General features: G+C 43.0%; 1 protein-coding gene across 1 annotated transcript; it reads left to right on the top strand.

Annotated features, from left to right (window-relative positions):
* Positions 1-17461: 17461 nt before the first annotated feature.
* LOC141970551 (olfactory receptor 10C1-like) lies at positions 17462-18400 on the top strand. Its single transcript, XM_074927182.1, has one exon. It carries the CDS (start codon positions 17462-17464, stop codon positions 18398-18400), a length of 939 nt encoding a protein of 312 aa, XP_074783283.1.
* Positions 18401-60948: the final 42548 nt, after the last annotated feature.

The raw sequence follows: 60948 nt of genomic DNA, 5'->3' as shown, positions 1-60948 counted from the left end.
AGCAAAATGAAATTAGGGTTGCCATCTGGAAATTTTTCAATAGAAAGTGAGTCTTCAAAACACATGTAATTAATACAAACTCTCAAAGACATACAGCTCATTCAAGGCAAACACTAGTTTCTATACAAAATGTTTTAAATTAAGGTTATCCAATGATTTTGGACAATTCTAATCTTTTAATTTTCAGTAGAGGACAGAGGATCATGGCATCTTTTCTGTCATGTAGAGAGTTTCTTGTCTCTCCACTTGCTTGTTGCTCTGAAGCTGTATTGGACAGCTGACTGTTTTCCCCCAAGTCATGGGTTCTGTAAAGGAGATAGGAAATCAAATTCTTAAGCAAGTGAAGTAAACCCAGCAGCCCTAGTGAAACATTTGCATACTCGCTGCTCTGGGACTCAAAAGGGAAACTGATGGATCACAGGAGCACAAGCCAGAATGCTGAACAGCTGCAGAGGTACAGCTGGATGGTGATTTGGGAGGTCCACAAGCAAAAAGAATGCCAAAAATCTTCTCCTAAGTTACTCTGAAGATTCAAGAGAAGCTGCCTCCAGTTCAGGAAAAGACATAGGGAGATGTAGAAAGATACAGAGAATTTGGATTTATCTGTGTTAATGTAGAAATCCTGTCTGGTATTCAGAAGCTTGAAATTAAGGAGTTGATATAAGTTAAATGATACTTTTTCTAGTTTAAATTAGAAGCTGAATGACAGTACAAATTATTGGAAAGCATACATAGATAAACAGCTAGATACAAGTCTCCTTTTCTGTATATATGTATGGGACAGAATTTTCAGTATTTTGGTATATAATGTGATTCTACTTTTTAAAAGAAATTCTGAAACACAGTGGTGAATGAATTTCAGTAACGTGATCTGTGAGCAGTGACTCACCTAGTTAAGAAAATATAAATCCTTCATAGATTTTTAAAATCAAAAAATGAAAATGTATTCAATCAGAAGCAATCCCACTCTAGTTTTAATTATTAAACTGCATTGTAACTTCAACCTTTAATTCATACCTGCATCTTTTTCTACCATAAGGAGACATGTTTAGTAAAATCCTGCTTCTTATAGTGTTATTTTCTGTAAAAAAAATATATATATATATAATTAAAATAAAAGAAATCTATACTTTTCTTCAGAATGAATCTAGCATAGAAAAGAAATACAACTATACATGAAACTTATCATTAGTGTTATCTTTTTAGAAAAAATAAACTTACAAAATTTAGTTACGAAAGAATAATTTATTGAAAAGTAATTTTAAATAATCTAAAAATGTTTTGAAACATTTCAGGTTTTTTGAACATTTTAAACGCAAATACAGACTCAAATGTAGACTATTTTAAAGAACATACTTCACTACATTTAACCATGTATAATATGAGGACATTATAGATTAATCTCCATTGTGTTTTGGTGTAAAAAAGTCTGTTTTTAAACTGGATATAATTTTCTTTACAAAGTGCTCTAATGAGAGATACAATTACACACAGGTAATGCAGATATTATAGGGATACAAATATGGAGCTGTATTACTATACGATTACAATTACTTTTCATGTTTTTATTTTATATATGAATTAATAAAAAGCAGCCATGTAAATTGTTTAAGGTTATTGTTTACATTTCTTTGTTCTATCCCTTGTTTTCCTAATCTGAATATGAACTCAAAGAGAACAGGGAAAAATTATACAGAAAAAGAACATTAATTCATTACAGCTAATATAGAAACAACTAAACTAGTTTTAACCTCAAAGTGCTTATTTTCAATTATTATAATGAGAGTCTGGGATTACACTAATACTGCAAAATTAAAATCCTGGGCCAGGGACTGTTCTCCAACCTGGAGATAAATGGCAATGCACGTACCACTTCTGCATATCTCCCTCTCCTCTCCAGAATTTGTTGAGAGCACCAAAATGGTTTCAGGTCTACCTGGAATGGAATTGTCTCTCATGGAAATCTCATCTTGGGTGTCCCTGTAGTTTTCACCTGGATTTTTCATATGAAGGAAAATATCAGAGGAGAAACTGCAGCAGCTAGGGAAACAGGAATGCAGAAACATCCAGTATCTGCTCAACACAGCCTGGAGGTACTTGAAGACCATGCAACACTGTTCTCAACATGCTGCAGGGAACTTCTCTGGCACTGATTGCTGCTAATGCCCGAGCACACTGGAGGCCTTGACCCAGACAGAGCTCCAGGGTGCAGAGACTGCTGTAGGGTCTTGGGCTGTGGCTGGAGTGGCCTCTCGTGTGTGACATTTCAGACAAGGTTCTGAGTCATGAGGTGAAGCAACTTGAGGAACGGGTGAACAGACCACGTATCGTCAGGGGAAATGAAGGGGAAATTGTCAGGTCTTCGAAGAAAATCCATGGAGACAAGAGTTTGAAGCACAGAAGGCAAGGAAGGTGTAACAGCTGGAGGCCATGGTGAAACATACAGTGGATGGTTTGAAATGGCACCAAACTGTGGGAAGTATCTGATACGAAGAAAGGCAGAAATGTTATTCAGAGAAGTTCTGAGTCTGGAAGAACAGACTGAAAAGAACCTCATGAAGTTCAAGAAAAGCAAATATCAAGCCCTGCATCTTGGATCAAAAAAACCCAATGCAATGGGACAGCTTGAGGTCTCACTGACTAGGAGAGAGCTTTGCTGACAAGCATCTGTGGGGTGGACAAACTGAATATGAGTCAGCAGAATGCCTTTGCAGAAAAAGATCAACTACACTGTGGGCTGTGCTAGCAGCAGTGAAGCCACCATGGCAACTAAATGGATTCTTCCCCTTCATTCATCACTTGTGAGATCCCATCTAGAGCGTGGTGTCCATCTTTCCGCTCCCCAGAACAAGGAAGATACTCGCATACTTGTGTGAGTCCAGAGGAGAGCCACCAAGATGGTTAGGGAGCTGGTGCACAAGATGTACAAGGGAAGAATGAGAAAGCTGTTTTTTTCAGGATTAAAAGAGGAAAAGACTCAGGGAGATCTTATTTGTATCTACAACTGATAGAAGAACATAGAGAATACAGATCCCTACTCTTACAGGTGCACAGGGCAAGGATGAGAGGCAAGGGACACAGGTTGAAATGCGCAAGATTTCTACTTGACTTAAGGAAACAAATTTTTCATCATAAGGGTGATTAAACCTAGCAACAGGAGCCTGGAGAGGTGATGCATGCTCGGAGACATCCAAATCTCTGCTGGAGAATGCTCTGAACAACTTAACTCAAATTGGACCTCCTCTGAGCAGGAGGTTGGACTACGGACATCCAGAGGTCTGCCATAACCTAAAGGGTTGTCCAGCCCGTGGGTGTATAGAGATTGCAGCTGTTGATTTGTAGGATTCTGTAATACACAAGCAAGTATATCTATGATGTATGGAGCAAATATATATATATATATATTTATAAAACTATTACAAATTATTATCAGCAATCAGTAATATAGAAACAATCAGTAATAGCAATAATCAACAACAGCAGCAACAATATATATAATATTACAGGTTACTACAAGTTTATCACTAGTAAACTTACTCATAACTGCAGATATAATTATGACTGATTACGTGTATGTGCATATATATGTATGTTCATAATCTTATCAGTACTGAGTGCATGAAAACAATCTCAGAATGGGAACAAACTATCGCAGAAGGAAGGACAAACCGAACTGACCCCAGAAGGGGGCCCAATAAAATAACAGTGTCATTTCAAAGATGATCCTAGTCATGGAGTCTGGAGTCAGCCAGGAGTCCCTAGTGATACTCAGATTACTTTTCTAGGATTTCTCATAGAAAGTTCATGCAGAGTTTTTGACTTGTTTAGGAGTAGGAAAGGGAAAAGTACTTGCAGCATGGGAAGTTCTCAGAAAGTTCCCATTTGGGTAAAAAATAAGTAATTTGTATATTACAGACACATGATGGGGTGTAGGACACTTTGAGCAGTCAATGGATGCTGTTGACTTCTATTTCTCATCTGGAACAGCGAATAGATGATTATAATTTTTACTCTCAGACTATTTTTTATTTTTCCAGACTCTTTTCCAGTTCTTGCAGTTAGAACAACCAATGCCAGTTACGGATTCTTACTTTCTCAGGATGTTTCCCCCTTTTTCAGACTATTTTTCACCTTTCCAGATGGTAAGTTGCTGTTAAAGCTCCTTGGTTTTCTGCTTATTGGTGGCATCTCAGGATGTCTCCAGCTTCTAGGTACCCAGCTGTACTTCAAAGAGGTCACCTTCACTTCTCAAGTAAGCTTCTGGTTCAGAAGTGTTGTTCCCAGGCTCACAGTTCCCAGGCTGGCAAAGATTTTCTCTGTCAGAATCTTTCCCCTTACAACCAGGACACCTTTATGGCTGGTCACAACAAGATCCCTTCCCACCTGCATGTTTCCGTGATTTTAAACAAGGAAAGAAGAGAAGCATATAGAAATGTTTCAGGAATAACTCATGATCTGCTTCAAAGTCTATTTCAGCACATGGAAAGACAGTCCTCAAAAAGGTTTGTTGTTGTGTTTTACCCTCCAGTGACTATAACAGATGTCTGACTGACTGTGACAAATGTTACAGCCTGCACTGCAGAGAAATACAGTCTTATCATGGAGGATGTCACTGTGTGACTAAGGACCTTTTCAAATTAGTATATTAATAAAAGAGAGGGAGAGAAACATTAAGAGTCGTAAAACCTGACCTATGACCATTAACCAAGACAAAAGCCAGAAAAAAACAGTCAGCCACTCTGATGACCTATCAAGAAACTACAGGCAACTGAGACTTTGCAACTGGTAGTGATGCAAACCTGAGGGTCCAGAACATTGGATGGGGTCGATGGGGCTGCACCAGTTGATGAAGCAATGTGTAGGGAAATGGGAACAAAGAAGGTGAAGACATAAAGAGATATAAAAGAGGCTGGTCAACTGTAAACCAGGGTTATTCAACGACTGGCTGGGCCCTGTCCCTGATTGCTAAATTCCAGCTATTGGGGGGACTAGTGTGAGTGGACTGAGTGTCAGCTACTGGAGTCAGACTGGGGGTGCGGGCACCCTGTGGCCTGTGGTGTCAGCAACTTGAGGCAGCGAGTCCCAGGGCCAGCTACCAGAGCCAGCAGCCTCAGCCTCCAGCCATTGTGGGAGCAGCCGTGTGTGTCCCTAAAAGCAGCTACTGGGGAAGACTGGTGTGAGTGAGGTGAGTGAGGGGCTTCGTGCTGGTGGCAGGAGTGGGACTGTAGGTCACCACCTGTGTACTTAGTGCTGGCTGCTGCAAGGGGTGAGTGTTTGTATCTTCCCCAAACCAAGTGTGCATGGGGTGTGCACGTGTATTCACCAGGAAACTTCAGTCTGGACCAGCTGGCAGGTAGGAGGCACCAGGTCTGGGTGAGGATATCAGGCAGGCAGAGGGTTCATGCTCACACCTTGGGGTTCCTGCAAGTGTGGGGTGCCTGTATGACAAGGGTGTGAGAGCTGCACATTTGATGCATCAAACTGGACCAGCCCGTGTACAGGGGACCCATAGGGTGGATCAGATATCTAGAATCTGAGCTGGGGTGCCAGGTGGCCAGAGAGGCTGTGCCAGTGCTTGGGGTATCTGCACACGTGTGTGCTTGTGTAGTGGGTTGACCTTTCCTGGACGCCAAGTACCCACCAAACCACTCTATCATTCTCCCTCCACAGCAGAACAGGGGTCAGGAGATAAGATGGAAATGAACTCGCAGGTCAAGATAAAAGCAGTTTAGTAAAGAAAAAGCAAAGACCATGCATTGAAGCAAAAGAAAAAAATATTTGTTCTCCACTTTCCATCAGCAGGTGATGTCCAGCCATTTCCTGGGAAATAGGGCTTCAGTATGTGTAGCGGTTGCTCCAGAAGACAAACCATCATAATGAATTCCCCCCTACCCCAAACCCCACCTCCCTGCCTTTTATCTTAACATTTATTGATAAACAGATGTCATGTGGTTTGGAATATCCCTTTGGTCACTTTGTGTCAGCTGTCCTGGTCATGTCCTCTCCCATGATGTTGTCCATCCCCAGCCTACTGGCCTTTGGGGGTGAGGGGAAGAGTGTTGGAGTGGCAACCTTGGTGCTGTGGCAGAATTGCTCAGCAGTAGCTAAAACACTGGTGTGTCAACAACACCTTTCTAGCTACCAATACAAAGCGCAGCACTATGAGGGCTACTATGGGAAAAGTTGACTCCATCTGAGCCAGTCCAATACAGTCCTTTTTTGCACCGAGTGTGGGGCATGAGGAATTCCAGATATGGCTAGTAAGTGGGAGAGGTAATGGACAAAACATGGACTGAGCACAGCTAGAGAGAGAAGAATGATTGTGGGGAATTTGGGTTGTTGTAATTGTGGTGAAGGGACAAGTTGTTTATTATGTGTAAATTGTCCATTTTTGTTGGTGTTATGATTATGTTATTTTGATTTTGATGTGGGGAATTCTTTTTGTTAATGTAAGGGAAGTTTTTGGAGGTTGTATGGTGAATGAGTATTCTAATGCTAATTCTTAAATATGTGATTCACAGAGGTGAGGAGTGCGATGTATTGGGTTTGCATGGCAAGGTTTTGGTAGCAGTGAGGGCTACAGGGGTGGCTTCTGTAAGAAGCTGCTAAAAGCTTCCCCCATGGCCAACAGTGCCAATGCCAGACAGCTCCAATATGGACCCACCACTGGCCAAAGCTGAGCCCATCAGTGGCAGTGGTAGCACCTCTGGTATCACATATTTAAGAAAGGGAAAAAGTTGCTGCACAATGAGAAACAACTCTGCAGACACCAAGGTCAGTGAAGGAATGGGAGGAGGTGCTCCAGGTGCCAGAGCAGAGATTCCCCTCCAGCTTGTGGGGAAGATCATGGTGAGGCAGGCTGTCCCTCTGCAGCCTGCGGAGGAGCCCACGCTGGAGCAGTTGGATGTACCCAAAGGAAGTTGTGGCCATGTGAAGAGGAGACCATGCTGGAGCACGTTTGCTGGCAGGACTTGTGACCCCGTGTGGGACCCACACTGGAGCAGTCTGTTCCTGAAGGACTGCGCCCTGTGGAAAGGACCCACACTGGAGTCGTTCATGAAGAACTGCAGACCATGAGAAGGATCCACATTGGATAAGTTTGTAGAGGACTGTCTCCCATGGGAGGGACCCCACGATGGACCAGGGGAAGAGTATGAGAAGGAGGAAGCGGCAGAAAAGTGGAATGAACTGACCACAACCCCCATTCCATGTACCCTGTGCCACTTCGGGGAGGAAGTAGAGAAATTCGGGAGTAAAGTTGAGCCTGGGAGGAAGGGAGAGGTAGGGGGAAGGAGTTTTAAGATTTTGTTTTATTTCTCATTATCCTACTCTGGTTTCATTGGTAATAAGTGAAAATAATTTCCCTGGGTCGTCTGTGTTTCCTACGATGGCAATTGCTGAGTGATCTCTCCCTGTCTTTATTTTGACCCGTGAGCCTTTTACCATAATTTTCTCCCTCTGCTGAGCTGAGGAGGGGATAGACAGAGCAGCTTGGTGGACACCTATCATCCAGCCAAGGTCAACCCACCACAGCCCATTTTGGCCTGGAGAACCTAGAAAGTGTCGTGTGTGTGTCCCCACTAGTCACCTCCAGTCTCAGCCAGCGCTAGAGGAAGTGTAGATGTTGCTGCCTGTGCTTATGTGTGATGTAGGTCATTTATGTGGCTGCTTTTGACAGCAGAGCCTTGGCTATGTCAGTCTGTGTGACTGGCCATATCAGTGTCTACCACGTGTATGTGTCTCCGGGTCTGTCTGCACATGTCTGTGCGCTTGAGCGCATGTCTGTGTGTGCCTGTGTGTTTGTCTGTGGGATAGGGGCTCAGCTTTGCGACTGGCTGAATGTGCAAAGGGGAAAGCAGTCTGCAGGACAACTGCACATCGAGGGCCTTGTGATACAAATAACGCCTCCCCTGAGGATGCCCAGGTCTGTGCTGTGCTGCACAAATCCCCTGGCTGCACGATAAACTCAGAAGCTTATTGTAGCAGAGGAGTCTGCGGGCAGCTCCCGCTTGGTACCAAAGATCACACCGGCTATGCGGCCTTGCCTTTATCTAACAGTGCAGCAAGAAGTTCTCCTGTGAACATCCTTTCTGTTTGACAGCAGAAATGACGGATATAATTGTTTTCTTTTTAAAAATGCTACGCTAACTCAAATGACCAAAATGGAGTAACCCTTTCATTGACTGGATGCAGATGGTGCGCTGCATGTTGATTGGAGGCCCATTTGATGCTTCACAGTTGGGGTTCCCAGTATTTGAACTGATGCCACTTTATCTATGCTATCCTCTCGATTACAGTGTTAACTCTAATAAAGAGGGTTTTTTAATGATACTCAACACAGACTGCGTGTCTATCTTATTGGGATCATTGTGAACTAGCAATTCCTGTGCAAAATGCCCTCATATGCTTCTTCCATCCCGATGACTAATTTCACATCCACTGTCTTATCTTAGTAAAGAAATTGAGAAGAGGTAAATTTGGATCCCATGAATCCTCCAGATGGGTACATAGCCCAACCAGTGTAAAAAAGGAGAAATAAATGACATTTTAACCTTCCTTTTTAAAATGACAGGTCTTAAACCAACTTCCCTATGACCACCCATTCCCTTAACACTCAAGTATTTTCTTTTATCCCACAACCAACCTTTTATTTACCCAAAAAAGGGACATTGTATTCATCTACTCTCAATTCAGAAGCCTAAGATACAGATATGTTTACATAAACTTGCTGTTTTGACTTCACACACAAAGAATGTACAGCAATGGAGATGTTTAGAACACATACACTCTGTTTTTACTTCATCTGTTACTCCATTCAATACCATTGGAGAATAGGGTTATCAACCAATCCATTGCTCTTCATGTTCAAGTTATCTGAAGTAAAGCAAACCATTACCCCTTCAGGCCTTCAAATAAACTTTCTTCACAGAATAGGAGCTGAAGCGCTCATGTGGGAAATACCTTCATCAGAACTCACTAGAAGCCTAATGTTTTAGGTATTTGTGGAGTGCTTCTAATTAGCTCATTTGTCCTCTTCTCTGATAGGTCACCAGTGTACGGTTCCTTCTGGTCATGTCCTTCAGGCGTTTTTTTTTTAACTGCAGAAGTCATAACATATATGTTTTCTAGTTAACTTAGAGAAATGCAAAATAGTAAATTAAGTATTTATATAGATTGCTTTGTAATAGGACAATATCCCAGAAGAGGAGGTGATATTTTACTGCTGTGTTCAGGTATTTCCAGAGCTAAAGATTGTTTAGAGGGGGCAGGGAAGGCGGTTCCCTTCACACAGCCTTTGATAAGCAAGAACAACTTTTCCAAAGGAGTGTGCTTCACTTCTACTCAATGGAAAGGAAGATATGGCTTTTTTATGACAACAGAATATTTTCCTGTTCCTTTAGGATGAGGACTATACTCTATTGCCCCAGTCTTTGAAATGGACTTTTCTCCTGTTATCCAGCTGAGATTTGCTACCTTAACACCTGCTGCCAAGCAAAGAAGGCCAGTCCTTAAAACCCAGAACTTATTAATTTGTTGATAGAGTGCAGTACTGGCAATGAACCCCTCTTGCTATCAGTCTGTGGATGTAAATCATTCTAGAAAAGAATCACCCACTGAACACAGATAATCCCGTATACACTCCACAGTACTGCACAAAAGTACTGAAGAATGTGGATTACAGGAAATTACTTTTTTCCCAGGATCTCTTCAGGAGGTGCAGTTTTTTTCAAGAATAAAAAAGGTCTTGGATTTTTTTTTCTATTCCAATAATCCAGTCCCTTCACACATAGATGAGTTTCCCTTAAAGAGAATCCCTGTGTAGGTGGCAGAAGAACGATAACATTCTGAAGAAGAGAAAGGAGACTGAAGTAAAATAAGGTAGCTCACCTGCCATTAGGAGAAGGCCGCGGTAAATATTTGTGGAAAAGCCACATCACAAACCTTGGGTATTTCAATGTGTTTGTGTTCCCAGTGGAAAACAGTCCTCTGGGTAATGATTACTTGCAATTGTAGGAGTCCATTCCTTTTTCCTCAGTGTTTAGGGACAACAAAACTCTCTCTCTGGTTCTCCTGTTGGCTCCTGGAACTAACGGTACAGACAGACCTTTAGAGCACTTGCATATCTATTTTAACCTGCTATTTTTAACCAGCCATGTTCTTGGGGCTGATCCCACCTAACTTTAGGGATGAAAATTTGGTATGGAAGAAAATGACACAAACTAGGCACAGGTAGAAGGCTCTTCAGGAGGAGAGAACATGTGCATAAGTCGTGTCTAATTCTGTCTCTCTAATTAATGGTGAGGGACAGGCCCCTGCATGGGAGAACTCATCATGCCATCTCAGATAGGTCCTTCAGATTGCTCAAAAATTGTCCATTATGGATAATAATTTCTGTCTTTATTGCCTATGAATGTAACCTAATAATATAACCTTCCTGCTTGAGCACTGGGTCTCCTGGCAAGGACTCTGCAGGATATGACTAGAGTGATTGAAATAATTCAGTCACAAAGATGCTTTAGTTTGTAGAATCAGGGTGTGGAAAACATGTTAGCATGTTGCTCTGGTATGCAGCCTGCATCTAAGATGCCTTATGCTTTACTGTAACTTGGTAGGGGAAATAAAGCCAAAGTAGAATGATTTGTCATAGAGACTGTAAGAGGTAAACAGTATGTCATCAGTATGAACAAGAAAATTGTATGAGGAGTTTTTAGGTGTTCTTGTAAATGTATTAGTGATATCATGTGTGCTGATTTTGGCTAAGGTAAATTTTCTTCGTAGTAGTTAGTGTAGGGCTATGCTTTTGATTTGTGTGAAAACAGTGTTGATAACACAGGGATGCTTCAGTCACAGCTGCGCAGGGCTTACACAGAGTCAAGGCCTTTTCTGCTCCTCACACCACCCAGCAGCAAGCTGCGTGGGGGTGCACAAGAAAGTGTGAGGGGACACAGCCAGGACCGCTGACGCCAGCTGACCAAAGGAATATTCCACACTGTATGACATCATGCTCATCTATAGAACTAGGGGGAAGGCTGGCGAGGGGGGAGTCCTGCTCAGGGACTCAGGGACTGGCTGGGCATTGGTTGGTTGCTGGTGGTGAGCAATTGGATTCATTTGCATCACTTGTCTTTCTTGGCTTTTATTTCTCTCTCTTTTTGTTATTTTCCTTTTCATGACAATTCAATAATAGTAATAATAATAATAATGATGATGATGATGATTATTATTATATTTCAATTATTAAACTTTTCATCTCAACCCACAAGTTTTCTCACTTTTGCCCTTCCAATTCTCTTCACTCCATCCCGCTGTGGGGGTAGTGAGTGAGCAGCTGTGTGGCGCTTAGTTGCTGGCTGGCATTAAACCATGACGTCATGTATGATGACGATTGTTTAAGGAACAATATCAGAAATACCCGATGTGGTGCACATGTAAGAAGAACTGAGATCAATGAGGAAAAGGTAATTAGAATCATAGAACCATAGTATCATTTAGGTTGGAAAAGCCCTTTAAGATCATTGAGTCGAACCGTAAACCTAACACTGCCAAGTCCACCACTAAGCCATGTACCTAGGTACCACGTGTACACGTCTTTTAAATACCTCCAGGGATAGTTTCTCAACCATTTCCTTGATTACTGCAGTGCCTGATAATCCTTTCAGTAAAGAAATTTTTCCTAATATCCAATCTGAACCTCTCCTGGCACAACTTGAGGCCATTTCCTCTCATCCTATCACTTGCTCCTTGGGAAAAGAGACTAACACCCACCTCGCTGCAACCTCCTTTCAGATAGCTGTAGAGAGCAATAATGTCTACCCTCAGCCTCCTTTTCTCCAGACTGAATAACCCCACTTCCCTCAGCCACTCTTCAAAAGACCTGTTGTCCAGACACTTCATGAACTTCATTGCTCTTCTTTGGATGTTCTCCACCACCTCAGTGTCTTTCTTGTAGTGGGGGGCCCAAAACTGAACATAGTAATTGAGGTGCAGCCTCACCAGTGCCGAGCACAGGGGAATGATCACTTACCTAGTCCTTCTGGCCACACTATTTCTGATACAAACCAGGATGTTATTGGCCACCTTCTCAGCCACCTGGGAACACTGCTGGCTCATATTCATCTGGTTACTGACCAACACTGAGCCTTGATGAACCTCATACTATTGTCCTTGGCCTGTTGATTCAGCCTGTCCAGATCCCTCTGTAAAGCCTTCCTACTGTCAAGGAGATCAACATTCCCATCCAACTTGGTGTCATCTGGAAACTTATTGATGGTGCACCCAATTGCCTCATCCAGATGACTGATAACGATATTAAACAGAACTAGACCCAGTACTGAGCACTGTGGAGCAGCACTTGTGACTAGCTCCCAGCTGGATTTAACTCCGTTCACCACAAGTCTCTGTGTCCGGCCATCCAGACAGTTTTTTACCCAGTAAAGCGTGTGCCCATCCAAGCCTTGAGCAGTCAGTTTCACCAGGAGAATTCTGTGGGAAATGGTGTCAAAGGCCTCACTAAATTCCAGGTAAACAACATCCACAGCCTTTCCCTCATCCAATAAGAAGTGAGTCATCTTGTCCCAGAGGAGATCAGTCAAGCAGGACCTGCCATTCATACACCCATGCTGACTGGGCCTGATCCCCTGGTTGTCCTGAATGTGCCATGTGACAGCACTCAAGATGATCAGTTCCCTAACCTTCCTCGGCACCAAAGTCGGACTGACAGACCTGTCATTCTCTGCATCCTCCTTCTGGCCCTTCTTGTTGATCAGCATCACTAGTTGTTTGCTTGGGAGGAGCTCTGGTGAAAAAAAGGAAGTGCAAGGGTAATGAAAAGAAACAGAAGAAACAGTGAACGAGATATAAAATTGGGTAAAGCCCAAAGGAGGCATGGATCTTTCAAAGGTAGGAGTGCCAACAGCTATGGACAGTAATGAAGCTGGTCAGTGGCTCAAAGCCCACTTGGATGCCAAGAACAACACCCTTGGATAATCTGCTTGAATTTCCATCATGCAGACATCAAATGGCTTTTGGAGGAAGGATAGGGAAAGAAAGGATGGGCTGGAATGCTATTATTTAGTTGTTTGGGGAGGGAATTGTAATTCATGCATGATTCATAACATCTAAGAGTGACAATATCTCTATAATAGTAGTGTAATAGTGTGCAAAAGTATATAATTTTAAATGTAAAGTTATGTGTTCATTAGTTAGGATATTAATAATATGATTTATTAGTTTCTTAGCAGTACTTCACTGAAGTTGTGTTGTATTTTCTTAAATCAGTTATTTCTCAAGTTTGCAGTCTACAAAGTGAGACTCAAACTGCAATAGCACAGGTTTAGTCTAGACACTTACATATAAGTTACTTCAATATAGATAAAATCATATATGAACTACATATTTTTTGCAAAAAAATTTCATTGGTTTGTAGACAAGATTAATGTGGTCTGACTAAAAGGTGAATTGAGGCTCTGTTTCAAATAAATTTCTTAGTAAAAATATTCTCTCATCTCAATGATAAATATATTGATACAGATGTTGATATATAGATATGTCCAGAATGTCTTAGTGATGTTTAATGTTTAACTGCTGTGTCAGAGTGAAAATGCTGAACAGACTACTTTAAATAACCATATTCTCTGTATTTCTTGGTTTGGTTTGATTTGATTTGGTTTGGTTTGGTGTGTTGATTGTGGTTTTCTTTTTTTCTGTGTAGATAAAACGAATCTTAAAAATTGTGAGAGAAATCACACCACTTTTCTGAGATTAATCCAACAGAGTCCTTCAGACATGCCAGATATAAAGGGGTTTTTCTTTATTTTCTTCATGGAAAGAATAATTTAAGTTGAAAGGAACCTGTTAAGGTACAAACTGTGTGTGCTGTCTCTTGTCCTATCTCTGTGCACCCCACAGAAGAGTCTGTTCCATCTTCTCTACACCCTCCTAGTAGGTATCAGAAGACAGCAATAAGACCTTTCCTTACCTTCCTTATCTTAAAAAAATGAACAAACACAGTTCTTTCAGCATTTTGGCATACATTATGTGCTTCATCCCACTAACTATCCTGGTGGCCCTTGCTGCGCTCACTCCCATATGTAGTTATTGTCCTAGAAAGCACTGGACACAGCACTCTACATGGGATATGTATTTGGGACAAGTGCCAAATGGAGGGGAAGAATCACTTCCCTCACCCTCCTGGCCACACTTCTTCTAATACGACCCAGGTTGCAGTTGTCTGGCTTTGTTGCCAAGATACCCTGCTGACTCAAATTCAATTTACTGTCTACCAGGACTCCCAGGGCCAGTTCTGCAGAACTAGGGGAGCTGTATGCCATCCTTAAGGAGCAGAAATAATAATAAAGGAACAGGATGGCTTTCAGTAACCTAAAGCATCACTTCTTTTTTCTCCCCCTCCCCAACCCCCCTGACAGAATGTTCTCCACAGAAGTTGAAAGGAATCACACTGTGGAATTTGTGTTTGTTCTGTTGGGATTTACTGATCATCCAGACCCACATAAGTTTGCTTTCTGTGGTCATCATCATGATCCTTGAGCGGAGCGTTCTCATTGCCCTTATGACAATGAAAGAATCTTCCCTGTTGTACTGATATGTATTTCTTTTTCCAGGAACTTTCCATACTGGAGATCTGTTACAGGTCTTTTGCCCTGCCAAAGACGTTGGTCAGCTTCCTAATGGAAGACAAAAGTATCTCTTCCATTGGTTGTCCTGGCTCAGATGAATTTAATGGTTTTGCTGGGTACTGCAGGATGTCTCCTTCTGGCTGCCCAGACTTACGATCTTCACATGGTCATTTCTGACCTGCTGCAGTACGAACTGATCATGAATGGAGAGCTCTGCACTAAACTGGTAGCCAGACCATGGGTGATTACCATCCCAGTCCAAGTAAGAGAGATGTGTTTTCTTTGCCTTTCTGTGTATCTCATTAAATTAAATAAATCTCATAATTAAACATTGTTCAGCTAAAATGTCAGTGTGTTATCACACTATTTTAGTCACAAATCCAAAACACAGCACCATGGTTATGAAGAAAATTAACTCCATCCCAGCCAGAGTCAGTACAACCATCATCCTGACAATTGTAGTCACCTCCTTTTAATGATCTCTACCCTAGAATCATCAGGGTGGTTTGGAAGGTGTTGTCTTCCACAGTGGAAATATAGGGCTTCTCTACCTTTTCCTCTCACCCAAGTGTAGTGACTTTGTTCTATGGCTCTGTCACTGATGTGTAGTTAAAACCCAGGCTTAAAGAGGATTTTGATCTGACACATCAGGCAGCTACGTCTAGAGCACTAGTCAAAACTTAGGGTCCACAAACTGCATATGCAGGGTGTATCTACCCAATCAAAACTATGCAATTGTGTATGATTTTCTTTCCAAAAAGCCCTGACTTCTTGTTGAGAACATGGAAATAATGATTTTAATGTTTTGCTGCCTTCCCACCGCTCCTCTGATACCCCAAACCAGTCATAACGATAATGTGGAAAACATTGTGAACAAATCCACTGTGCCACAGATTAGGATGGGAATAATCAGGTGTTAACTTAGGCTTCTACAATAAAAGGTAAATATCTGGGCCAACTGCTTTAGCCTCCCTTCATAGTCAAAGGGGAGAAGCAGTCTGATTTACAACATGATTAATCTCATCTACTTGAGCATGATCTTAAACACCCTGTAGAAGACTTCACCACTGAGTATTAAAAAACCCAGACAAGTATCTCAAAAACAGGTGTCTACACTTTAGATATCTGAAGGCAGGTAAATGAACTCAGTCTTCAAAAGAAATCTTAAAAGCATAATTTATTAGTTCTGAGAATATTAAGAAACCTTTAGAAAAGTTTATGGATAGAGGTGGTATTCATCATTCATACCTTCAGCAGTTCAAAAGAAGGTTAGTGCCCTCAGCAATAATAAGTGCATTTCAAGGAAGCTCAGAGGAATGAATATGAACGAACTCTTTTGTTTATCTTTAATCTGGAGTTCAAAAGCTAGAGCATTAGGAAACTTGTGTTGTGATATGTCTGTAGTCCTGAACATATGTGAGGATGTGAAATTATAAATCTCACGGAAGTCATGATTTGAACATTTACTACAATTTTCCCATGGAGCATTTAAGAACAGCCAGTGGTAGGTTTTTATGTTACAGATGTATGAAGTTATTTATCTGTATGTTAGGTCAGTCACATTCCTGGAAATAAACTGGAAATAAGTCAGAAATAAATTTCAACTTGGTTATGTAATTTTGGCCCTGAAGTCATGCTTCTGAGTACTGTCAAAAGCATGAGACTTGCACCAGAGATAGCCACGGTACAGATTTCTTGTTTCTAAGAAATATTAAGAGCATAGCTGTTTGGTATTCACATATCAAAGGCCTGCAGAATAAGCTATTTAAATTAGCTTCTTACTTCTTCGCTGATCTTCAAGAGCTACCGAACTACAAAATACATTTTTTATTCTCGCCTATGGGAATTGATCGTTTACTGTGTGATGGGTTTGAAAAAGACAGCTCTTGCTCTTCCAGTAGAACATCCGGGTTTATACAGAAGTGTACTCCAAGTTACCTAAAACTGGAGAGACCAGTAGGAAAGTCTGTGAGTTCAACTAATGTACATACACCATGCTTAGCAACCAACCTGTAACAATTATCCCTTGTTGCTCCAATCAGCATTAGCGAGTCTCAGTGGACAGTATATAGTGCTGGGGAAAGACATCTCTCCTGTTTCACTGGAAACGGTGTTCAGAGCAGAATGCTCGTCTGGAGACCCCATCATTTAGTTTTGCTTTCTTGCTCTTGTTCCACCAACCTCCTCACAAGGTAACTGCAGCATATCTGATGCCATCATCTGTGGATCTCACAGGTAAGTCCCTGTGCATGCAAAGACTGTCTTTACCATCCCTTAAATCCTTCTTATGTTGTGCAGCCTAATCATGAAACACAAGATACTTTGGACCAACTGACCTTGGGAGCAGCAATCATCCCCTGAAGAAGATCACTTAGATAAAGGAGAAAATAACTTTGTAATATTCAAATGCTACTACTAATGTATTGATGCTGTTGGAACTTGAAGTGCTTAGTCCATAAAAAGATATCTCCTATAAACAGTTGTTTGTTTTTTCTTTTTCTTGTTCTACAGGGTAAAAACTGTAGCTGAGAGATTGAAGACAGTAGTAAATGTGCAAACTTCGAAGGCAACGCTATGAAAGAAGAAAAGTCAGGCAAAAAAAGAGACGACATTATATGCAGAAGACTGCCTAATTTTCTTTAGTAAAACTTTTATAATCTGTTCAGAAAATCTTTTCAAAATCTGGATAATTTCTAAACTTCACTCATCCATTTCTCTGTTCAATCAATCAATTGCATTTTGATTGTCAGTTTGCCTGCCTGTTTGCAACCTCAGCAACTACTGAGCCATAAACTGAAAAGAGTCCTACTAGGTACCAAAGAGGGATGATTCCCACGAACCTCAGTGAAGTGAGTGAATTCACACTCCTGGGTTTTTCTGAAGTGTCTCACTTGCATCATTTGCTCTTTGTAGTCTTTTTTTCTCTTTATATCCTCACCCTGATGGCTAACACTGTGATTGCTCTGATAATAAACTGTGATAACACCCTTCACACCCCCATGTATTTCTTCCTCACTCAGTTGTCCTGTTTGGATATCTGCTATTTGTCAGTCATTGTCCCAAAGATTCTTGAGAATCTAATGGTGGGAACAGTAGGTATCTCCAGGACAGGATGTGCAATGCAAATGTTCTTTTTCCTTTTCTTTGGAGTTGCAGAATGTTTTCTCTTGGCTGCCATGTCATTTGACCGTTACGTGGCAATATGTTACCCCTTGCATTACACTATCATTATGAACAGTAGAGTCTGCAAAGGACTGGTTGCTGGAACTTACATTTGTGGGACTGCTGTAGGCTTAGTACACACTGTCATAACATTCAACTTACCATTCTGTGGTCTTGCCATCAACCACTTCTTCTGTGAGATTCAGCCCCTCTTAGAGCTGCTTTGTGGTAACACTTCACCAAGTGAAATTCAAGTCATTGTGGTGGCCGTCTTTGCTATTGTGGCTCCCTTCTTACTGATCATTTATTCATATATTCACATAATTTCCACAGTTCTTAAGATATCATCAACTGAAAGCCAGCAGAAAGCATTTTCCACTTGTTCCTCACACCTTTTAGTTGTGACTCTTTTCTATGGTACAGCAAGCTCCATGTATTTGCGGCCAAAATCCAGCTACTCTGCATCTGTTGATAAATTGCTCTCACTTTCTTATTCTGTGGTGACTCCTTTATTGAATCCTATTATCTATTGTTTGAGGAATAAGGAGGTAAAAGGAGCTCTCAGAAAAAGATGGAGGAATCTTAATTTTGTGTGGAAATAAAACAGAATATTTCCATTGTTTCAGTTTGGTTTAGTGGTATTTTCTGCTGTAAATTCTTATTCAGTAAAAATAATTTCCAAATAATTCCCAAGAACATTTCAGCTTTTGGGAAGAGGGAGAAGAGTGAAGATTTTCAACTGTAAGAGGCAGTGTTAGCACAGTTATGTTAGGATTTTAAAAGGATACTTCAGAAATTATTAAATAAATAAACTTTTTTTTTTTTTTCTATTTGTCAGAAACTTTAAAATAATGTTTTACATGTTTCTTACTTTTTGAACAGAAGAGTAATGTTCAGGAATCTGATTTTACTGAAGGAACTGAGAATAAGTTTTCATCAGATTGCATTCATTTTCTGAAAATATTTAGTAAATTTCTTTGGGGAAATGAGAAGACATAATTCAAGTTATAATAAAGAGTCCAGGAAATTACTGATTACCAATTATGAGTTCTGAGATTGTTATTGATTAACAAAAGTGTGTAAACTTGCATTACCAGAGATCTTTGTTTAATTTCAGAGTCATTATTTTAAATATTCTAGAGCAAGTGTAGACTTTTTATATATGAAGAACAGTCTATGACATGTAGAATTTGGATCATTTTCTTTCATTACTTTCGTGTATGTTTTTTGCCTTTAATATTTCTATTACATATTGTTATGGTGGTTTTATCAGGACATATTTGACTTTATTAACTGGAAAGCTTTTCACTCCATAACTGAAAAGCTAGGATTCACATGCCCTATTTTAACTGTGCAACAGTCAGTTGTCTAAGTCTGAGTTAATAAATCTAATATTTCCTTGGAAAAGGAGGCAAGTAGTTCCTCCAGAAATAAATTTTTCCTACATATCGTAGGTATCTCTTTCAGAAGACGAGCCATCTTCTGAAACAACCAATTTGGAGTCTATAGAGGTGAGATTCACTAGTCTAAGAATGAGTTTTTAATTTCATCTCGTATGACTTAAGTCATTATAGGTATTTCTCAGATATGAGTCAGAACCTATGGAAGACCCAAACCCTTCTGCAGTGACAATCAGAAGACACTAAGGGAATTCTGAATCATCTAAAATGCACACATACTTGGTGTTTTTTTAAGTAGTGGATTCCTACCATAAGTTGAACCTGGAGTCTTGTTCAGATACGCCCAGTGAAATCAAATTAATTCCACCCCAAATGCAGAAATCCACAAACGCATTAGAAAAGCCATATTAACACCATTAGTAATAGCAAGCAAAAAGGATATCTTCCATATATTTGAGGACAGTGCAAGCTAGTTGCCTTGCCAAAACACCAAACAGCTCTCATAGCTGCTTTCATAGCTGCTACAGCTGATTTGCAGGTGCCAAATACTTTTGTCCCATATATTCTGTTGCTGCTTTACCAAAAGCCTTGAAATTAATGGAAAAGCAAAACTTAGAATGGGACCCATGAACATATCAGCTTGCTTCACCAGCTGCTTCTCTATTTTAAAGGTCACACTTTTACTACTGAAGCTTTTAATGTATTTGTGGCCCTTTTCCAAGACGTGTATCTGGTGTTCTGGAGCCTTTGTTCTGTAAATATGAAGATTGCTTATGAAGGGAAAAATTTATACTGTTGTACTAAAGTTTTAAAAAAACAAAACTATCTTCAAAATGATAAAGTATTTTGTGGCTGTAAAGTTCCCCTTGAGAAACAGAAATTGCAGTTCTTCATCCATAGCCCTTAGTCATTTAAAAAAGATTCTTCTGGAGCTCTCCAGTCCATCCAAGGGCCTGATATTTGCAATTATAGACAGATTTTTCAGTGGCAAAATGCACCAATTGAAATACGAAACACCACACCACACCACCCCGCCCTTTTTTTTTTTTTTTTTTAGTGTTAGGGTAGTCATATGCTGGAATGGCTTTCTGAGAGAGATTTTCATCATTCAGGCCATTTGATTAAACATAGCCACTGTAACGTTCTGTAATTGATAATTAATTTTTATGTTAAATCCTCAAAACCTAATTTCATCATCTCTAGAGATATTCAAAAGCCAGGTTGGAAAGACTCTGAGCAGCTCTAGCTGGCCCTGCTCTGAGCAGAGTGTTAAACTATGGCACTCCAGTGGTCCCTTCAGGCCTCAGCTATTCTGTTCTTGTTGATTTGGGCCTAATGTAACTCATCGTATTGTCTCAAGCAATTTCAGAGCTAGCAGCGGTTAACTGTGAGATCCTGCAGTGAAATGATCTGAAATCAGAAGAGAAACAGTAACAAAGGAGCAAGACTAAGAGGACTTTCTTTCTTATAATCCTGTAGATACCATGTTTATGGAGACCTAAGCTATTTTTTTTTCTTCTGTATTCAGGAATTAGAAAAGCCCAATCTTCCTTTTTGACCCCACCAATAAATTAATTTCTTGTTTCAAATAAATAAAAAACTGCCACAGAAAACAGCCCCCTCCCCGCCCCCCCCCCCCCCCCCCCCCAAGTCCCATTGTATGTCAGCAATGATGTCAGCTCTTAGCGAATGGTTCATCTGGTGAAATGTAGATAACTGCAATACCAGTTACTGTATTTTAGATAATCTGTACGGGCCTCCTTTATTAACAGAAAAATTCTAGGTTGCAATTAATCTCACCCTAAAGAAAGATCCTTGTTTTTTTCTTGTCTGTAGACAGAAGTGCTATAGATGCTTAGTTCCGATAGGTTATGCCTTAAATGTACCCACTGTGTTTTTTCTCTGATCATTTGTGCAACATGACTCTTTCAGAAGAGGCCATTTGATTAAACATAGCCACTGTAATGTTCTGTAATTGATAATCAATTTCTTTATGTTAAATCCTCAAAAACTAAAGGCAGTTGGAAAGGTAAGGGCATGGATGACTTCTTAAATTAATCATTCATTCCTGGAAATAATTGTAAATAATTGTAATATTTACAATGGTACAATAATAATTGTACCATGTTCTTAATTCTATGTCATCTGAATTTTTATCTTGAGAGCTTGTAATTCCACAGAAGAATTACAATGTGTAATTCTTTGCAGAAGCTTAACATGTTTGGTTTTATTCGCATATTAATTTGTACAAAAATATTAATTAAAATAGAAAAACAAATATTTTTTTCAGAATTAATTGAAACAGAAAATGAGCTGGTAATAAGAGATTCAATCCATCACCCTTTCAGATCTCATCTCTCATTTAAAATATTTGAGACATATTTCACACCACTACTGATGTAATCAGAAAATAATGTACCATGTGAGCTGAAGGACTTATGCTGAGACTTATGATTTTTTTTTTTATTTTTTTTTTTATAATGAAGAGCAAGGATTGTTGATTTAATCACACCTTTCACTATGCCAAAGATAAGTAAGAGTGTCCTAGTGTTAGTTATAAAAGGTTGGAGAGACAGAGATTCTGAGACATTTTTAGAAATTCTGTTTTTCAGGAACAGTTTTATTTCATCTTGAACTTATCACATATACTCTCTTGAAAAACGGTCTCAATATCTATCAAGTGATTATTAACATGGATTCCTAATATAGATTAAGTATGAGATTTCTGACATACAACTTGGAGGAGCTACAACAGCTGTAAGAGGTTCCTATCATTTTGGAAAGGCATCTGTGGGACAAATGCAATACTCCTGGAGATGTCAGCTAAACTTTTTCTTTAGATTCAGTCTCCAGACTACATTAACTTTACAGATTCGTTCTGTTTGACTATGATGGGAATTCATACATCCAGTGGGCTTGAACGCATCTGAAAATAGTTGTCTGGATCTGGAGTCAGATTACATCCCAAATAATTAGTATTTATTTCTGTGCCCAAAATGGCATGAGCTGAAGACAAACCACATGCACAAAGCTTGAGACCTCCTTCTCCAGACTTGACTCAATAGCCTGAAGGCAAATTTCTATTAATATCTCACACCTCCTAGGAAAATGGACAGATCTGTGAGGTCTGTGAGATATGACACAGAACCTACAGCAAACATTTGCTCTTCCACAGTAACAGTTTGAGTCCATAGAAGATACACTGGAGCACCTTAGCTGAATCTAGAGATCTACCATTAGGCAACTAACTCACGTTCTTTTCAAATATAAGGAAGACACATCCTTCTTTCTTCATATTACTAATAGCTTGTCTAATTTCTGCATATGGATTTCTGCATTTGGAATGGAATTAATCTGATTTCACTGGGCAAATCTGAACAGGTTCAATTTATGGTAGGAATCCACTACTTAAAAACCCACCAAATAGGTACATTTTAGATTATTAAGTATTCCCTTACTGTCTTCTGATCGTCACTGCAGAAGGGTTGTTAACTTCAATTGCACTACCTGGAACAATGGAAATATTCTATTTAATTTCCACACAAAATTATTTTCCTCCATCTTTGTCCAAGGGTTCCTTTCATCTTCTCGTTTCTCATACTATAGATAATAGGATTCAATAAAGCAGTCATTTGGGTTATTTAGTTTCATTGTCACTTCCTGTGTTGTGAGCAGGTTTGATAAACCCTTCAGCTGAGGCAGGAAAATTACCTTCCCCTCCTGTTTTTCTCAGCTTCTTGCTATCTATGTGTTCTACATGAGAAAGGGAACAGTGCACAATGCTTGGACAGCTGACAAGCTAGGAGAGGTTAAAAAATTTTGTCTCTACTGTACCTTTTCTTTCCCCTCAAAATTCTATTATATATAAGAATAATAAGTATGTTGTGAGAGCCCTGGGAAAAACCATGAAAAAAAGAAAGTATTTTCTTAGAAGAGTATTTCTAAATAAACTTTGTCATCTCCAAGATATTTAGATCAAATACATGATGCAGGTCTTTAATTTGCAAGTGTCAATAGTACCCGAAGAAGTCAGGAAATCAGGTTCTTATGACCCTACTTTGTTTTTTTATTCATATAGTTACATATTTGTATATATAAAATAGATATTATAGATACACAGCACATACTTCTAACAGTAGAGTAGGTAAGAAGAATGAATATAAACAAAAATCTTAAATCTGCTTAGTGTATTAATCTATTAGTTCACGCACAGTGTAAAAGAAGGAAGGAAAATGCATTTGTATTTAATAAAAAAAAAAATCCACAAGGCATTTAGAAGAATGTAAAATATGTTAAGAAACAGTATTCGGCCATATTCAAAGAAAAAGTATAGAGCATGTAGCTATTGAGATATTATTCTATGAGTTGGGTATCAATATTTGTTATCTGGAGCAATAAATGTCACCTGTATTTTAGAGTACAAAATCTGTCATTCTAACCATGGTGGTCCCCGCTAATACTGGAATTAAGATCAAGATTACAGTTGATAATCTTGGATAACTAAATATAAGAATTTTCATGTCTGCTAAACTTTTGTACTTCAATCATAATCAGTGAGGATCTTCTTAATACAGTCTATGGGGTCTAGAGAACTACTTAACTAGCCAGCCAGTAGGTGTTCAATTCTGACCAATTGAATTGCTTCACTGAGGGCAGGATTCAGATGCACTTAGGTAGGGATCTTTTGTCTTTTTTCTTCCTCCAAATAACACAGGTCTTCCAAACATTTGGCATTGTGTTTGCCACATATGTATGGAAGTTTGGGGATATTCTGAGATATCTCAGAATGGATGTCTGTGAATTAAGTCCAGAATGCATTGACTGAATCTACAGAAACTGTTCAGGGTTTAGAAATCTAGTGCGTGTATTGATTCAGATGCATACATTAACTGTCTTCACTTTAAATGGAATCCATTCCAAATCTATCCTGAAACAGTGTAAATCTTTGTGTCAGAATTCACTTTTAAGAACTATATATCTTAACAAAATGTTCTTACTATTATAAAGTTTTCCTGTTTTTAATTATCTTCAAAAGGGATAGACAAATATATTTTTCCATCTTCAAGGTATTTTATCAGCTACCTATATGTATTTCCTTCTTAATCACCAAAGATAAGTAAATGCTCTTTAAGGTGTAGTAGTAAAGCATTGTACAACTCATACTAACATATAAATTCATGAGTGTGATTCTATAGTCTTTTGTTTATGTTTTTTCTTCCATAATTGTATAGCAGTCCCACATAGACATTATTTTACTGTTCTGTTGTTCTGGTGTTTTTTTTGTTTGTTTGTTTGTTTGTGGTTTTTGTTTGTTTGTTTGGTTTGTTTTGGTTTTTTGTGAAGAAGACATTAACAAGACGCTTATTATTATTTATCTGGAGTCATGGCTAACTGGGGAGGTCCCACTGGACTGGCGGGTGGCAGATGTAACACCCATCTACAAGAGAGGCAGAAAGGAGGATCCAGGAAACTACAGACCTGTCAGTGTGACCTCGGTGCCAGGGAAGGTCATGGAGCAGGTCATCTCGGGTGCCATTAAAAGTCATGTAATGGACAGCCAGGGGATCAGGCCCAGTCAGCATGGGGTTAGGAAAGGCAGGTCCTGCCTGACAAACCTGATCTCCTTCTATGACAAGATGACCTGACTACTGGACGAGGGAAAGGCTGTGGATATTGTCTACCTGGATTTTCAAAAAACGTTTGACACAGTGGCCCATAGAATTCTCATAGAAAAACTGGCTGCCCATGGCCTGGGTGAGGGAACGCTCTGCTGGGTCAGGGACTGGCTGGATGGACGGTCCCAGGGAGGGGTGGTCAGTGGAGCTAAATCCAGCTGGCGGCCGGTCACAAGTGGTGACCTCAGGGCTCGGTGTTGGGACCATTTCTGTTCAACACCTTATTGATGATCTCGATAAGGACACAGAGTGCATCATCAGTGAGTTTGCAGATGACACCAAGTGAAGCGGGAGTGTTGACCTGCATGAGGACAGGGAGGGTCCGCAGAGAGACTTGGATAGATTGGATTGGTGGCCAATGACAATGGGATGAGATTCAACAGGGTCAAGTGCCGGGTCCTGCACTTGGGCCACAACAACCCCCTGCATGGCTACAGGCTCAGGGAGGAGTGTCTGGAGCTGTGTGGGAGAGAAGGATCTGGGGGTTCTAATTGCAAGCAGCTGAACATGAGCCAGCAGTGTGCTTGGGTGACCAAGAAAGCCAACGGCATCCTGGCTTGGATTAGAAATAGTGTGACCAGCAGGAGCACCTTGTACAGGCCCTCCCAGGGCTGTCCCAGCAGATTGATCAGCCCATGTCCAAGTGCAGCACCCATCAAGAAGAGTCATCAAGAGCAGCTCTCCAGATCATCTTTCAGAATAAGAGGGGTCACTGCCTCGCAGTGTGGGACACACCAGATTCAGCTACAGGACCAAGGGAGGCCTGGTGGGCTCTGGTGTGAGAATGTCCGTGTGTCTGTCTGGGCAAGAGCATGGGGAGGTCGGCCATGGGACCAAAGGGACCAAAGGAGTCCAAACCAGCTGCATGTGGATGTTTGTGACGGGCTGCTGGAGGAGGACTGCTGTCTCACGGGCTCTTATGTCTTACACCAGCAACTGGGGAGACAGGGAACCAGGGCCATCTACTGGACAGATTGAGTGTCTGAGCCTGACTGCTGGAGGGATACACCTGCTACATGTGTGTATACACACACGTACATAAATTCTCACTGGTAGATATCCATTCTTCTCAGCTAGAGAGGGGAGCAGGATGATGCTATGTTGGGTGGGTACTCTGAGAGTCTGTGATCTGTGTGACCAGCCATGTATATGTCTGTATAAAGGTATACATGTTTACATGTATGTATGCGTGTACATAAATACCTGACGTATATGTGTGCTCTGTGTGCCTGTGTCTGCGGGGAATACAACCTCAGCCTTGGGGACATGGAGTCGGCATGGAGCCTTGTCTTCCTCAGGCTGTTAAATCCAGTTTCTCTAACACTCAAAATATCAGAACTTATGCCTAGAGAGTCATATAACATTAGGGATACTAAAAATTTCACTGAACGGGTCCCTGGGCAACCTGACCTAGTTTGTCCTTCTGTGAGTAGGATTTCAACCAGACAACCTCCAGAAATCCCTTCCAACCTAAATTATTGTTTTATTCTAAAATTAATATGTTTGGGATTAACCAGAGATACTGTATTCCCAGCATCCTCTTTGGGTTTCATGATAACATTTACTCTCTAACATGTAGGACATCTGCTGTGGTTTATTTCTAGCAGGATGTTTGAAAGTTTGCTATATAAATGTTCTTCTTATCAATCGCATTATTAATGACTGGTTTCCAGTTTGGAGTGGGTGAGGACAGGGGAAAGATTTTTTCAGAATCCCTTTTCTAGAGACTCTGTTGCAGTTAAAGTAGCACTGGATGTCAGGAAATTAAAATCAGCTATTACAAACCTTCTCTGATAAGACTTGATCATATCTGCTAATAGTAACCTGAAATCAATCAGGGCACTGCCCAGGCTTTGGCAGATGGTGCCTGGGCCTGGATGGAGGTTTAGGAAATTCTAGGACACGATAGTTATAGACAGCTTGGAAGTAGATATCTAATTTAAGAGTGTAAAATATGTTAGCTTTAGAGATGGAGCTCTTTGGTATACCAGTTGGTCTCCAAGTCAGACAATGGTCTTTGGTACATTTTATTTACTAACATAGACTCCTTAACATGTTGACACACTGGTGCATAAAAAAACCCCAGAGTAATTCTTTCTGCTCCAGGGAAATATAGTTCCCAAAAGGACCTGTTTTCCAATTGCAAACACTCTGCAGATGTCTCAGATGCCCTGACTCATCTAAATGGCTCTAGATGCTTTCCTGTACCTGAGTGACTCTTGTATATCACAGAATCACAGAATCAGCTAGGTTGGAAAAGATCTTGAAGATCATCCAGTTCAACCGTTAACCCAACATTGACAGTTCCCAACTACACCAGATCCCTCAGCGCTGGGTCAGCCCTACTGTTAAACCCCCCCAGGGATGGGGACTCCACCACCTTCCTGGGCAGCCCATTCCAACACCCAACAACCCCTTCTGGAAAGAAATGCTTCCTGACATCTAGTCTAAACCTTCCCTGGTGCAACTTGAGGCCATTACCTCTTCTCCTATCACTTATTACTTGGTTAAAGAGACTCATCCCCCCTCTCTGCACCCTCCTGGCAGGGAGTTGCAGAGGGCCAGGAGGTCTCCCCTCAGCCTCCTCTTCTCCAGACTGAACCCCCCCAGTTCCCCCAGCCGCTCCCCAGCAGACCTGTGCTCCAGACCCTGCCCCAGCTCCGTTGCCCTTCTCTGGCCACGCTCGAGTCATTCAATGGCCTTTTTGGGGTGAGGGGCCCAAAACTGAACCCACTCAGCGAGGGGCGGCCTCACCAGTGCCGAGCCCAGGGCTCAGATCCCTTCCCTGTCCCTGCTGGCCACGCCAGGGCTGACACAAGCCAGGGCCATTCACAGCATCCAATGTAGAGGGAGTCCTAACCAGTGATACTCTCAATCCTGTAACCCAGTATCCTGTCATGAACAGCTGCCCAGATTTTGGTATATGTACTGTCTTGGGAAAATCCTTCTTTAAAAGAATCATGTCCTTTGACAAAAGAAACTTAATAGCAGAGCTATTTCTGATTTGTACAGGGATGAACAATAGATAACGTGTCTTATAATGATCTTTTCTCACGCACACATAGTGTCTCTAATGGTCTTCTGATGCATGCTGCACTAGTGAAAGGAAAATCGGTCTTTTTTATTTGTGAGAAAGTATATGGAGAGCATGAGTCCAAAATGGTCCTCTGTTCCTAGAGCACAGATGGTATGAATTAACCTATCTGCTCTGAAACAGTCATTCTTGTGCTAGCAAGCAGTTTATTTTGACTAGGGACAGATCAGGAACTAACTGCAGGGTCTCAGTGTTCACACAGATGACTGAGGCTCAGAAAGATCTACACTGGGAAACACTGATCAGCACGATGCATTTTAGTCACAGGGCAAATAACAGCAGGGTTTGGACCTCAGATTTTCTCACTGATATTAAAAATATATTGAATTTGCCTCAGTCTAAGTTTCTCCAGGTCTTCCCCTCTGCTTTTGCTCACATCCCTTTCTTCTTGTCCTCTCTTCCCAAGACAATGAAGTTTCTTTCCAAGATGCTTGGTGCATTCATCCCAAGGCACTAGAGTTTCACCAAGTTTTAATTAGGCCTTTGTGTTTAGCTGGGTCCTTCTCAGGGGAGGCACGAGGCTGTAGAGAATTGGGGAGAAGGCCAATCATCAGTTAGGAAAGTTTTTAATCTCAGGAGTGAGTTCAATTCCCGAAGTTCCTGTTAGCTCAGACTAATTGCTCTTAGTTTTTTTGTTGAATGTAAATATTTCATGGTCTGAAGAAAAGTCAGGATCACATCAATCCATTTAGATGAGACTGGGAACACCGGTCGCTTTGATGTTACACCCTTGTAACATCAGAGCTGGAGAGAGTCAGGGTTCTTCAAAAACTTCTGAACAGCTCCAGGGCCTGTCAGGACATTGCACTGGGGTCACTGGGCCACTGCATGCAAATAGGGCCTTGCTTAACCCTGCCCAGAGAAAGCATACTCAATTAACAACTCCCCGGAGCAAGGACCAAAGGCAGCAAAGACTGCTTCTCTGCAAGGGACAGAGATCATAGATAATATTGCTGGGTGGTGTAAATTGCTCTAACTAAAGATAATGCACTCCTACTGAATTAGGCTCAGAAGTTCAAAGCCATATGCTCCAGCGTAAAACAAAAATATCTCCATTAGAATGAGGAGGTCAGGATGTCCTCTAGTATCTCCTAGTGTAAAACAGCAATAAGTGCCCTGGAAACCCTCAGACTAAACCTCCTCTTTCCCACCATTATTGGTACAAAAATTGCTCCTTTCCTATCAACATGCTGATTCCCTTTTTATATCAGAATCTACAAGTAAACACTAAGAGAGTGAGAGCTACATTCTGAGCTACAGACTCTTTGCCCTTTGTAGTCCTAAAGCACTGCTCCGATGAAGTATACCCAATGCATGACAGAGCAAGACCAGGCAGTAACTTTCCATCTATTCCTGATTATAGTGGTCAAAGGAGGCTACCATCTGAAAACTGAAAAATTAGTGACCTTACATGACATTTACTGGTAAACCTCAACTGTGCTCCAAGCAAACAAGAGTCCAGAGTTTTAGACCAGTCTGACAGATACCTGTACTCCAGTAACTCAGCTTGTTATTCAAGCCCTGAACCTTTTGCTTGAGTGTGCCATTCACTGCACTACTTGTAACAGCACATTTCATACATACTAAACTGCTCTATCTTGGGTTATCCATTCTTTCCTTTATCCATACTAACTGTTGTCTTAACCATGTTATCCACACTCCCGTCTGATGTTATCTCACTGCTGTCTCCATCTCCCCAGGACATCCCACTCCCTCCTTTGATCTGTTGTAGCAAATGCAGTTCTTAGTTGTCTGACTTGTGTTACCCACCTTTGGTGTACCCTACTCCAGCTGCTGTCTGAATTAGTGTAGTACCCTTGCTTGGCCTATTTACACGCCCTGTTACCAATGACTTAGTCTGAACTAATCCATTCCCCATTGACTCTAACCATTTCCCTAGCCCACTCTATTTATTTCATGTTATTTTATCCGACGGCCCCAGCATGGCCTGACTATTATTGTCCAAGGCCAATAGCTGGAGATATTCTTTATCCTTCTGCCTTCATACTGTCCATACTACCACACTAACTCTGCTCTGGCCTTATCCATTTTCCATTCATTCACTACCCCAGTTCAGCACATCTGAGATAACCTATTGATGTGGCCTTTTCCACCCCTGTCAAAACAGCTTCTTGTCTAGTGAACACATTTGATTCCTGTGTCATACCTGACCTTTGGTCCTAAATCACTGTTCCAAAATTCCCCATATTCTGTTGTGCTGACTCAGCCTATCCACTTTGAAGTCTGACTTTATCCCTCTTCAGCTACATTTATCACACCACTGGCAGCTGCTACTTCATCATTCATCATGGCCTTTTGAATAAGAACTTCAGCCTTCAGAGGCATCTCAACCATCTTCCCTTGTGCTGTACATCCTTACTGGCCTTGCCCTGCCAAGCCGTGTCCATTTTCGCTACCCATCACTACAGCTGAGTCCATCACAGTTCCACAGTGGACTGAAATACCTCTTCTATGCTTTGGTTCTTCCATTTCCTCCTGTCCTTTAGGAAATCAAACTGGATTAAAACTGACTGAAATCAAGGTCTTGTTCAGCAAATGGAGCTATGACAGTATCAGCTGTGTTCTACTTTATTGATAAACACACATGCAAAACCCTTTGATGTTTTTTTTGTGCAGAGAAAACTGTTACCAAACTCTGTAGACACAGATTATGAAAATGGCCTTGAACATACATATATGAAGTTACCAGAAATACGAAAGAGGTACTAGTTGCTTGAACTGATGGTCTAGGGCAAGCAGAAGCATAAGTGCACAGCAGGAAGAAGTGTGTGTGTGGAGAGTGCTCCTGCTGAAACCCAGCAGTATCTCACTTGCAGAACACAGTCTGTTCCAGCTTTATGAGCTTTTTATCACATTTCAAAGTGTCTCCAGATTTTCCTGTGAAGACAGACACAGCGAAGGATCTTTGATGAATTTAACTGTAGGAGGCCATAAGATTCACCTCGGCCTATTCAGAGTTCCTACATGAAACCACTCTCCTAGGCTGGCATTTTAGATGCAGCTGACTTCCCTGATCACATTTATCAATATTACCACAGTGCTCTCTTCTGGCTTACCCATTATGTACTGCTGTTCGCTCTCCTCCCCATGTGTTTTGACATAAGCCTTACCTCATTTCTCAGTTGTGTATTGAATTCTGGCTTGATGCCCTGAACATAACTCACAGCGTTTCATTAGCTTGCTCCAACACATTCGACATTACACCACTCTAAAGACTAGCAGCATCTGACCCATTGCCTGATCAAGCACTTTCTTGCCAACTGTTATTCGAGTATGATGGTTACTTGTTAAGCTACTGCCAGTTCTGGTCATGACATGGTTGAACCATGTGAGTACAAAGCCATCTCTCTGACCGGACCCTCTTCACCCAGACCCCTGGTATGTTACATTCATGCCAAGCCCATCCCTCAGGGTCATTCAGTCACCAATAATTTCCAGATGCTGGCAGCAGAGCAACATCTTTGACCTAGTACATCCATAGACTCTCAGGTGCTCAAGTTTTCCTTTCTGCTGGGTAGCCCCGGTGTGTCAGGGCTATGGGAAGATTACTTCAGGCTGCTGCTTTCTGCTGTTCCTGCTGGCTCACAGGCAAGAACTAGGTTGCAATGAACTTTGATGGGCAGTAGATGGAAGCATTAACCTGAGTACGTGCTGCAGGCACCATCTCCAGAGACAAGAGCGCCAGCTGCTAGAGATGCTACTGCAGAAGGAGAGTTGGAGTAAGGGGGCAAACAAGTTTATCAGAGTTGCAGAACTGTGCTACAAGCACTGCTGGAGTTATTTCTGAAGATGTCTCAGTGTACAGCTGGGAAATTTATTGGCTGTGAAGAACAGTGTGGCCACAAGATTGACCTTTTTTTCCTTCCTTAGCTTGATTCACTTTTGCATCACAGCTAACCCGGTCTGGCTTCATGTTTTGCCCGCTATCCGGATCTTTATGAACGCTGCCCTATTCTGGTACATTCATTTTGACTCATTGTCTAGCCTGGTCAATATATATTTTCTTAGAGGCCTGGATATCCCTTGCCCTGGTCTTCTCATATCTGCCCACAGCCTAATATTTAGAGACCATACCTTCCATCTTAAGCCACCAATCTATCATGCTATAGACTCATCCATACATCATAACACACTGCTCCATTCTGATTCATACTTGTCACTCACTTTCTGGTCTGCTCTGCCTTATCAGCCTGATGCTTACCCTGTTCCACCCACTGCAACTCCCTGACACAGCCCGTCACCAGCTGGACTGACCTGATCTGTTAGTATTCCACTACCCTGGGCAGGTTCAGCTACATGCCTTTTCCTCCCCAGGTGCTGTTGGAAATACACAGCCCCCTGTTCACTCAGTTCCTCTTGTGAGAAAACTGGCTCATGCCTGGAAATTATTTTGGATGCATCACACTGAATTTCCTCCAAACACCTGGCTGACAGACTCCACCAGAGAGTAAGCCTGACCTCTGAAGGTAACAAGCTGTGAGTTCTGTCTGTGTTCCCTGCCTACAGATCCACCTGCATTTCAGATTCTGCAGACAATGGATAAAGAAACTTGTAACGAACCTGTATAGGCTCTAGGTGGAGCTTCTAACCTAAAATATGCAACAGGCAGCTGATGAGCTAGCTGTGAGATTTATTTTTCCAGAAGTTTACATAGGAGTCTTTGTTCACCTTCAAAAAATCCTGAAGCTTCACGATTTGTCTGACAGGGACCACCCTCTCTTAGTGTCAGGTGTTAAAAGCCAAAGATTTCTGAAGACGGCACAACTTTTAATAAGGAGACCAACAAACAGTAAATTTATTCCCACTGGGAGCATGGAGTATAACTTATACTGCTGCCTTGTCCTGGTACATTCAGTTTAACAAAACGGCAGAACTGGCCTACAATAGTCCTTTGATTTGGTGTGTTGAACCCTAATGCAATTCCTGGCCTTGACAGATCTTACTAAGACATTACACAAACATGGTTCCAAAAATCAATCAACCGCCTGACCTCATTCAAGAAGAAAGAAAAAAAGGGGGGGGGAAGAGGTTACTGCTATATCTTTGCCCACTCCTAATAATGTAACACCTTGCCCCAATATACGGAACTTATTGTGCTGATATGAGTTAGCTGACCCAGGGTACACTAGTCCCTATCCTGTCTATCTGTGGTCAGCACACTTCTCTAAGGAAGTTGATTAATTTAACATAAAGGTTTAATTGATTAGTTGGTTGATTAAAAGGATATGAAGCATGTCTCTTATGTCCATTATTATAATCTGGGGCTTCTTTGATCCGGAATTTTACTCCTGCCTTTCCAGAAATGGGCATAGCTTGTTGGCCCTAAACCAGATTGAGCTTGGATCTGCTCTTGAGGACTAATCTGTCTAGTCATGATTGAAGGTCCTCTAGGCTAAGCATGGGTGATCTGGGACAAAGTTTTTCTAAGAAAGAGCTCTTAGTCAAGATATTCTAGCCCTATATCAGTCTAATTATAGGCCGGGTAAAAAGCATATTATGTGTGCAGAGTATGAGTGCAGAGAAAAGAGTGGAGCTATCTTGATTGCATTAACCTGATATTTTCCCTCATGAGAGTAAGGGCAATGGGATCTGGATTCTCTTCCTTGAGTTCAAAATTATTTACTTCTTATTTGAGTCCTGATGGAAGCAAGAACTGTGAAATTAGTTCAAAAATATGTCCTGGTCTTATCTATAAATTTTATCTTTCTGCTCTGGCCTGGTCTTATTTGTTACTCTTTGTGCTCAATTTTAATCCATCAGGGCTAAGTGTCAAGTCTGAACACCTGAGTCTAATCCACTATTCTTATGTGCCATTCATTTCTTGCTCAGATCCATCACCTTTAATTCATTAGTTCAGTTTGTTCTGTCCATTTTATGCTCTGTGTCAATCTGGTTCAAACCTGTTTCACTGACGTCTGCCAAACCCAACAAAACAAAATACAGTCTCCTCTGGGCTGACTTATCCATGCCCAGTTCCTATCCACTCTTCAAGAAAACAAGTACAGCAAGATGGAGAAAAAAGGTAAGAATGTGTTAGCAGCAGATTTTCCATATTATCTGAACTTTTGGTTTTATAAGATCCTCTTAACATGAACACTTCCAATCATTCAGGTGAAATCATCTATTTTTGCCTTACAGGGATCAGCAACTTTGTCAACCCCATCGAGGTATGCTGGGTTACACCAGTGAGATCTTAGCCCACTCATGCCAAAGAAGTAGCAATATACCTCAGAGATACCACTGATGTATTTCAAGAGACCTACTCTACCGAATTCAGATCACACGAGCACTTCAGTACAAAGACAGTAAGGGAGTGACAGCAATCTGTCTCCCAGTCTAAGTCATAATATCCTAACACATATTCAAGCTTGGAAATCTAGACATTTGCAGATTCAGTGTGTACAAGCACATGGAGATAAAAAGATCCCGGACCTGCTAATGTGTGTCAGATTGTCCAGAAAGCTAAACTATCTATTAGCCTTTAGAGACTGAGTTCTGTTTCCCGATGGGGCTAGATTTCACACCAGTTATCAGCTACAATTTATAGCAATTATCACAATCTTTTAAATGTAGTTGTCCAGCCAATCCTCCACCCATTGTATCATCCAGTCATCCAGCCATCCAGTTCATACTCCATCAGCTTGACTGTACTATGGGCGACTATTTCAAATGTCCAACTGAAGTCAATGCATGCAACATCCAGGGATCTCTCCTTCTGCCCAGAGCCCATTACAGAAAGCAATCAGGTTAGTCAGCTACGATTCGCCTTTGGTGAATCCATACTATCTCCTTCCAGTCATCTTCTTTTTCATATGGATTGAACTTTTGAGGATTCATATGGATTGAGCTTTTGAGGATTGACTCCATAACCTTCATGTAGACTGTGATAAGGCTGCTTTTCCTATGATTCCCTGGATACTTCCTGCTCTTATTTCAAATGGGAATAACATTTGCCCTTTCTAGTTGTAAGGAACCTCTTCCAACTGTCATGACTTTTCCAGAATGAGAGTAGCTTCACATCATTGGCCATCTCCCACACTACCCTCAGATGAGACCAATGTGCTGTTGTAGACATGTATATGTGCAAGTGCTCCTGAATGCTATCTTTCTCTCCCACGAGTAATGCTCCACAGGTTCTGCTAGTAAGCTGTAGGACCACATAGTCATGAAGGCAGACCTTACTAATGAAAACAGAGGCAAAATCATAACTGAATTTTTGCTGCCTGTGTCATTTTAGAACATTCCTGTTGCTTTTCACAACACTTGTTGGTCTCAGTTGTGTAATTCTACTTCCTTTCCAGCTGCCCTGGATCCCTTTGATGAATTATCGGGCTATCGCTTTTGAGATCCTGAATAAGTAGACTTCTGATCTCCTGAAGTGAAGGACTGTGATTTTGTTATTTGCTTTGCTCATTTGCTCTCAGGATTTTAAACTACCTAACCTCATGAACTTTGCTGACAAAGTTGCCTTCAGCCTCCACATCTTTGATTGGTTCTTTCCTTGTGAGCAATGAGTACAGCAGAGCAGATCACCATAGCCATTTTTCATTGCCTGTAACAAGAAATTGGTTTAAACACAACAGTCAATAATACAGTTATAATGTAGACATAATTCAAGTTGTAAATTGTATATTTAATATAGGTGTCTGTGTATACTGAATCATGGAATCACAGAATCTTTTAGGTTTGGAAGGGACCTCTTAAGACTGTCTAGTTCAAGCAGGGTCAGCTAAATGAGGTTGCCCAGGACGATACCCAGTCAGGTTTTGAGTATCTTCAAGGTCAGAGATACTACAACCTCTCTGGGCAACCTGTTCCAGGCTTTTGACCATCCTCACAGAAAAATAAGTGTTTTCCTGTATTCAGATGGAATTTCACGTGTTTCATTTCATGCCCTTTGCCCCTTGTCACATCACTGGACACTACACAGAGGTAAGATACCCTGAGCTGCCTTTTCTCCAGGCTAAATGACACCAGGTCTCTCAGCCTCTCCTCATATGAAAGTTGCTGCAGTCTCTTAATAATCTTTTTGGCCCTGAGCTGAACTCAGTCCAACAGCTACACATCTTTCTTGCAGTGGGAAGCCCAGAACTGAACATAGAACTCCAGATGTATAGTTATCAGTGCTGAGTAAAGAGGAAGGATCACTTCCACTGACCTGCTGGCAATGATCTTTCTAATGCAGCCCAGCAAGTTGTTGGCTTTTCTTACTAAGAAGGTACATTGCTGACGCATGGTCAGCTTGTAGCCCAGGACCTCCAGGTCCTTCCCTGCAGAGCTGCTTTCCAGTTGGTTGGCCCTCAACCTGTACTGGTGTCTGAGGCTGTTTCTCCCCAAATGCAAGTATTTCACCTTGTTGAAATTCATTACATTCCTCTATATGGAGTATGTATATAATATATATATCCAGGAAATTACAGGCCTGTCAGTTTGATGTCAGTGCCCAGGAAGCTGATGGAGAAGATTATTCTGACTACCATCATACAACCCATGTGTGTTGTATACATGTTGTACATTGTGTACAACACAAGAAGATGATCAGGCCCAGTCAGCATGGGTTTAGGAAAGGCAGATCCTGCTTGACAAACTTGATCTTCTGTGACAAGGTGACCTGCTTATTGGATGAGGGAAAGGCTGTGGGTGTTATTTACCTTGACTCTAGTGAGGCCTTTGACACCGTTTCCCACAGCATTCTCCTGACAAAACTGGCTGCTGAAGGCATGGATGGGCACACGCTTTGCTGGGTAAAAAACTGTCTGGATGGCCGGACACAGAGAGTTGTGGTGAACGGAGTTAAATCTGGTTGACAGCCGGTCACGAGTGATGTCCCCCAGGGCTGGGTGTTGGGGCCACTCCTGTTTAACATCTTTATTGATGATCTGGACGAGGGGATCGAGGGCACCCTCAGTCAGTTTGCAGATGACACCCAGTTGGGTGGGAGTGTTGATCTGCTCGAGGGCAGGGAGGCTGCAGAGAGACCTGGACAGGCTGGAGCCATGGGCTGAGCCCAACAGGGGTGTTTCACTGAGGGCAAATGCCGGGGGCTGCCCTTGGGCCACAACAACCCCCAGCAGGGCTACAGGCCTGGGGAGGAGTGGCTGGAGAGCTGCCAGTCAGAGAGGGACCTGGGGGGTGATTGACAGCCGGCTGAACAGGAGCCAGCAGTGTGCCCAGGGGGCCAAGAAGGCCAATGGCATCCTGGCTTGTGTCAGCACTGGCGTGGCCAGCAGGGACAGGGAAGGGATCTGAGCCCTGGGCTCGGCACTGGTGAGGCCGCCCCTCGCTGAGTGGGTTCGGTTTTGGGCCCCTCACCCCAAAAAGGCCATTGAATGACTCGAGCGTGGCCAGAGAAGGGCAACGGAGCTGGGGCAGGGTCTGGAGCACAGGTCTGCTGGGGAGCGGCTGGGGGAACTGGGGGGGTTCAGTCTGGAGAAGAGGAGGCTGAGGGGAGACCTCCTGGCCCTCTGCAACTCCCTGCCAGGAGGGTGCAGAGAGGGGGGATGAGTCTCTTTAACCAAGTAATAAGTGATAGGAGAAGAGGTAATGGCCTCAAGTTGCACCAGGGAAGGTTTAGACTAGATGTCAGGAAGCATTTCTTTCCAGAAGGGGTTGTTGGGCGTTGGAATGGGCTGCCCAGGAAGGTGGTGGAGTCCCCATCCCTGGAGGGGTTTAAGAGTAGAGTCAATATAGTGCTGAGGGATCTGGTGTAGTTGGAAAGTGTCAATTTTGTGTTAACAGTTGGACTGTATGATCTTCAAGGTCTTTTCCAACCCAGATGATTCTGTGATATACATAGGTATAATTATTATATGTCCACATGTAGTCTCTGGTGACTTCAGAACAGTACCACTGATTTATTTCAGTTGAAGATTTGGCCCTTAGTATTCTTGGTACTACATCGTAACTATTTTGTCCTCCCTTACACACACTGAATTTGGGTCAGCAGTTGCAGCTGAAATCCATGTAGCAAAACACATGTACATAGTGGAGGGATGGCATTCCTAAAAGTGTCAACATCTGCATTCCAGCAGTGTCACAGCAATGCTGAGGATCAGCTTGATTGGCCACAGACAAGCAATGTGACTTTATGCCAGCTGAAAGTTTTACCTTCTCCGTGTCAGAGGGGATAACAGTATATCCTTGGCATAGACAGAGCTAGTTCATTTCAAAGTAGCGGTATTCAACTATGTTACATGGTGATTTGCCCACAGCTCTAAAGGGATAGTACCAATTTACATCAGTAAAAAAAATTGGTCCATTCTGCTCATATGTGGGCTCACTACAAATCTCCTCAAAGATACCCATTCACTAACCCTGTGTATTTGTATCTTTCCTCCTAATTTTCATGAATGCAGGGAAAATGGCGTTTCTCTAGAAGACTGCCATAGCTAAGGCTATACCCAGATAACATGGAAGGTAACTAAGGTCTCTATGTATCTGCATCCTGGGAATTACTGTGTTATTCTATGTGCAGAAATTTTCTTACTAACACCATAGGAATAGAGTTGACTGGTCATCTTGACTGTGTTACAGGCTGTTCCTGTCGAGACAAATATTATGGCAACTGTTATCATTGGGAATTTATGAATCTGCAAGATAATTCTGTAAAAGGCCACTCCAAAACATCTGGGACAAGTGAGCTGCAGAGTCACTGTTAGGGACATGGCAACTTGTTAGGGAGCAACAAGTGATGTCCCCCTAAGGGAGAGGCAGCTGCCAGGCAAACATGATAATACGGCTGGCAGGGCAGTTCCCCGTCAGTGAGGACACAGTGCTACAGTACCTAAGAGAGTACCTAACAAGGCAGGACCAGGGATGGTGACTAGGTTCAGCTGTTGGCAATCAGACAAATTCATGGTGATAAGGCATGTCTAAGTTCAAGCCAGACAGTCTATTAGGGTTAGTGTTCAGGTCTGGGTCAATGGGGTCCATAGCAAGCCATAGACATGGCTGCAGTACAGCTGGAGCTGTAAATCAAGCAAGGCCAGAAACACACAGAAGCCTTTCTCCAAGGTCACCAGAGGGAAAGGAAGGCAGCCCTCAGCTGCACTATACAAAATCTGGTACTAAGCCTAGGGACACAAACCCCAGGGAGAGGGATTTGCTCAGCATCCTAACAGTTACCTCTGTTATTTGGTGGCAGTAGTAAAACAGGTCTGGAGACAGCAAAGGTCTGGAAAGGATTCAGTTTCTCAGGGAGCTGTTGAAAAATTCACCCCAACACACTGTTTCTGTCTTTTCCATCTAATGTCACTGTCCCAGTCCGGTGCACCTACTCAAGCCCTATGTACTGTCCAATCTGCCTGAATAATCTACATATCCTTAACCATGTTAATCCTTTTTCCCCATGTTTGGTCAAATGTAGCGAAGGGAACATCCCTGACCCATAGACTGCCTTGAACCATCCAAGCCAATCTGCTTATTCTTATTTTCATCCAGTCTGATAGACTGAAATATCCAACACAGAGTTACTGTAGCATGTATTTGGCCTGGAGATAACCCAGCAGAGGTAATTTGAAGTATTAGTTTCTTATACAACATGACAGAGCTAGCTCTGATGCACACAAGCAATTATTTTCTGTTGTTAATCAGCATTAGTAAAGGAGGTTTGAAAGTGATGCAGGGAAAAAGCTGCAGACAAGCACTGAGTCTTACAGAAAACCAGCTTTAAGATTTACCAAGAAGTAGAGTAAGTTCTGTGACATCAATGACGTTATCTGATAACAGTATAAAATCAACCTGGCATCAGACACCCTAAGAATTAGGACAATTCTCCACCATGCTCGTAGCAGCCAGTGTTGAACTGACTCAGAAGAGAAACCATTCTGGTACAAAGATTGGGATTTCCAGAGATGACCAATGGAGGAAAGAGTTCATATTCAGCCTACATCTCCTCCAACTACTTGAAAAAGAATCAGCCTTGCTATGAGTGTTACAGGACAGAGGAATCTCCTGTCTGTGTACATTCATTCTGCAAAACTTGAACATTCTTTTAGGGTTTGTTTTTTTGGTGTTTTTTTTTGTTTGGGTTTTTTTTTTTTTTTTTTTTTTTAGTTAATTTTGGTAAATTGATCAAGGTCTAAGGATTTCTTAGGAGGGTAAACAGGCCCAAATTCCTCCCTCTGAGTTCCTTCACTAAAGGCCGTTCTCTGTTAAGTCTTCTGTGGGGGCAGACTTCTTCAGTCTCCTTTTGTCTAGACACAATTTGAACCTGAGTCTGCTATGGCTAGGAATCTAAGGAGGAAAATTATCACCTGTCACTGTAAGAGCAGGCTGTAATAACTGTGGTGCAATTCACTGCTTTGGAAACAGATACACCCAGTGCCAACTTCAAGGAATGAGAAGCAGAGGTTTATGAGGAAAGGAGAGAAACATCCTTGTTTCATGAAAGGCTCCTTCAAACTTCCAGAGTGTGATGGTTTGACTCTGGCTAAATGCCAGGTATCCACCAAGTCGCTCTATCACTTCCCCCCCCCCCCCCCCCCCTTTCCCTTTGTTTTCTCAACAGGGCAAAGAGGGGAAAGAAGATAAACGAACCCTTGTGGGTGAAACAAAAGCAGTTTTAATATAAGCAAAGCAAAGCAAAAGTCCGCGCGCGGAAGCAAAAGCAAACAGATTTATTCTCTACTTCCCATGAAGAGGCGATGTCGGGCCTTCTCAGGAGCAGGGCTCCAATACACGGAGTGGTTGCCTCGGAGGACCAAGGGTGACCCCACCCCCTTCCTCCTTTCTCCCAGCTTTATACTGAGCAGACGTCACATGGTCTGGAATATCCCTTGGGTCGGTTTGGGTCAGCTGTCCTGGCTGTGTCCCCTCCCAAGATCTTGCCCACCCCGTCCCACTGGGGGAAATGTCAGAAAGAGCCTTGGTGCTGGGTAAGCACTGCTCAGCAGCAGCCACCACCCCAGGGTGCTGCCAACACCCTGCAGCTCCCAGCATAAACCACAGCACCGTGAGGGCTGCTATAGGGGAAAACCAATTCCAGTTCAGACAGACCCAGTACACAGAGTTAAGTAAGTTGCAAAGTGCAGTCTTCTGAGATATCCTCAGAAATGTATTTGTGTAGATTACTGCAGATCTACAGTAGAAAGACTGTAGAAGAACAGACAGAAGAAAAACAGAATTCAGGGGGAAAAAAAAAAAAATGCCCCGAAGGGATCAGGGGATCGGGGTCTTTGAATTTCTTTATCCTGCTGTCTTGGATTTCTCTGATCCTTATGGGTCCCTTGTGACTTGAGATATTCTATGATTCTACGTTGAAAATATTCATTGATTCAGACAGGCTCTTGATAACCCAAGTCCCTGGCTTGGCACATCAAACTCAACTCACTGCCTTCTCTTCCTTCTGTATTACCTTCACTGGTTAATTCTAACTAATTTCCTGTTTTTCTTTAGCCATGCTAAAGTAGTATTTTATTTTAAATCAGAGCTGATATGAGGCAAGAACAATATATTGGTCTGTGAGAATCACATGAGGTTAAAAAAAGAAGTGTCTTCATTCTGTCTGTACCTCAATTTCTGGCTGATATTTGGATCCAGATTTTCAGTTTTGTGTACATTCTCTTTGTGAATGGCTCTCACTTTGGCATTGGTCTGGAGTGAACAAGTCCTGTGGGAACTCTGATAGAAAGAAATGATGGAGCAGAAAGATGGACAAAACTTCACCTCTACAATTCCTGGGAACACACTTATCTTGATTTAGATCAAGGCAAATTCTTGGACACATTAGAAGAACTTACAGCAGGTGTCTCTAAATTGAGTGATCAGTTCAGATTTTCCAAAGTTGCAGCAGTAAATTTAATTTAAGAACTGGGAGCAAAGTTCAGAAACTCCAAGAAAAATGACAACAGACCTGTCCTTTTCAAGTAGACCGATGCTGGCTAAGAACCTTGTTGTGGCAGGTCCTAGTCATATGGTACTCCTTCATTCTCACATGCTTGCAAGGATCTCTGAGTAAGAACAAGCAGCTTCACTGACCCCACTGGAGTTGCTCTGGTGCTCATCATGACATCTATTCCCAGAAAAAATATCAGTGTATTCTGAGCATTGGACTTGTGGCAATTGACACAAATGCTATGACTCTAAAGGCAATGAATAATGCTCATTTATTGCAGCTGGAATTCTCACCCATTAAAGTCAATTAATCAGGAAGCCCTGTGTAAATCCCCATGGGACTATGCATTCTGCTTTGAAATTGTGATTTCACTTTTAGTTTGCAGAAATACTAAAAGCAGCTGTTTATACTAAGAACTGCTATTTCCAAAGAAGTGAGATAATACTTTTCTGTCTATCAGTCCATTTCTGCACTTCTTTGGCTATCTGAAAATAAGCTAGGATGTTGTCTTGATTGATTAAATGCTTTTACCCCTCAATGTTGTCCCATCATCTCAGTATTTTTGACAATCATCATACATGGCATGGCCAGGTGAGGCCATCTGAACCTAGGAAGTCCTGTCTTTACTCATACAGCATAACCCACAGCTCTTGCCTTTTCTGACTCTAACATTGCAGTACCTTGTCTTTGCCCACTCATCATTTGGGCTGTTTAGTAGAACCTATGTGCCTTCAGGGTCATCTCTTTATATAAACACCACTTGGGCTCTACCTTCACACAAGACTGCTGGAAATTTTAGAAGAGCCAGAGGAAGAAAGGAGCCCACATTCAATTCCCAGTTGGCAGCTGTATATTTGAGCACCTCTGCAGAAAGCCATGTCCAGGCTAAGCCTGGTGCACAAGCGGAAAACAAGCCAGCAATCCCTTTGGTCACAGTTTATGCCTGGTCCTGTTGCTACAAGTCTGGAAAGACATTGTATCACCAGCCCTGTGGGAGCAGGTTTGGCTAAAGGCCTAGACTATGTTACACTGAGTTGCTATAGAGACGGAAATTGTGCTACCTCTTGCTACTGCTACTATAAAGACTGTGTTTAAAGCCGGGACTGATAGACTTATGTCTCCTCCCAAAACCATGTTTAGTTACAGCAAAGAATGACCTGCAGCACAGTGCTTTTTCTGGCATCAGCTGCCAATGTAAAAACAGGTTTGAAAATGGTTCAGGGCTTGTAAAGAAAAGGAAGCTGCAGAAAATGTTGAGTTTTGCAGGGAGATGGGCTGTAAGATTTCAGTTGAGTTACTGTTTTGCCTTGTTTCATGCAGAATAACTTTCACCTCAGTCTTTACTCGCAAGTCCAGCCTTCAGGAATCCCAGGTCCCAGAGACCAAAGGGAAAGGCTGGGGCAAGAAAGATGTACCCTTGCTGCAAGAGGTTCAGGTCGAACAACACTTAAAGTAACATACATCAGACCTGATGGGATGCACCTAGAAGGGCTGAGGATGGTAGGTGTCATTGCAAGGCCACTCTCAATAACTGATCAATCACAGAGATCCAGAGAAGTGCCTGAGAACTAGAGGAAAGCAAATGTCACTCCTATCTTCAAGGAAGACAAGGAGGACCCAGGGAACTACAGGCCAGGCAGTTCCAATTCTGTCCCTGGGAAGATGTTGGAACAGCTAATCCTGGAAACCATTTCCAGGCACATGAATGACAAGAAAATCATCAGATATAGTCAGCATGGCTTCGTCAAGAGGAAGTCATGCTTGACCAACTTGATGAACTTCTATAATGAAATTACTTCTCTGATAGAGAAGGGGAGAATAGTGGATGTTGTCTATCTGGGCTTCAGTAAAGTTTTCAGCACCAACTCCCAAAAGATCATCATAGAGAAACTGATGATGAGTAAGCAGACAGTGATGAGAAGCCTCAGTGAACAGTGAGGTGGATTGAAAACTGGCTGAATGGCCAGGCCCAGAGAGTGGTGATCAGTGGAACAAAGTCAAGTTGGAGCCCAGAAACGAGTGGTGTATGCCAGAGATCAATGCTGGGTCCATTTCTGTTCAACATCCTCATTAAAGAAATGGATGATGGAGCAGGGTGTACACTCAGCAAGTTTGCAGATGACACCAAACTGGGAGGAGCGGCTGATACACCAGGGGGTTGTGCTGACACCCAGAGGGACCTTAATAAGCTGGAGAAATGGGCTGACAGGAACCTCATGCAGTTCGACAAGAAGTGCAGTCCTGCACCTGGGGAAGAACAATCCCAGGGACCAATATATGCTGAGGGATGCCCAGCTGGAAAATAGCTTCACAGAAAAGGATCTGGAGGGTCCTGGTAGACACCAAGTTGAACATGAGACAGCAATGTGCCCCTGTGGCAAAGAAGATCAATGGTGTCCTGGGCTGCATGAGGAGGACTGTTGCCAGCATGTCAAGGCAGGTGATGTTTCCCCTTTATTCATTGCTGGTGAGGCCACCCCTGGAGTACTGTGCTCAGTTACGGGCTCCTCAGTACAAGAGAGATGTGGACATCCTGGAGGGAGTCCAGCAAAGGCCCACTGAGATGATGAAGGAACTGGAGGACCTCACATATGAGGAAAGGCTGAGAGAACTGGTACTGTTTAGCCTAGAGAAAAAAAGACCTGAGTCTGAAGATCTCATCAGTGTATAGAAATACCTAAGGGGAAGGAGTAAAGAATCCCAGAATCCCAGAATGATTGAGACTGGAAGGAATCTCTTAGGGGTTATCTTGTACAACCCAACTGCTCAAACAGGGCCACCTAGAGACGTTCACCAGGACCATTTCTAGATGTTTTTTTAAATATCACTAAGGAGGAAGATTCCACATCATCCCTGGGGAATCTACTCCAGTGTTTGGTCACCCAGAGAATGAAAAAATGTTTCCTGATCTTCAAATGGAACATCCTGTGTTTCTTTTTGCCTCTGCTCATGTCACTGGACACCACTGAAAATAGCCTGGCTCTGTTCTCTTTGCACCCTCTCTTCAGGTGAAAAGAATTGCAGCTGAATTACAAGAGATGGTGACAAACTCATGTTCATTCTGGGTCCTTTAGACTTTTCCTGACTTTGAATACGGAAGAGCATCACATGGCATGACCCTGGTCCTCAAGGACAACTGCTCTGGAATTCTTTGGGTGCCTAAAGCAACATTAAACACCTATCATTTTGTATCTGAATTACTTCCATGTATTCTGCTATGGTTTTGGGACAACATTGTACTGCTGCTGGGGAGAGGAGAAATTTTTCTCACCGGCCCTATGGGGTCTGGGCTGGCTGACAGCCAGCACTGTGTTATAGTAGGTTACTGTCAATACAGCAGTCTGTTAGTGCCCAAGTCTCAAAGGGGTAGTGTTTGAAGAAGAGAAATATTCATCCTTTGACAAAGGGCCTTTTACATACCGGTGAGTTACCCAAAAGGAGAACTTTATCTGTATCAAAGAAAACAATTTTAAATGAAGTGAAGAATATTACAAATATTCTGCCAGATTCTCCTATTAATAATACAAAATCTACCCTATCAGAGGGTAACTGGGGAAGAACAGAGTGGTGGTGTCCTTTAAACTTGAACCTTAAAAAAGTCCTTGTCCAGGTATGAGATTAACATGGGAAAGAGCATCAGTAACTCACTCCCCCTCTCTCCTCTTGAATTTCAAGACATTTCAAACAATATTCTGCTTTGCTTGTAGTGGGGTGTGTGTTTCTCTCCAGCCCTGGTATACAGAGAGCAGACACATAACTTTTAATGTGCTCTGAAGGTATTTCCTTTTGCCTCAGTAGTGAAGATATTCCCCAGGTCTGAGTGACTTGCTGGTCTGGATCTTCTACAGGATGAGGTGACACAAGCTCCAGCCCACAGTAAATGTGGCTAACAATGTCATCGCAACTACAGCCTAAGGTCCTCCTAGGTCACCCTGAGGAACTGGTGTCAGTAAATATAGCATATAGGCAAGATCTTGCAGAATTTTATCAGCATATTATGTAAATTAACAGGGCAGGGCCAGAAACAGATTTCTGTTTCTATCAGGGAAGGGCATGGACTAATGAACAGAAGGGATACTATCCTGATTACATCAGTGCAGTGCAATAATTCTGATATCACAGGAACAATCAAATCCACACCATCTTTGTTTTTACCTCTGATTCACACTTGTGGGTTCAGAATTACCTTTTTTTTTTTTTTTTTTTTTTTTTTAAACAGAATACATCCTTTTAAACTCTGCCGTATTTTGGCTTCACTAATTAATGCTGAACTAATGCTGTCATTAAACCCAACCTGCTGTCCTGATGTACCCAACTGAATCCTTTGCACTAGCTTGTGCTACCTTGTTACCCACTGTCCTAGCGTAGACAGCAAAACTAAATTTATTCTATTACATATTTACAACACAGTAACTATGAACCTAGTGGTTCTGGTGAAGAGAGAACTCTGCCAGCTATCCCAAGATCAAGGAAAGATGGAGATCCATCTGCTGCCACTGGTGCAATAGAGAACAGATTTCATAGGGGCAGGCCCCTGCTAAGTCACAGGGTTAACAGGCTATGGAACCCTGTCTGGTGCTAGATACAACTGGAAGAACAGATCTGAAGTTCATATACAGCTTGGTAAAGAGCTGGGAGCAGATATCTTAATTCACTGGTATTGTACTACCTTACAGACTGTCTTGAGGTGCTTAACCTTCATCAGAGCAGTTTAGTTTTATGTTCTGTCTCTGTGCCTTCTGTGTTATCCCATTACCACCAGTCTGGCCTGATTCAGTCAAGTTAAGACATTGCCCTGCTTTGGCTGCTCACACTGACTCAGCACAGGGAGACCACATACAGCTGCAATCCATCTTACTCTTGACAACCCAGCACCTTAACTTGCTCAATCCGCTGTAACCAGTTGATTTTCACTAAGTAATCTAAGGTAACTAGTCTTTTTATTTGATTCCTTTTTCTCCTGGACATTGATCCATATCAATATCTACCTCCATTTTGATAAACATTCCTCCAGAAATTTATTTAAATAAATCTAAAAAACTGTAATACTGCATTCAGTTCAGCCACCTTTATCTCATTTGATGAGCATTGGTAACAGCTGGGACTTTGGATAACACCATCAGAAGTCCAAGCATGCTCTGGCTGAGACTCGTGGAGAGGACAATGACAACTTTGGATCCTTCTGTTTTCAATCCAGGCTTTATCTTACTTTTGATATTTCAAGAAGAAAAATTCTCACCAGTTCCATGGTAGCTGGACTGGCTGGCAGCCCAGATTCTGTAATAGCTGGTTACTAATAGAAACAGAAACTCTGTAAACTGAGTTCAGCACAGATAAACAAAACATGACTTCAGCAATCCTACTAGTTACCAGGTAACTTCTCCATTCCCTTTCCTCAGAATTCAGTCTAGCAATTGAGTTCAGACTCTTGGTTAATTGATGCTGTCTGTTAAAAGCAGAGGTGACCTCGCTGGTTGTGTCAGGTCAGGTTATTCCATACTTAATAAAGTTAATGTACAGCCAAATGCGCAGCAATCTAGTTTTATAGAATTAAGAGGTATGATTTTACTTAGAGAAAAGGAATTCTTCTCATTCAAGCAAACACATTGAATTTCATAGGAAGTGTGAAAATGTCTTAATTTGTAGCATATGGGTAGCTGGCCCTTGTTTGCTCTCATTGGGCCATGCTGATATACTCCTAAAACTGAATCATAAAATCAAAGAATAATAAATAAAGGTGGAGGGAGCAGTGTGTGTAGGATCCTGTTCAGCCCTTTACAGGGCTAGGATTCCCAAGGACTCTTAAACATAAGAAAAAAGGTTTTACAGTGAGGATGGTCAAATGCTAGAATAGCTTGTCCAGAAAGGAGTGGAGTTACATCCTTGGAAACCCACCTGGATGTGATCCTGAGCAACCTTCTTTAGCTGACCTGCTTTACACAGGGAGGAGTGAACTAGATGGCCCAGAAGTCCTGTTCAGCTCTTTCTGTGATTCTATGATGGCCTTTGAAAATGTTTTCAAGGCCCTGATCACTTCTCATGTATAAAGTTATGTTCATATAATAGCACATACACTTGTCCATATTGATTAATTCCTCCTACCATGTCTGAAACTCCTTTCATTGGGTAAGGGGAATTTCATCTCCAGCCACTGAAGCTGTCGTTTGCAGGATCACCAATGGGTAGCATGGAGCTATGATCTGCAGCTGTGTTGCAGATTTCAACACGCAGAAGTGTTGAAATACAGTGGGGTCTTTGTAGGATCAGGGGTGTCTGTTGCTTTCTTTAGGAATGCCTGGTGCTAAGTCCCAGGAATCCCTGCTGAGGTTCACACATTTGCCTGGTGTTCTGGCCCCACCCAGTCTGGAGCAGCGGCCTGGAAGGATCCATGGCTGGTTGTCATAGAGATGAGAGACTTATTAGTCTCCAGAGCCGCTGCTCCAAAATAGGAGTTTCATAAGGGAAAGATTCAGAACTGCTTTAGTATCACTTGTCAGCAGGAAAAAAATAACAAACTACATGTTTGAAGGTGGTACAGGTCAAAACAACACTGATTTGCTAATCCAGATAGAGTTCTTGGAAAATTCACAGTCCTTATATTTACCAGAAAAGAGAGGGAATGCACCTCATACCTGATAATGTGTTCCTCATAATAGATGTCATGGAAATAAAAAACATCCAGAATACTGACACACAGAACTGTGTATTTGTACAGGAAGGCAGGGATTTCTAAGAGACACTAGGGGAATAAGAACATGCTTTCTACTTGGATCTGTGCATCCATCTCCTTGAACATCGTAACAATATTTAGGTCTTTCCACAGTATCTCCATCAGTATCTACCATGTCCCCTAAGTCAAGAATTTAATTTCTCACTCTGTGATAAACCACCTCCGCTGACCTCATCTGGTGGCACAGATTGGTCTTGCCCAGGATATTGTGTGGAACCACTGACCAAAGGATAGAAAACCACCCTGGGACAGGAGATAATTGTGAACTGTGCACAGCAGGAAGGAGGTTTTCTCTTCCACGTTACACTGCTTGGGGTGTTACAGCAGATTGAGTTTACTGCCTACACTTCAGCACACCCTTTGGCTCCACTGTCACAGGATCACAGTGACAGAGGTCTGCAACAGTCAGGGCCTTCATTCCAGTGAAAGCTGTGAAGCACTCACCCCATTGTACTGGGCCTGGCTAGGGTAGAATTAATTTTCTTCATAGGAGCTCATATGGTGCTTTGTTTAGATTTTTTACCAAAACAACACTGCTAATATGTTCTAGCTTTTGCTGAATATATTTGAAGGCCATCAGGGCCTTCTCCATTTCTCACTCTGCCCACTCCCCCTGAGTGTATGAGATAGGCTGGGAGGGGACACAACTGAGCAGACAACCCAAAGTAACCAAAGAGATATTCCATACCATACAGTGTCATCTCAGACATGAAAGGCAAAAGGCGGGGGTTTTAGGGGGTGATAGCCATCTTTTGCTCAGGAATTGGCTGGGCATCAGTCTACCCAAAGGAGGTGGTGAGTGATTGCCTTTACAACACTTATTTTATTTTGTTTTCTTCCTTCACTTATTTGTCTTCTTTCTTCACTTATTAATTATTATCTTGTTTGATTATTTGTTTTATCCTGACCCTCAAGTTTTCTGGGTTTTATTCTTCCTTTCCTCTTCCCCTTCCCAATGGGTGTGGTGGAGGGGAAATGAGTGAGTGTGTGGCGCTTACCTACACACCACAGTTAACCCACAACACCCACCAATAAAAATAAGACAGATTTCTAGTTAGCTCTAGTTGAAAAATAGTAAATTGCACCATGGGACACTGTGGTGGCAGAAATGCCAAAGGAGCAATATAGATTTACCTAGATAGTAATGAGGCCCCAAAAATCCTGATTAAGCATTCAGGTTTGGTATTGCACTCTCACGATTTATATTTAGTTTGTTAATATCAGTTCATTCTGAGGCAAGAAAGTAATTAGTTGTATCAGAAACCAAGGATTACTGAAGGTATCCAAGGGAGATGGAAACAAAGTTTCATCCTGTTTCCTCGGGATTTTTCTGAAAATTCTACTTGAGCTGTCTTCTCTAGGTCAGTCCTGCCTGCTAGTTGAGGAAAGACCATATGTCATTTACTTTATTTACAGCTTTGATCGGGTTATTTTGCTTCCACACAGTGTTCATCTGCAGTCCCCAGAGAAAAGGAGCCCAGGAGACAGTCTGTGATTGCTCCTGCTGTGAAGATTAGATGGAAGATGTGGCAGCTGTAAGAAATGCCACTTCATATTGGAGAGTCTAGGGAGGAGAGGTGTGGGAGTGGGGGAGAGAGTGTGTGTGTGTACAGGGACATCCATTTACAGGCTATTCAACTTAAAAGACAACACAATAAATAAAAGAAGTAATAAATTAAACATGGACATATGCATACTGTAATAAATAGCAGATAATGGGTATAGTAACATAGCCCAAAACTTTATAGTAATAATTCAAATGTAATCTTGAATATGTTCAAAGAGTAACTTAGTAATTGTTAAAAAAGAATTATCCCAGGATTAGAATGGGTCTCACTGGTAAATGACAATTTATTATGGAATGTTTAAATGTTATGGGATATTTTAGAGGATTGTGGGAATGCATGAAATTAATTGTAGGAAGTTCCTGGGAATTATCAAAGGTAGGGAGAGGCAAAATTGAGGTGGACACAGGAGAAAATGTCTGTGAGGATGAAGAGAATTAAGAGAAAGATGGATAAAAAGGGCTAATAGTGTCTAAGCAGGCTGCTGGTCAGTGTACTTGCTTGGCCATCTCTTTCTCCAGTCACCACAATCTGTTCTGTCTTTTTTATTTCTAAGTACTTCCTCTGTGCGTGTGTGAGTTTGCACTCTAGCATGTGTTTGTGTGTGTAAGTGCCTGTTTGACAGTGAATTTTTAGTTGGACTGGCTGGGAAGTAAGAAAATGGAATGTGAAAAGAACCAGGACCTGTGCTGGAGACTGGATAAAAGACCCAGGGTCTGGGATAGATACTAGAGTGACCTGAATGTCTAGAGATCAAGAGATACCCACCAAGGGTATGTGTAAGTTAAGTGAATTAGGGTGTATGTATAGTCCAATAGCATATTTTAAGCTTGATTACCTCTGTTGTTCATGTTTATATGAGTGCTGCCTGTGTTTGTGTGGGTGCCAGTAGAGCCCTCACTGGTTTAATCAATATGGCAGCCAGGACTCTGCTTGGTTTCCTGTGCCAATGCTCACGTTTGCCATATGTGCTCTATTGCTACTGGCTGGATCTGTGAATGGGGACAAGAAGCAGCCTTCCTTCAAGCAGGATGACATAAGAGGTGTTCCGTGAGTCCTTCAATCCACCAGATAAGAATATGCTTAACAGAGCAGGGGTGTGCAGTGAGAGAAGGATCATTGTTCATCAAAATCTCCTGCTGAACTGCAGAAGTGTATGACTTCTGATACTAAGGCTCTTCTTGTATCAGCTTTCATAGTCTAAACAGCTTTGAATGTGACTTGAAACCACACGGTCGGCAGGAGAAAGCAGAGGCTGGATCCCTCATCACACTGCGATGGCATGGCCAGCTCACGGCCCTCACTGTTCATTCCTATCCAATGCACCGCTCTATGCTCTTCACCAAAGTCTGCTGCTCACTGCCCTTTTGTGGCTCCCACAGCTTTGACAGTGCTACACTCAATCACCCGAACTGATCCATACAGCATTTCCTGCTTTTTTTTCTGGTTAAAATCACATTTGTGGATGTGATGGGCCTCACTCAGACTATCTATCCATTTTAGCTGTACCCCAGTCCCTATCTTTCCATTAATTCTCAGCCTAGGTGGCAGTTCAAACACATCCTTTTTTTCCTGCCTCACCCTAGTCCACCCAATTATTAATTCCTCTTTTTATTAAATTTTTAATGACACATTTTTCTGGCCTGTTTTAGCCATGCTAAGACTATACCTGAAGCCAGTTCAGCTTCACTCTCACACCAATATCATCTAGTCTACACAGTGACATGGAGAGGGGTTTGGTCTAATTGACTCATACGTGCTCTCTATTCACCAATTAAATCAAACAAGCAGAGAATTTGTGCTTATTTTATTTTCCTTTTAACACTCAGTTGGAAATCTTTATTTTGCTGTGATCACAGATAATTAACATGGATCATGGGGAGAACTGCAGAAGATTTCTTGCCCATCTACTGTACCATATTGTCCATATTCTGTCCCATCCATCTCCCATCACAGGAAGAAATTTTACCTTTAGCTGCCAGAGAAAACAGCTGAAGATACTAACTATAGGTAGAGCAGGGAGAAGATCCACTACCAGAGGAGGGGGTGGTGGGCAAAGTGAAAACTGACTTGTATGACTCTGGTGCAATAAAGTTCACTTCTCAATATCAGGATGAGAAACTCCCACTGCTGTGACTCCTGTGGTGGGTGTCATAAGCTGGGACTGAATTTGGTGCAGTTACTGCAGGAAAGAGATGCCATACAAGTCATCCTTTGTTATTTCTCTCTTCTAGTATGGGCATATTTGCCTACTGTGTGTTGCCAGTTCACCAGTGCTGACCCATGAACACCACTGTTCCATTATCTGTTAAACCATTCAAATTTGCTGCAGTGTTATCATTATTTCTCCTCTCTCTGTATTAACCCCCTGCTTCAGGCTGGTTCTGCTACCTTGCTTTAACAATCTCTCTCGGCCTTCTGAAAGAAACAAGCAAGATGTGATTCCCCTGTGGGCAGACTATTTCAGGAAAGTAGGTTAGTGTGAATGGTTCACAACATCTAGCCTGAGAACATGGTTTCAAAGGTATGAGCTGAGATCTCAAGAGTACTGGAGTTTTCTTTACTGCTGGCAGCTCTCATATCGTCTTACCTGTGTAAATAAATGCAGATCATGAAATTTAGTTCCCTCTGTTAAACACCACAGAAGAATGTCTGGCTGTGATGAACCTCATATAATAACAGATATTAAAAGCTACCAGATTTGAAGGTGGTGCAGGATATGATCAGGAGTTCAGACATCAAGGATTGAAAGAGTCCTGCAGGCAGCAGAAGCTGTAAAATTAAATCTCATTACCCTTAGTTTAGCCTATGCCCATTCAGCTCAGTCTTGAGTTTCAGAGCTCAAAATGTGCTACAGACTTACTGTGAAGAAGGAGCCCTGCCACTACAGGACAGAGAATCTAGACAAATACAGATGGCCCATACAGAGCCCCTGCTAGGTTCTAGAAATGAGTCAAAGGTCCAATCTTTCTTTTGTCTGGATGTCGTGAACTAAACATGCCTGAAGGTGGGTCTGAATCTTGAGGATGGTTGGCAGTGAGTAATGGCAAACGTTAAGATTGTCTTATGCCACTATCCTGGTGTGGTTCACCCATATTAAAACCCTTCTTACTTAGTTAAATCTAATCTCATGTCCATCACAATGACCAGCATCAAGCCAATGTGACATCTGCCCTGGCTCAGTGCCTGACCTATCCTATCCTGCTTTCTCTCTTACCTGGTCTATATCATCCAAACTACCTCACTATGCCAGCCTCTAAATCCACTTTAATTTACCAAACCTGCCTGCTCTGTCTGAGTTTATACTGTATCCCAGCATTCTCTATTCTTGTTGATCTGATGCCTAAGACTGATTCCGTCACACTGCAATAAGGATGAAGTACATACAGACACAGTCCATTTTGCCATGACCCACCCCCATTAACCCTCTATCCCGGCCAGGTTTATCACTAGCACAAGGAATTAATTAGGACAGAGCTCTGATTTTTAAAGGTTAGCCAAATTTTCTTACCTTAATATGGTGCAGGCTGCTGTGGCAGAGAATATGGTAGTCCTTATTCGTAGTTACCAACTCAGCTGTTCTCTGTGCATTGTGGGTTCAATCCTGCCTCTGAGGGTGGTGGAAAATTTGTCTCCAGTGTCCAGAGCAGGCATGGATAAGAGGGGTCTTCCAACACTCAGACAGGATATTCCAAGACACTGGGACTGCAGAACATGTGAGAATCTTTGTTCTTTGCTGGAAAGTGGGACTTGCAGTGTCATGCCTTCCAAGGTGTTAAGTTTCACATGTAAAACCGGTTTGGCAGTAGCACCCAGTATGGCTAAGAAATCAGACAGCAACACAGTATTAAGTCTTCCAGAGGGGAAATGCTGCAAAAAGAATCTTGCATCACTCCCCTCACCTAGTTCAACATTATTGTTTCCACGCATCATCCTGGTCTATGCTTTCTAAAGTGATTCATACTGTTGGTATGTTGGGTTGGTTCATACTGAGACTGATTCATCTTAAATGATTTGATTAGAGAATCACAGAATCATCTCAGTTGGAAAAGACCTTGAAGAACATCCAGTCCAACCATTAACCTCACACTGACAGTTCTCAACTCCACCAGATCCCTCAGCGCTGGGTCAGCCCGACTCTTCAACCCCCCCAGGGATGGGGACTCCCCCCCTGCCCTGGGCAGCCCATTCCAACGCCCAACAGCCCCTTCTGCACAGAAATCCTTCCTCAGAGCCAGCCTGACCCTGCCCTGGGCAGCTTGAGGCCATTCCCTCGGGGCCTGGCGCTGGCTCCTTGGCTCCAGAGACTCATCCCCCCTCTCTGCCCCCTCCTGGCAGGGAGTTGCAGAGGGCCAGGAGGTCTCCCCTCAGCCTCCTCTGCTCCAGACTGAACCCCCCCAGTTCCCCCAGCCGCTCCCCAGCAGACCTGTGCTCCAGACCCTGCCCCAGCTCCGTTGCCCTTCTCTGGCCACGCTCGAGTCATTCAATGGCCTTTTTGGGGTGAGGGGCCCAAAACCGAACCCACTCAGCGAGGGGCGGCCTCACCAGTGCCCAGCACAGGGCTCAGATCCCTTCCCTGTCCCTGCTGGCCACGCCAGTGCTGACACAAGCCAGGATGCCATTGGCCTTCTTGGCCCCCTGGGCACACTGCTGGCTCCTGTTCAGCCAGCTGTCAATCAACCCCCTCACATCCCTCTCTGACTGGCAGCTCTCCAGCCACTCCTCCCCAGGCCTGTAGCCCTGCTGGGGGTTGTTGTGGCCCAAGGGCAGCCCCCGGCATTTGCCCTCAGTGAAACTCCCCCAGTTGGGCTCAGCCCATGGCTCCAGCCTGTCCAGGTCTCTCTGCAGCCTCCCTACCCTCGAGCAGATCAACACTCCCACCCAACTGGGTGTCATCTGCAAACGGACTGAGGGGGCACTCGATCCCCTCGTCTGGATCATCAATAAAGATGTTAAACAGGAGTGGTTCCAAAACCCAGCCCTGGGGGACACCACTCGTGACCGGCCGCCAGCTGGATTTAACTCCGTTCACCACAACTCTGGGCCCGGCCATCAGCCAGTTTTTTACCCAGCAAAGCGTGTGCCCATCCAAGTCTCCGGCAGCCAGTTTTGCCAGGACAATGCTGTGGGAAACTTGTCAAAGGCCTCACTAAAGTCAAAGTAGACAACATCCACAGCCTTTCCCTCACCCAGTACATGGGTTGCCCTCTCTTAGAAGGAGATCAGTTTTGTCAGGCAGGACCTGCCTTTCATAATCCCGCTGACTGGGCCTGACCATCTGGTTGTCCCGCAGGTGTTGTATGATGGTACTCAGGATGAGCTGCTCCATCAGCTTCCCAGGCACTGATGTCAAGCTGACAGGCCTGTAATTTCCAGATCATCCTGCTGACCCTTCTTATAGATGGGTGTCACATTGGCCGATTTCCAATCTGTCGGCACCTTCCCAGTCAGTCAGGACGGCTGGGAAATGATGGAAAGCGGCTTGGCGAGCACCCAGCCAGCTCCTTCAGCACCCTCGGGTGTATCCCATCTGGTCCCATAGACTTGTGTGTGTCTGTGTGATGCAGCAGGTCACTGTCTCCTGGATTGTCTTCTGGCTGATGTCTTTCTTTTGCTGCTGAAGTTCTTATAGAAGCATTTCTTGTTATCTTTGACTGCTGAAGCCAGATTAGTTTCCAGCTGGGCTTTAGACCCTGCACAGCCTCTCAGTGTCTTTGTAATCACGGTGTGTGGCTAGCCCCTTCTTCCAAAGGCTGTAAACTCTCCTTTTCTCCCTGAGTTGCAGCCAAAGCTCCCTGTTCACCCAGGGTGGTCTTCTCTGGTGTTGGCTTCTCTTAGAGCACCTGGGGACCGCCAGCTCCTGAGCCATTAACAATTCCTTCTTACAGAGCGCCCAGCTCTCCTGAGCCCCTGTACCCTTCAGGGGAGTCTCCCAGGGGATCCTGTCAAGCAGGTGCCTAAACAAGACAAAGTCAGCCGTTTGGAAGTCCAGGATGTCAGTTCTGGTGCCCCCTCTCCTGGCCTCTCTAAGGATAGAGAACTCTATTATTTCATGATTGCTGTGCCCTAGTCAGCCTCCAACCACCACATCATCCACCTTTCTCTGTTCACAAAGAGGAGATCCAGCAGGGCACTTTTTCTGGTCGGTTCACTCACCAGCTGCATCAGGAAGTTCTCTCCTGCACATTCCAGGAATCTCCGGGACTGGTCTCACTCTGCTGTGTTGCATTTCCAGCAGATGTCTGGAATTTAAAATGTCTCACAAGGGCAAGCGATGGTGAGATTTTTCCTAAGGGCCTATAGAACATTTCATCCACTCCCTGTCCTGTTTGGGTAGCCTGTAGTAGACTCCTACTACAACATCTGCCCTGTTGGCCTTCCTCCTAATTCTAATGCAAAGACATTCCACCCTGTCTTCACTACACCTGTGCTTGAAGCAATCTTAAGAGTCCTTAACATACAGCACCACCTCACCACCTCTCCTTCCCGGTCTGTCCCTCCTAAAGAGCCTGTAGCCATCAGCTGGCGCACTCCAGTGATGGGAGACATCCCTCTGTGTTTCTGTGATAGCAACAACATCATAATTTTCCTCTTGCATCACGGCTTCAAGCTCCTCCTGTTTGTTACCCATGCTGTGTGCATTGGTAGAGATGCACTTCAGCTGGGCTGATGTCCCCAGCACCTTTTCACATTTAGAGATCCTAATTCCAGCCTGACCTTTTGCAGGTGTTACTGTGGTTATTGAACCATCAATATCCCTTGCATCTTTGTTGGGCTGCATGTATCCATCCCTTGCCTCCACTGAGATAGCAGGGTGAGGGTCGTCACTGGCACAACAGCCCACAAAATCTGGTGATCTACTCTGGGGCTTATGTCTGGGCATTCCAGGTTTGTTCCTTTCCCCCTTCAAATCTAGTTTAAAGCTCTCTCAGTGAGCCTATCTAGCTCCTTCCCCAAGATCTTTTTCTCTCCCAGGGACAGGTGCATCCCATCTGATGTCAAAATGTCTGGTGTCCTCTATATTAACCAATCATTGAAAAACCCAAAGCCCTGCTGGTAAATCCAGTCTTAGAGCCACAAATTCATCTGTTGATTTCTGTAATCTCCCTCATCCATCCCTGCAACTGAAGGATGGAGGAGAACACTGTTTGTGCCCCCGATCCCTTAATCAGTTTCCCCAAGGACCTCAAATCTCTCTTCATTGATTTTGGACTTCTCCTGGTAATATCATCACTACCCACCTGAAAAACAAGAGAGGGGAGTAGACCTTGGGTCTCACTACAGTGGGGAGTTTTACCATGAGATCTTTTACCCAGGCCCCAGGGAGGCAGCAGATTTCCCTATAAAGTGGGTCTGGTCTGCATATGGGGCCTTCTACACCCCTCAGAATGGAGTCACTCACTACAATGACCCTTCTGGGGTTATTTTTAGAATTGGTTTTAATACATGGTCTAGGGATACCCGGCCTTGGTGGGTCTTCATCTTCCTCCTTATTTGGCTCATTTTCTTCATCCTTCTCTGCTTCATTCACAAGTTCCATGGCCCTGTATCTGTTGTGAAGGGACACCATGGAAGGTGAAGGACATCAGGAGGGGATTTTCCTGCCTCCCTGATGAGGGGCCTGTTTCCAGTCCCCCTCATCACTTAGGTCCCCTCCTACCTGGCAGCAAGAGGGTGAGGGATTGCCTGCCTCTTTTGAAGCCTCCATTTGCTCCTCATGCTTCAGGGGTGCTAAGGGACTACTCCACCAATCAATTTCCCTTTTTAACTCCCTAACATTTTGTAATCTTTCAACATCTTCTTTGAGTTCTGCCACCAGGCTGAGCAGCTGATCCAGCTGACCCCAGTGCACATGCGTGCTGTCACTGCTGCTCTCCGACAAGATTGACAGGCTCAGACACTCCCTGCAGCCCAGGACCTGGACAGCTGCATGTTTGTGTGGCAGCTCCATCTGGGTTGCCACGTTCTTTCTGGTGGTGGTTTTGACCCGAGTGGAGACCATAGCTCAGTCTATTTGTGGGGGACAATGAGATGACTACCAGCTAAGATAAGCTCTAGAGCCACAAGAGGGACTATGCCCTGTCTGCATGCCTTACCTGCATGCCCTGCCTGTGCGAACTGCTGCGCAAACTGCTGTACCACACCCCTCTGACATGCCATGCCCTGTTCGCTTGTCCTGGTCACTCATGTTCCATGTGTGGATGCTCCTGTATGTAAGGGGTGTAAGGGGTGTTGGGCATCGTCACTCTAGTCGACACCCACACTGAGTCCCTGCTGCCTCGTTAGCAGCTCACTCCTCCTGCTCAGTGGGGAGTTGGCTTGAGGCTCTGCCTCTTCCCTGGGCTTCTGCCTTCTCATCTTGTGGTTTTGCCACGTGTTTTTTTATGCTTTCAGAAGGGTCCCCTGCCACTGTCCTCCTCTTCATAGTCCCTCTCCTCAGCAGCTACTGTGAGAGACGAAAAACCAGGCCTGAGAGAAACTAAGAAAAACAGCCTGAGAAAGCAAAGGTTGAGGCTGACAAAGGCAGGCCTCAAACACAAAACTATGAGTCACAGGGTGGATGGTGTGGAGGTCGAAGCTGATCAAGCTGCCCCAATAACACGAGATGCAGCTGGAGGGGGGAGCACTGTAGGGACAGGACGGCTCTGCTCTGGGGCACCTGGGCAAGTTTCAGGGGCCACCTGTCTGGTGAATGCCCTTTGCTTCATTATCCACAACATGCATATTAAAGTTAACACCCCCCAGTATGCTAATGAAGACTAACAAGATCATGCTAATTACATCATCCCATGAAGCACCTCACCCCTCCCCATCCATGGGATACGTAGGTCTGTGGGTCGACCTAGGGGATGGACCCAAGGGAAGTGGGTATAAATCAAGGGGGGGAAACGAGGTGGGGGGCGCCTGGAGAGTGCAGTGATGGGAAGGAGACGGCTGCCTCCTGGAGCCCTCGCTGGCGGGATCAGCGCAGAAACCCAGACCGGTGATCTGTATTTCCCCGTTCCCTCCATCTCCCTCTTTTCCCTTTTCCATTAAGGAACGCAAGGCATATTGTATTGCTCGCCACGACTTGCTCTATACTTAGCCAGTTACTGTGTGTTCAATTAGTACATTGTGGGTAGTTAATAAATGTTTGGACTTGGAGAGTTGTTGTCTGATTTGTTGGGGTTTGTGAATCTGAGTCACTTGTCTCCCTCATCTAAGCGGGACGTGACAACTGCTTTGGCCTAACCATACTCACTCAATTCACCAGAATGCTTCAGCCTCACTTCCCCACTAATCTTTGTCAGGAAGCTGTCAATATCACACAGATTCCTCTTGTATGGCCCATCTTCAGTAACCTTTGACTGCCCAGTCCTTGGACAAACCAGGATTGACTATGGTGTTACTCTCTTGCTGTATTTTCACATCTGGGAAATCGCTCTTAAGGAACACAGTTGCAATAAAATAGAAAACAGCATTAGAAGAGCAAACCAGATTTGCAGAGAAAAGAGCAATACAGTCATAACATATTATGAAAACCCAGACAAATGGACCTGTGAGAGAGACTGTCCCATCCACCGAAACCTTCTGCATAGCCTGGCCTATTAATGCGCCCTAAGTATATGGGTCAGGTCTATCTGTGCCATCTCATGTTCTGACTTGTGCTATTCAGCTGATTGCAGAGGACTGGCTGTCATTCAGCAAGAGGCTTATTCCTGGAGCAAAGCATATGGGATTTCCTTCCCTCATAGACCCCTTTCCCTCGTTCCACACCTCACAACTCATTATACAGTGGGCATCATGGAACAAATACAGTGAGACACTGTGGGGAGGCTTGATGGACTAGACTCAAGATCTACAGCCTTGGGAGAAAGATCAGAGAGTCTTTTCTTTGTCTGCAACAAAGTTTGCCATAACTCTTACAATGACCTAGGGAATTGTGACCCTTCTGTTTTGAGACAGCACCCCTCATCTGGGTTTGAAAATGATCATGAAAATGGCTGAGTTTTAAAGTGACCCAATAAGCAGAGAAAGACTGAATACTGCCATAGATAAGAACAACTGAGTTCTCCTTAATTCCGTGTCTTGCCTTGAGCCACTTTTGTCAAATTTCTTCCCTTGACAAGTCCATTTTTGACACTGTGCTGTTCCACTTTCATATATCAGTGTTAACTCTCAATTTCAATTTGATCCTTCAAGCCTAACCTGCCTAGAATAAATGAAGTCACTATCCTAATCTGGCCTTAATCTTCAGGCTATGCCTTGATATAGTTCAGTCATGCTGTCCCACACTTTGTCTCAGTTGGGACATTTAACCACAGTGCCAAACTGATGGATCCTTCGTAGCACACTACTCCAGTTTCTTCCTAACTTAATAGCCCTATGTTCATCCTCTGCAACAGCTAGGAATTAATCCTCGAGTGAACAGATTGAGTCCTGAAAGATTCAGAAAATTCAAGATACATATTAACCTACTGACTTTCCCTTTGCCATGTATGTTTATGCCCAGCCCTGGTCTACCCATCTTAACTTAGATACACACAGTGCTTCAGTTATACTCACACATTAATTTCACTCAGCCCTCACTGAATACTTTACAGGTTGCCTTGGATGGGAACACTCAGACAAAACAACTAACCCCTGCTATTGCAGCCCAGACAATTTAGAGCTGCCAGTGCCAGTAATAGGCCCCAGGCATACAAGAACTCTGAAGCCTCAGAATTTGTCAGATCATGTCTGTATCTGAATTTATTTTTATTTACTTTTAGTTTTAGTTTTATATGTGAAGTTATTTAAGAAACTGGCTCGCAACTTGCTTTTGGATCAGAGTTGTCCCAGCTTTAATAGC

This window comes from Athene noctua, chromosome 25 (assembly GCF_965140245.1).
Source record: "Athene noctua chromosome 25, bAthNoc1.hap1.1, whole genome shotgun sequence".
Taxonomy (NCBI): domain Eukaryota; kingdom Metazoa; phylum Chordata; class Aves; order Strigiformes; family Strigidae; genus Athene; species Athene noctua.
Note: the sequence above shows the minus strand (reverse complement) of the source record. Positions and strands in the feature narration are given on the sequence as shown.

What these genes read in the sequence shown, in the direction of transcription:
- LOC141970551 (XM_074927182.1), top strand. Translation starts at nt 17,462, where the DNA reads ATGATTCCCACGAACCTCAGTGAAGTGAGTGAATTCACACTCCTGGGT.